At 35.2% G+C, this 68,372-nt stretch overlaps 1 protein-coding gene and 1 long non-coding RNA gene across 5 annotated transcripts; one reads left to right on the top strand and one right to left on the bottom strand.

Moving 5' to 3' along the window:
• The first annotated feature begins 15,954 nt into the window (after nucleotides 1-15,954).
• LOC131052389 (nucleobase-ascorbate transporter 12) lies at nucleotides 15,955-42,927 on the top strand. Of its 4 annotated transcripts, none has more exons than XM_057987033.2 (11): nucleotides 16,001-16,464; nucleotides 16,635-17,294; nucleotides 22,826-22,923; nucleotides 23,045-23,215; nucleotides 23,984-24,084; nucleotides 25,729-25,864; nucleotides 26,067-26,117; nucleotides 26,306-26,593; nucleotides 27,610-27,844; nucleotides 28,183-28,469; nucleotides 42,156-42,927. In XM_057987033.2, the coding sequence occupies exons 2-11, from the start codon at nucleotides 16,670-16,672 to the stop codon at nucleotides 42,375-42,377; spliced, it is 2,214 nt and encodes a 737-aa protein (XP_057843016.1). In that variant the 5' UTR covers nucleotides 16,001-16,464; nucleotides 16,635-16,669; the 3' UTR covers nucleotides 42,378-42,927. The 4 variants fall into 4 exon arrangements, with proteins under 4 accessions (XP_057843018.2, XP_057843016.1, XP_057843015.1 ...); XM_057987032.2 differs by having other exon boundaries at nucleotides 16,001-16,399; XM_057987034.2 differs by having other exon boundaries at nucleotides 16,001-16,279.
• An 8,115-nt stretch (nucleotides 42,928-51,042) lies between these two features.
• On the bottom strand, nucleotides 51,043-52,730 carry LOC131052358 (uncharacterized). The gene is made up of 2 exons (XR_009107317.2): nucleotides 52,101-52,730; nucleotides 51,043-51,777 (listed from the first exon to the last, which is right to left on the bottom strand). It is a non-coding gene; the product is annotated as an uncharacterized LOC131052358 (long non-coding RNA).
• Between the last annotated feature and the right edge of the window lie 15,642 nt (nucleotides 52,731-68,372).

Genomic DNA, 68,372 nt, shown 5'->3' on the forward strand with positions numbered 1-68,372 from the left:
GAGCACATTATCACAAGGATTTAGCCCCCAAGTATGAGATAAGCCCAAGGATAATAGACACAAAACACAAAGCACAAGGTGACTTTGCTTTCCTCGGGGTCGGTATGCTATATGATAATTCCTGTATATCATATGTATGTATGCATAATTGTTCTTCATTCCCCAATCAAGGAAGGTCACCTAGAAGAAGGGAACACATGTGTCTTTTGAGTCAACATGAGAGAGATCGAGAGATCTCAATGCTTTGCATCGTCCTCAAGTAGACAACACTAAGGACAACAAATAGAAGAATGAGAATAACACATAGAAGAAGTAACAAAAGAGAGGGGGAGAGAATCTGCTATGCTAATGAAACTAGTCTAGCACGTCATCTACCCCCCGATCTTGCTGATCAATGTTTCGAGAAGGTAGGGAACACGCTAGAGGAGGAACATCCAACATAGCAGATGGAGCTATCACAAGATCCAAACAAGGGCTATGTTCATATCCCAAGCCACGGTGTTCTTGTCTAGGAGCTAGGATAAGTGCTTTAGAAAATTCATTAGATAAATGGTTATCAATATCAACAAGTTCATATTCACTATCAGAATGAACAGGAGTAACATTTGTATCATGAATAACATTTTCATCTATATCATCATCAAGATTTATAAAAATAGGATCTTTAACTCGCACAGGATCAAGGCCATCATGCATCTTATGTTTAGGAGATTTCGGCTCAATCGTCGGCTGAGGAGAAAATGGAATAATATTAGTTGAAGGTGTTTTTGGGGATTGCAAAGTTTGAGAAGCAGCTACCTGATCTCTAAGACGATGCTTTCGTCGGCGTTCACGTGCCGAATGATTTCGTCTAGTCTTAGTAGGAAGTTGAGAAGATTGAGGAGGAGGAATGTTCTCATCCTTATCACTTGGGTGTTTAGGTTGTGGTCTCTTAGGCTGAATAATAGGGGAAGAGGAGGGTCTCTTCTCTCCATAAGAGGAAGGAGGAGGAACTGCTCCATATAAGGGAGGAATATTTGGTTTAGGAAGGAGACCAAGTCCATCATGACGAGGAGGGATAGGTCTACTTTTAGGAAGTTTATTAATCATAGGCATAGTCACATCCATAGGGATGGGTTGGGAATCTTCTTGAGGAAAGACATTAGTTTTATCTTTCAAAGGAAGAACTTCCTTCTCAAGAATGATAGGAATGTCAAGTTTGGGTGTTCTAGGTTCACTTAGAAATAGGATCATATCTTTTTTCCACTTTTGATAAGATTTGAAAAGACGATCACTTCATGGAGGAAGAGATTGGAATTGTTTAGGCCAAAAATAATCAATAGGAACGCTAGAAGTTCTTTCAGCTGGTTTAAAGAGACTATGATTGACAGTAACAACTTCACCATTATGGGGAAATTTCAAGCACTTGTGAATAGGAGAAGCAATAGCTTTCATGGAAGATAGCCAAGGATAGCCAAGCTTCACACGAAATTGTTCAGATGATGGAATGATAACAAAGTTCACATTAAGGGATTTGTTATGGACCTCAATAGGTAATGTAATAGAACCAATTGCAGGAGAAGAAAATGCATCAAATAATTTCACAATCACATCTGTTTCATCATAGATCACTTGATTCAATTGCAAAGTAAAAAGAAATTCTTCAGTAATAATAGTAACCATGCACGAAGGATCAATAAGCACTCCACGGCAAGGTGTATTTTTGACTTTTGCAACTATGTATAAAGGACCATCAGGTGCTCTAATGGTTTCACTAGAATCAAAGGTGATGGAAGGTTCTTTAGGGATTTTCTGCTGCTCCACAAAGTTAATCACATTAGGAGTCTTAGACACGAGATCATCAGGTGAGACAGAGGAATCAGTAGTATCAATCGCATTAGAGGTATGAGAAGGCAATGGATCAGTAAAAATCTGAAGATTTTGGTTAGGAAGAGCTACAGATTTGTTGCCTTTATCATTCACTCCAGAAACAGAGATAGTATTATTATCAATCAAATCTTGAATTTTCCCCTTTAAAGCAAAACATTTTTCAGTATCATGCCCAGGTTGACGATGAAATTGACAAAAAGATTTGTTATCAAAATAAGGTGAAGTAATCTTTGCAGGATCAATTTGCCTTATAGGAGGAAGTGTAAGCACATTTTGTTCCAATAACTTATTCATAATACTATGCAATGATTCATTCAAGGGAGTAAACTTTCTTTCTTTCTTGAAAAACTTAGAAATAGGAGACACGCCTGATGCTGCATTCACATTGTTGTTGATGATGTTTTCATTGAATTTAATGGACTCTCTGTTCGGTTTAAACTTTCCAAATGGTTGTTGACTACTATCACCCTTATCACTCAGAGCCATAGGATGTGATTGTTCCATTTGACTCACAGTCAATTGATAATTGTGAAGAGTTGCGCACAACTGTTGGAAAGAAGTAAACTCAGAAAACAGGAGTTTTTCTCTAATGTCTTTTTGTAAATTAGAAATAAAGATTCTTTGAATATCATTGTCAGGCACTGGAAAAGAAATTTGAGCATACAAATGCTTATATCTACCAATGAAATCAGTCACTTTTTCTTTAACACCTTGTTTACAATGCATTAAATCAATCAAAGTAACTTTAGGACTTATATTGTTTTGAAATTGTTGAATGAAAGCATTTGCAAGTTGTTCAAAAGAAGTAATAGAATAAGAAGGTAATGAGCAATACCATTGTAGAGCTTTGTCTCTTAATGTTCTAGTAAACAATTTTGCAAGCAACCTTTGGTCATAAGCAAAATCAGTACATATTGTTTGAAATGTCTTAACATGTGTTAAAGGATCACCCTTACCATTATAAAGCTCCAAATGTGGAATTTCAAAATGTTTAGGGGGAATAGCTCGAACAATATCAAGAGAAAGTGGGCTCGCAACGTCAAATGTGGGCACACTAAACTTAGATTGATTCATAGAGGCAATTTGTTGCTGTAAAGAAGAGACAGTTTGTGCAAGATTGTTAATGGTCGCTTCAGTCGAAGAGTTCATATTAGGCGTGTTAGATTGAGATGGAGGTGTTATGTTATTGAAAGAAGGTAGAGAATAAGGTGGTGGGACTCTATGATAGTTAGTCATAGGAGATGATTGGACAGGAGGAACACTACAAGGAGGAATGGAATGGTTAAATGAATTGCCCCCTTGCGTCATGTTCATTGGTGGTGATATAATAGGAACACTCATTGAAGGAATGAATGAAGAAGTTGGATTGAATGAAGGAAGAGGGTTGATTGAAGAAGAGGGATTGCCCCCATGACTGGTTCTGATTGACGAAATGTCTTGTGTTGAAGTAGTCATTATGTTTGATGTAAAAGTAGGTATACTAGCAATAGGAGTTGTCAAAGGAATAGAATGATTGACTTGAGTAGGAGGTTGTGTATAACCTAAGGTTTCGGCACAACTCTTCATAGGCATCACATTTGAATCCACAATATGTGCAATACCATGCAAAATATCAATTCCATTCTTATCACTTTGAAGCATACGTTTTAGACCCTCAATTAAAGGAAGAGCTTGACTATCAGGGTATTCTTGAGACATCCACTGTCGAAAATCGTCAAATTGGTTATCCAATTTTGAAAGTTGTTCTACAGAAACCTCATGGAGAGCTTCTTCATCATTAAGAGGATTAGAGGAATTACCCATGTCCTCGTTAAAAAGGCCATTCAAATTAGGTTCCATCTCCTCAATAATTAAACCTTGGAAAGACTTAATTCTAAGGCTTCGCCTAACGGGAATAGTGTAAGTAGGGCTTATTGTTGTAAAACTCATGCACTAAAGAGAGAGAGAAGATTTTGAATTTTAGAGGTAGCAAATTTCAGTAAAGCCAGCCAATCTTCCAGATTTAAGCTGTTAAATACAAGCAGGACAATCTCCCGAAATTTCGGAAAAAATGTCCGGGACCGTGGCGCTCGGAGTGCACACGGTCCTCGCAACTTTTTTCGAAATTTTCAGGGATGAAAGTTATGATGATTTTACAGCTAACCTGAAAAAATTGAGTGATTTTACGATCTGTAGATAGGCCAAATTAAAGTTGCAATTTCAAAACTGAACCCTACCAAGATTGTCGAAAAATGCAAAATTTGAATTTTGAAAAAGAGAGGGAAACTGAAATTTTGAATTTTATGATTTTAGAGGGAATACCAAAAGCAATGCAAGCTTTGAAATTTGAAAGTTGACTCAATTTCACGCAAAATTCAATTTTGAAAGCGGAAATCAAAGTTGTTGTAATTAAGCACTTAATTTCAAAAGTCACAAATTGCAAAAATTTGAATGAATCACTGAAATTTCGAATGAATGATAACACACTTTTCAGATTTAGGACTGTAAGAAACACAATTTTGACACAAATTTCAATTTCAACAATTTTTGAATGATTAGAAGCCTTAATCCAAGCAATCGCTAGACCAACTTTGACTGTAATTTTGAAAGTGTTAGATTTGATAAAATCAGCCAAAATTCTTGATTTTAGCAGAAAAATACAGTAAGATCTAGCTCCCGAAATTTTGGAAAAAATGTCGGGGACGATGGCGCTCGGAGTGCACACGGTCCTCGCAACTTTTTTCCAAATTTTCAGAGATGAAAGATATTATGATTTTATTGCAGAATCCAGAGTTACAGCTGATTTGGAAATGTTTTGATCCGTGAAATTGTCGGACAAAGGTTGAATCAAGAGGGTTTCAAAAATTAGGGTTTTGACACTTAACCACTTAATTTTCAAAATTAAAGCACAAATCTGAATTGATAATTTGTAATAGAAGGGCAGATCTGAAACAAGCATTAACAATTAAACATTTCACAAGTTTAATTACTTAAAAAGAAAATTTAGGGTTTTTATGCAATTAACCTCTAAAATTTTGCAAAAGATCAAACATGGAAATGCAATCAAGGAATCCAATTTTCAGATCTAACTATGAATAATCAGAAAGGATGTTCACGTCGGGTTCACCAAAATGTAAAGCGGAAAAATCGCGATCGAACCCTAGTTGCTCTCCCCTCTTCCAACTCCAAGGAGAGAGAAGGGAGAGTCGCCCTAGGGTTGATGGTTTTCACTTAGGGGAGAGACTTTACATTCAAAAGAGGGGTTGAAACCCACAAGATCCAATCCCACACAATGCAAGATTGGATGCTAAATGAGTTTCAAGGGTTAAGAAAGCAAGGCTACCCTCTTTTGTAAAGAATGTTGATAGAAGAATTAAGCTAGGCATGCATAGAAAGTGACAAAGATTCACTTATAAACTGAGATAGGGATATAGGATGAAGCTGCGGACCTGGAATTAGCAGTAAAATGTCGATACGGCGCTGTCCTGCAAATTTGAGCAAAAGTTGTCGGGACGATGGCGCCCGGCGTGCACACGGTCCTCCGAAAAATCCATGAAATGAAGGGGGATCTATTCGTCTCTGCACAAGGATTCCAGATCTTCAATTTCAGCCGCGTACCTACAACCTACACACAGAAAAGCGAAGACAATTGGGGGGTTAGGGATTAGGGGTTTGCCTTTAGGTCAAACCCCGGTTTTGGAATTAACCAAGAAATGAGAAATGCTGTAAATGTAATGTAAAACAAGTACTAATACCTTGTTGTAAGGATGTTTGTATCCTTATGTGTGAAGGTATAGATGTTGTTGTTTGTTGTGTGTTGTATGTTGTATGTAGCATGTAGTATGTGATCTCCTCTTCAATGGTTGAATCCATCTTGAATGCAACACTTAGCCTTGAATGGAGACTTGAAATGATCAATTACTTGAAGGAATGCTTGAATGCTTGAATGCTTGAGTATAGTTTCCATGCCTTTTCCATCATATCGAATGAAAGAGGAAAATGTAGTTTATATACTTGTCAATTAGGGCTGATAGACTGATTTTCCCGACCTTAGGCCGACCAGGAAATGATAATTTCCAATTTGCAAACAAAAAGACCCGAGACCCCATAGGAGACCGGGCCCAAAATAGGCCCAGGGACCAGGGCGTTGGGCGCCCTGGTCCTGCAGGACCAGGGCGCTGGGCGCTCTGGTCCCACCTCCCGGGACAGCAGGGTGCAAAGGAGGTTCAGGCCAGGGTGCAAGAAAATGCAGTTTTTGGTGTCATAATCAGGTTTCGGGGTCTCCATTCAGGTTCCGTGTTGCGTCGCCATCGTGAAGACCGAAATGCAGTCGAAATTGCAAGTGTCGCAATTTTAGGACGCTACAGTATGATACAAATTCTAAACCACCAAAATTGCCAAAATATGTTATCGTTGAATTCAAACACTACAGTGGGCCACAATGGGACATTATGCAGCCAAAATGTGTTCCTATTGCTCCTATAACTCGAGGGAGTTGTACACAACTTCCTCTTATGAAATGGCTTGGGCTATCACTATTCACAAATCTCAAGGTCTGACTTTGGACAAGGCGACAATAGATATTGGACAAACTGAAAAACAGGTCACATTTACTGCAATCTCAAGAGTCAAATCATTACAAGGTTTGAGAATTTATTGAGGTGCACTAGATACTTGGTTCTCCCTTGTTTACTCTATCTTTTCCATTTCTTCTATAATATTTATTGTCATTGACATGGTAGGAGGAGATCTACTCCTAGAAGGGGAAATGACATGTGTATTTATTTCCACATGCTTATTCTTACCTTTATCTTTTGTGGGTTTCTGTAGAGTATATGTTCCTATTATTTGTTGGTATGACATTTGCGAAAAGCTAGCAGAAAAAGAATGTGGTTGATCTATTACCATTGGTGCATTGGAACATGCTATATCTACACCCTTGGGTATCAAAGGAATCCCTTAAATATTGTCCTCCTATTCTTATGTTTTCACCAGGGCTATGTTCATCTTCCTCTTATTTATAAGGAACTCATCAAAATTGGGGTCATTTTTTCTCTTTCTCTTTACATTTATTGTCTTTAGGGTAGGTAGAGATAACACATTGTGCTTCAAGTTTGCCACTATAATAGTCCAACCATGTCATAGTTCCTTCTATGAATATTTGCATGTTATTCCTTCCAATGTAGACACTTCTAGCTTTATCCATTTTGGATCTTGAATAGGTTCATTGTATACTTTATTTATTTCATAGCTTGTATACAAAGTTATTCCATCTTTCTTTAATTCTAAGGGGACCTCGTTTGTTTTTGTTGTTCTCACTTGTTGCATAGTTAATCTCTTGTAACTTCTTTTCCTAACTTCGCAATCATCGACACAAATTGCCTACAAGTATTCAATGGGAGGCTCATACCTTAATTGAATAAAAAATGTGGTCTCTTTCTTCCCTTAAGGGCCACAATTATTCCTTGCCACAACAAAAAAGATTTAGGTTGTGTTTCTACGACTCATTTTCATATGCCTTGGCACAAGTTACACTATTGCATCTCTATCATCTAATATGGATGGGGAATTGAACACTAGTTTTGTGCTTTGGTTCTAGCAAGCAATGTGATTCAATAATTTGCCTTGCATATTTTATTAATACCATCTTATTAGTGGGATATCTAGGCAATTTGAATGGTTGCTTCAAGAATCCTTTTATTTTGATATAAGAGAAATTAGGGAACTATATGAACCAACTTTCGTTCTCATTTGCTACTACATGGGCCTTTGAAGATATTATATTGGCTTTATCTCCCTCCATAGTCTCAACCAACCACTTGGAAAAAACATCACCGAGCCTTCTTTAAATCACTATAAATTGTTTAGCTTCTAGTTGAGAGTAGAAATCATATGCCAACTAATATCTTAGTCCCTTTCCAAGGGTTCCTACTCTTTCCAACCCATTGAATGTTTCTCTAGTAGCTAGTGCATATACCAAGTAAGAGGTCATATAGAAATTCCTTTGTGTTTTAATTTTTGTGATCTAATTGTATCAATTTTCATAGATGAACTTAAGCTAATGCAACATCTCTTGACTTGTTTGAATAGTTTCAATGCACAAGTACTTCTAATCCTCCATTATGGCAGCCTAGGGTAATAAAAAAACTCTGCCCAATAATGTTGCCAAATCTTTAATTTCCTTTATAAAATCACTCTTGTAGAGTGTCTTGGGCAAATTGGTTAAGAATTTATATGGATTTTTCATTTATTGCATGTTAATCATTCTACTAATGTCTTCATCAAATGCTTCTTCAATAACTACCATTTATATGATGCCTACTTTGGTATAGAACGAGATGTCAAAGACATGCATAATTGCATCTTTACTCAGGCTAGCATATACCTTGCCTCAACCTTGACTTATCGATTTTCCATGTCAAGATTTCTCATATGTTCCATCACCAACTCTAGGCAATGCACATGCGTAGGAAATGTTAATACCTTTTCCAATCTATTGAAAATAATTTTATTTGCACATAGAGTTTGGTTAGGATCTCTTAATCTTTGGAGAAAATATTTCATGTTTGCAATCCCTAAATTTGTATCTATGATCTCCCTATAATCCAGTTTGATTTGTGATAGGAGGAACATGCCATTGAACTCTTCTTTCATTTTCCAAATTTTACTCGTATGGAAGCGGTTTATGATGAATTTTTTAGGTTAATTTACCTTTATCACTTTCAATTCTATGAAAATCAAGCTTCAATGTTTAAGCATTTAATGTAGTGGCAAACTACATACGAATTTAAGTTGCTATTGACATGCAAGAAGTCACTACTGAACCTAATACATAACATTGCTTTAATGTCAAGGGCAAATGAGAGTTAATTTCTTGTAAATGTGAAAATCTAATTACCACTGGCTAAGCAAGAAACTCCATATGATATGGCTATGTTAACACTAGGGTTATAGTTTAGATAGAAAGGTTAACACTAAGGTTCTAACTTAAATAGAAAGTTTTGGCAATGACCTCATTGAAATGAAAATGATGTCGACATAATTTACGATGATGCAATACTAAGGTTTGGGAAAGATGACGTTAGTAATGGATTGTTGCTCAAGTTTTTTTTTAAACATATGATACCGACATAATGAGATGTTGATGTCATCATCATACAGTTGCAAACTTTTCAAAGTGAACTAAATGTTTGCTTGTGAGTTAGGTTTAGTTCAACAATGCATGGATAGCCCACAAAAGGTAAGATGATCTTGTGTTGATGTCATTATGGTGTGATATGTGGACGATACTTTAGTGAATTGATATTTTAACTACACTTGGAAGGGGAAGTTCAAATTCGATATCGTGATTTTATAAGCATCATGTTGGGATTAAAGTCAAATTTCTTGCAAACAAAGGTAACTAAATCAACCTTCTTAAAAGTGCAATTCAATAACAGGTGAAACTTTCATAAAAGGTTCAACACAATCAATAAGTTTTAGGCATGAATTATGTTAAGTCCACCAACATAACTAGTGTTACTCAAGGAAGTTTGATGTCACATAGGATTTCTGTACAAGTGCAAGTTTTCATAGTATTATTAGTGAACAAATTATGTAAGAATAGGATATGGAATTAGATTTGGACCATATGGTTGAAAAAAACCTACAAGTGAATAACTTGCACGTTTTGAGAAATTTTACAAAACTGCAAAAGAAGTAACTCAGGCTATTTTGCAATCCTCTTTTGACTTTTGACAAATTTTGACCATAAGGAAATGCCAAATTTAGGTTTTTTGAGGATTTGGACAAACTACTTCAAATTGCTAGAATAAGCTAAAGTAAAGCAAAAGAGGTAGGGGTCCTCATTTTGATGAAAGTGAACTAGGGTGTGTTGTAAGAACACACAATAATATGCTTGTCTTAGTAAAGGATTGAGACTGGTCCATGTTGTTTTCATAATGCACTATTAGTCCATATTGTTTTATAAATAAATGAACACAACTTATGTTGTAAAAACACCTAAAGTCTATGTTTAAAAACTATTAAAATACATGTTCAAATTGAATGTTCTAATTAGAAAGTTTGAGTTTGACACACATTCCTCCAACATTCTTGAACTATAGTTCACCACCTATAATACTCACCTCACAATATCCATGGATAAGCCAAAGTTGTTGGAAGACTCAATTAATATGCACATGATGATTGTGAATCTATCAAATGATAATGAAAGACCTCTCCAAAGATAATTAAAGACAACAAATATAGGGGAGAGGGGCCAGTAGTGGAGTGGGGATACCTGTGGAGGGTTATGGCCCCATAGTCAAGCAATCAAGTTGTTAACACATGTCATAAAAAAAGATTAGAAGTAGTGATTAGATGGACTAGACATTGCACACATAAAAAGTGTTTTATAAAATGTATATATTTGTCAAAATTAAGTGGAAATTAGTTCAATTTTTCAAGTCAGAGCATATTCAATTGACAATTGTCAAAACCCATACTACATCGCGATGGTATGCAAATAGCTACACCTTTGAAATAAACACTCCCACACAAGTCAAAAAAGAGTACAACTGTGCAAAGACATGAGACTTAGCTACTCAACTTTTTAACTTGAACAAAAAGCTAAGTGAATTCATGTCATTGCTTTACAAGACATTCCATCCCATTAGTACTAATCAAATCTAGCGCTAGGCAGTCAGATCCACATTCACATCACTTATCAAATCAAACCCAACACATTGTGTCCCATCGAACATACTGAAGCGTACACATAATAAGCACTCCCACCCACTTCCCCCTGCATCGAATAACAAGAAGATGTAAGGCCACCATTGAACCTATTAAATTGATAACACACAATTTTAAACATCAACACATACTACAAGCAATCGACCAAACCAGTCAAGTCATCCATTTATGGCTAATTTAAAATCACATAAAAGAAATAAAAAAAAACACAATCCAAACAATCAAAAACATATTTATTTCTCCAAATTGAACAACTAATCCGCAAATCATTAATGCAAACAATTCAAATAGACATGACATCCACTCAAATTCATTTCATTACATTGCTTCATAGTAAGTCGTGGAGGAGGAGCAGATGATTAGGAGAAGCAAAAGACATTTTCATATGGGTATTCCACCTCTTTCTATTGTTTGCTTGCAACTTTTTATATCCATTCACAACTGCCCCCTCCTTGGGTACGTGGTGTTTGGTAACTGGCTGTAATGTTATGCCCAAATTTATTTATACTGTAATATATGTGTTGTGCCAAGTTTAATATATGGAGTCTAAGTTATAATGTCGATGGATTTTATGTGTTTTTTAACATTTTTTATACTATCATAAGGGTTTTAAGTTACCGTGGGGCTTTAAGTTGTACTTTCTTTGGGGTTTTAATTTATACCATCATTGGGCTTTTAAGTTCAAAGGAAATAAAAAAAGTGTTGAATGTACTTGGTTGTTTACCTTTGACTGTAGTGCCCTCCATTCTCATGGTGGTTAAGTGCACAAATTGGTTCCGTTAAAAATTCAATTCAGAGGCAAGTAGATGCAAATAGCCAAATAGCCTAATGTTTATATTAGTGTTTTAGTATTGTACAATACATTCTCAGTGTAACAAATGTATTTTAACAGTTATGTAAACATTATAGATTTACACATCATAGACATAAATAGATGTGTTTGAGTGTTTTGTGAACATTGTAGCTTTAAACATCACATACATGGACGCATACAATCTAATAAAAGAGAAAAATATTAAACAACATAAATAGTATAACCCAAAACATCATAGCAGTGCATTGAGACATAAACAATATAACTAAGAAATAACAATGCATGGAGACATAAACAATGTAGCTAAGAACCATAAACACTATAACCTAGATCTATATTAAAATGCATCGAGAAGCATGAACTGTAAAAGTTGCTAACAACAAATAACACATAGAGAACTTCAATGATAGTTATAGAAAACATGAAAGAACATTACAAGACACTTATAAAGGCAATTACAATTTAGATAGGAAAATGAGAATGACACTTCAAGTGCAATTACAACAAATTGGGCAGGACATTAAATGACACTCAAATCACTTAAAGGAGTATTACAACAAATGAACATGAAAAGGTAGTTTAAGGATATAAACAAAACCTCCGGTATATAAAACATTAATAATACTTAAATGGACACATGCAACACTTAAAGGATAGTCACAACAATGGGGCACCTATGTTTGGGCCACCATGTCAACTGCCACATATGTACATGGCATCCAACTACTTTGCCCCGTAGTCAAAGTAGTTGCAAACCTGGAATAATCCTTTTTATCTACCTTAGACAAGTATGGTGTAGCTCTACATAGAACCCCATTAAACAATAGAGATGGTTGCAAGTGTAGGCATACGATGAAAAGGATTTTTTAAGGTATGCAACTAGTTTGTTAAGTGTACAATGTGTGGTCTATTTAAATCACTACTTCTAATCTTATTTATGACATGTGTTGACAACTTGACTGCTCGACTATTGATCCCATTACCCTCCATAGGTATCCCCACTTCACGTCCCTACTCCACTTCTGACCCCCTTCCCCTAGTTTGCCTACGTGGAAGAGTAAGTGTATGTTGATGTGGAAATACTCTAGGCATAGATAAAGGATGAAAAGGTTTTTTTTCAAATATGCACCTAGTTTGCATGTCACAGAGTAGCTCGATGTTGATATGGCCACATGATTGTTAGAGCACTTGAATGATATTTACATTATTAAATGGGCACTCATGGACAATATAAATTACAACACCATATAAATATCAACTAGAGATAGATGACCACAATGATAGTAACATAAAACCCCAATGACAATATAATTTAATATTCTTGTGACTATAAACTTTAGTGCAAGTCTTATAACTTTATAAGTCATTCTGTGCATATGACAATTCCAAATGGAACCAGACCTTGACCTGCGAAAAGAAGGGCAATTGAAAGGTTTCTTACTCATAAGAGGGGAGTTAGATTCCCACTAGATGAGGAAGATCCACATATTGTTGAGAGCACTCGATGACCTATTTAAGTTGTGGAGGTTTTTGCATCTCCAACTTGGAGACGAGCAACTCACATGAAATGTGGATGGTCACCATCATACATGAAAAAGGGCGATTCATGATGTTGAAGATAATGGTATGTGGACAAAGGGCGACTACAATGAAATTGAAGATTCCACCAACCACTCTCACCAAGTGGTTTGCAATACAAAACATCCTTAGACTTTCTAGTGATGTTGTTTCAATAGATGAAGTGGCAGAGACACTCTTGTCCACTCTTCCACATGGTAATTTGCAAGCTACAACATAATTAGATGTCTAGGGTTCTATATGAAGTACAACTCAAAGTGATCTAGATGTATCACTCTACCAAGTGGTGGAAAAGGGGGATCATATTGATAGGGTACAAAGTCAACAAGAGGATTTGGAGGATAGTCATAGTCTTCCCTGTGTGAAGTCAACCATCATAGTTGGTGGGCGGAGATATGAATCCTGGTATTGATCTAAATGGCCAACAACATTTCCCACAATTGGTGGAAGAGGGGGATCGTCTTGATATGGTACATAGTTAGGAAGAGAATCTGGAGGGCAATCTTAGTCTTCCCTTGTAGTGAAGCCAACCATCATGGTTGGTGGAGGGAGCTATGAATCTTGGTATTGATCTAGATGGTCAATGAGAATAGGGATTTTTTTTGTTTTCATCTCCACAATCATTACCCATAATTATTGTGCCTCAGATTGTACATTACTATGTTGATAGCAACAAAGGTGGAGGAGGTTTCAAGATAGAAGTTGTTGATGAAGTAGACAACATGGATGACTCATAATTGAACAAGACCACAAAATTTGAAATAGTGCCAACCATTTCAAAATTCCCAAAGCTCAAAGAAAAGGAGAAAGTGAAGAAAGATTTAGAGGAGCTCAAATCCTAAAAGAAACAACAGATTGAGGAGAAAAAGGTAGCATGTCTTGTGGCATGAGAATTGAAGGTGCAACAAAAAATACACAAGGAGATAGCACACAAACAAAAAGATGTGAAGATGGCACAAAGAGCTATACAATGATAAAAATGCTTATGCTCTCGAATGAACCCCTTACTCGAAAATCATGCCTTATTTCAAGAACTGCTCAATATAAATACTCCAGGTTTTTCTGCTATATTTGATTCTTCACTAATCCCCAAATCACAAGTGCCTCACACTCAATTTTCAAATGCAACTCCATGTGCAATCTCAACTCCTCTGAAAAGGAGAACGTATGTCCCATTGTTGCCCCGTATCTATGGGCTCACCAACTCAATCTTTTCCAGTTTGGTTTAAACGATTGAATTGGTTATCACCATTGCATACATTTTGTTGATGGTTACAAGTCCTATACATTTAGTTGATAGTTACAAGACGTAGACTCATTTTGTGTTTGGATGGTTCCATGAGATTTGAAGAAAATGGAAGGTATGTAATGAGGTTTCTAAACTAATATATGTTTGAGTGTGATTTCTTTTCTTTTAAAAATGACCATGTGCCAATTTTTATTTATTATAACTGCCACTCTATTCAATTGGTGACCATGTGCCAAGTTTTCAAAGTTAGATAGTAATCATGTGATGAAAAAAATCCTTTCCATCACCCTTTGACTGGTTCTGCCTTAGTGAGGAGTAGCTCCTCACCTAGGTCAAATGACGCCAATACCTCTAAGCAACCCCTCTTAGTGGCCACGAAAAATTGCAAGCAACCCCTCCCGTTGGCCGCAAAAACTTGCAAGCAATCGTTAAACAAAAGTAACATGTGTCAAACATGAAATGGAAAAATGGAGAGATGCCAAAGAAAACAACCTAGCATCGATCACCTTAAGTGGCAACCAGAAGATGAGGACGTCGAGAATGGTGGCATGCCGAGCGAGCATCACAAAATACGTCGAGGTCTCCATGTGCGTGAGCATCTCGTTACACAATAAATAGTGGTTTTTGGTCCTTAGGCAACCCAATCTTGGTTGCTAAAGCGACGACTAGTCCAGAACAAGTGTGAAAGAAAAGAGGAAAAGTGGGTATGTTTAGCAATCAAATAAACAATTAAGTGGTTCTTGCATTGGTTATTGGCTGGTAAACAAGTCGGTAAAATGCGAGGGGACATGTAGTAAATGCCCCTTGTTGGATGGCATTTAGAGGACGACACAACATTAATGCAACTTGTCTTCTATAGAGGGTGGAACCATGCAGACAATACAACCTGGACGCATGCTTGACATGCCACTTCTCTCGGTTGACGTGCAACATGACCCGTTGACCCAAAAATGGGCCCCTTTTTTGACACATTGGACCAATCAAGCTATTACGTGTCCAAAATGACTAAAAATGATTTTTCTAGGTTTATAACTTGTTTGACTACGTGATAGAATAGTTAGATGCGAACATGCACATACGTAGCAATCTACATGATGACCCGAACATAAAATTCCTCACTTTTAACCCTCTCCCCTATTCCATTGTAATGCATGACTAACAGAAATCAAATTCAAAAACATCATTGTCAATCATTTATCTCAAACAAACAACTAATGTACTACTATACCGTCATTAACAATCATACTTTCAACTATATTCTACTAGAAAAGACCAAGTCACCATGGTTCTTTAAATTCCCTACCCATAGTAAACCATGTGTCCTACACCAATGCAATTCAATGTTTTGATGCCCACAATTTAAATTTGTTTGGATCACATGAGCAAGGCATGACGTGGTAAAAAAAAAAATTCTATATTCTGCCCAGTCAAATCCCACTCTAAATCCACAAAACTAAAACATCGTAATCTAACTTGAATTTCACTTCAGCAAGCAAATAATGAGAGGAAGTGTCTCTATCATTTTATTTTAGCCTAGAATTCAATGAACTCCAGTGGGACCCAGATCCTCCCTTTTTTCAGTGTTAATGAATCGCCCGTGGGACCCACTATGTAATATATTCTCTCAAATCCCCACCTTAAATACACAAACACTACGACTATTGGCATATTCTCAAAATCCCCCATTAATTTTTTTACAGTTCCAAATTTGTACTCTACGCAAGCAACTAGGTTTTAACTTTTTGCAGTCGCCATTTATTTTTTAAATAATTATTTTTACTGCGTTTAAGGAAAATAAACATCCAGAATCATTTTGTTCAAGAAAAATAATTACTTACAGCCCAGTGGCAGGGCGAAAAAAAAATAATGCTAAAGAAAAAGGTTCTCGTCTTCACAAGCAGCACAGCACAGCAGGCTTTATCTCTGCTGTATGTGTCAAAAAATTTGAAACCCTACAAACCCTATGGTATATCATGCCATGAGAATGAGGAAGAACAAATAAGTTTGTCTGGAAGATTTATGAGACACGAAGATCTGAATGCGAAACAAATTCAGTGAGAAGCCTCTTTCTTAGAATTTATTTTTGTTATATATACAATGAATATACTCTAGCGGCCCCACAGGTTAAATGCGCAGCAGACGTGCTAGATCGGGGTGAAAGAGTTATTTTATTGGTAGGTACAGCGGAAAAATGTGTACATATATCTGGATCCAAAACTCGGCCTGTGCCAACTGTTTGGTAAAACGTCGCGTAGATAAGGACTTGTCACCTCATTTTCGTTGGCTTAAATATTCGCAGTTTTAGTTGCTGGTTTTTGTGGATTAAATACTCATATATTTTTTTTCCCGTTGAGATACTGGTAATGGCTGGATCAGTGATTCTGAGTGTTAGGGTTTGTATTTAAGCAGGGGCGAGGATTTGTTTTCAGGGTTTATAGTAGGTAATGGCGAGCTCGATGCGCACGAGAGGGGGAGATAATGAGGATTTAAATTTACAGGGAAAGAAGAGCAGCAGGCCGGGGCCGTGGCCGCCAAGAATGGAACCCTTGCCGCACGATACAACTCACAATCCTAAGGTGTTAAAAACCTGGGCCAAGAGAACGGGCTTTAAAAGCAATTTCTCCGGCGAGACTACGGCGAGTAATGTCAGTGACGGTGATGGCACTAGTACAGACTTTAGCGGTGCTGCTAGGCCCCCGCCCCCGCCACCTCCTCCCCCAGGGCGTAGTGGCGGCCGGAAGGTGGATCTGGAGGCTGGGATGGGCAGTACTAATGGCGGTGTTAAGGAAATTGAGAAGGTTAATGCTAATGGTGGCGCTGCTCATGTCAATGCCAATGCCAACGGCAACGCCAATGCTAATGCCAACAACAATGCTATACCGGTTATTGCACCTCCGCCTGCCAGAGCCAAGAAGGGGCCCGATCTGGAGGCACCAAAGGCAACCCGGTCAGTGCAGAGGGAAACACCGGAAATTGATGCCATGTCGTCTCATTCACAGGATACAGAGGATGCCATGGGGTCCAGGCAGTCACACATGAAGTATGAGCTTCGAGAAAACCCCGGATTAGGTCAGTTGGATGCTTTATTTATTTGCATTGCCTTGTTTTCTCAGCTTGAGTTTGGTTGGATGCATTTTGGAATTCAAAATTAAATCAAGAGGTAGTCTGTTATGAAGAATGAGCTCAGATAAATGTCAGAATACTTTTTTTTTTTTAATTTCAAATAATTGCTTGTATGCAGTTTTGCTTTAAATTGGGTCGGCTGCGCTTAGAAAACACAGCGTTAAACGTCCATGAGGTTTTTCTTGAATTATAAGCTCAGATAAATATCAGATTAGGTCTATTATTTTTACTTCATTCAATGCGTCCAGGAAGTCTCTCCTAAAGTATGAATTCACACGAATCTCAGATTTTGTCTATTATTTTTACTTCATAGTTCATACTATTGCGTTGCTTTAGAATTTGTTTTTGTGCATCTACAAACACAAATAGGCTTCCACACTGCACATCACAGTCATCCTTCAGCTTTTATGCTAGGTTCGAGAAAAAAACTGTAATTATATGAAAGTCAAAATTTGCTTATTGTGGGAAAGATTTACAGTTTTCTAAACTCTTTCTAATTACATAGCATTTATTGTTATACTGAACTTTGAGTATCTGTACTGAGTAGTGCAGCTGCCCTTTGCCAAATATGCCAGGGTTGAGTGTTATTTTGTGTTATAGGAAAGTGAAAAATGCTTTTTTTCAGAAACATGTAGATTCTTTGTCACGCAGTACAAAATCTTATTCATTATTCTTTATAGCCTTGGAGAACACTGATTGTAACTCTGGTATTCGGATGATGCAACACTCTTGATGACATTCGAGTCCTTTCCTCACATGACAAAATTTCAGATGTTAGTGCCTTTGATAACTTTCATTTCAACTATGTTCCTTTTCAGATTTAACTCTTTTGATCTTTGTTGTAGTATACTTTGCGTTTTGTAGAATTAAAATTACCGGGGCTTGCACCTGGCTGCATTCAATTGATTCCAACATACTTTGGATGGGGTAGATTCTGGCTGGAATCAAGCCCTGGCTGACAGTATAGAACATTATCAATTGCACTGGGAAATCACACCCTCTTTTTATGCATTATTGGCTTTTGTTGGCATTGGTATCATACTACAGGGTTTGCCTTGTAAGCCTGTTTCTCAACCAGTGCACCTCATTTGATGTTTCGCATAAATGGGTGTATCTCTTAAAAAATAAACAGGATTTGCCCAGTAAACTTGCTAGTCTTCCTGCATACCTTGTTTGATGTCTGGTGTAATCTGATGCACATTCGTCCAAAAATAAAGAAGTTGCCAGCATTTTCACATAGCCATTTCTGACTCACATTTTCTTTGGGTAGGGTAGACTGCGGATAGTGGAATTTGAAACTTTACAAGATTAACTGGTGAATCACACTGCTATGTCAACTCTTATATGTTATTATTTGTTGTTCTTGACAGCGATACTCTGTTCAGGATCCATATGATATTTCTCCCAATATATTGTTGTGTAGAACTATAGTTCAAGGTCTTGGCGGATTGTCATGCCTCAAACTCTATTAAATAACAATAGCATAGCAGAACCTAACAAATTGCAGCCTTAATTAAACCTCGACATTTTTTTTAATGCAAGCCGACCCAGCATAAATAATGATGAATAATTGGCAATAATTATTAAGGAGGGCTGACCTGAAATCTATCATTTTCAGTACTTATCTAATTATTGTCTAGCAAGAGGCATTGGTTTTTATCAAGGGGCATTGGATGCCAATGAAAAGGCAGCAGGTAACGGGTGCATAAGAAGAGGAGCATCTCTTCATTATCAAGGGATGTGACCCTCCCATTGTGAAGATATAAAACGAAGAGGAATTCATCCAAGAAGGCATAGAATGGGAAGAAACATTTGATCTGAAATCAGAAAATAAGCCAATAAAGAGCAGAATCTAATTTATTATTAGAAGCCTGAAATTAGTAAGTTTATATGTGGAAATGGATGTGAGAATATGAATGCATTATTTATATTTTGCTGAAATATATAGGGATAATTGATGTAATTGCATTATTCTCTAATTTAAGTATTGTTTTCCAATTTAAGTAATATTACTGATATTTCTAATTGAACATATTATTATATAAATTCCTATAGTAAATCTATTTGGAACTAGGTAGGATTTGTTGCAAATCAGGAAGGCTGATCAACCTTTCGAGTTCATAAGAGGTGAAGACCTAACCTACCTTTCATCAAGTACGTCAACCCAAGATGGTATGTCTCTTCCCACACATGTCTATTTGCAAAGGGGATGCCCGTTAAAATGATAATTGATTATTCGATAATTACAAAAGGAGATGAAAGCTCCTTAAATAGAGATTACAAGAGGATATTTCCATAACGGAAACGATCGAGAATAGAAACATGAAAGACAGAAATGAAACTTCCTAAAACTAACTAAGGATGAAAGACATGAAAGTAAGTTTTTAAATACTAACTAAATAACTAAGATGACCACTATATCAATATTACAATATTATTTTAATAGACTTCATGTTCCTAATCTTTAACTAACCTTTAGTGGATCGGATTACTTGGGAGATTAATCCATAACTTAACTAACTTTACCCGATCCTTATTATTTTCAGTCCACTCGATGTCTCGTTGGAATTGCTGCCTTAAGGAAATATCTGTCTCTTAGTCTAATGTGCCCCTTGGAAACTATTTGTTTAGTGATCTGTTAAGGTATACAAGTTCGTCGATTAGGGAAAGGAATTCTTTATGTGGAGGTCGACCTAGATAGTAGAAAATTATGAAGTCTTATGGATAAGGTAATTTTCTGCCGATAGACATATAGCTAATTTTTATTATATTATTTTCATAAGGATGGTCTGAGAAGTTCTTATGACGGGGTTATGATAATTTAGTATTTACCACCTCAATACATTGGAGAATAATCAATAGGCCCAACTTCAGACCTTTTGAAAGATCTGGGCACTATGATTGATTATTTTTTTGATTGATTGATTTGATTTGATAAAGAAATGTGAGAACTAGGGCTAATGATGCAAAATTGAGAATAATCAGCATAAACAGTAAGCTATAGATCAAATATGCAGACTCCGAGTACAAATGTGGAAATGAGAATCAAAAAGGAACTTTTGTGCAATTTGAGCTCAATGTGCTGGACGATGGGGCTAGGCATCCTAGTTCTAAAGGTGTCAGATGCGGATATCGGAAACAGATTTGGGATTAGGCTGTTGCTCTGAATGTCTCCCTAAACTTTTGTCGGAATTTGTTGGACACTGTTTGGTGATTGCCACTGTCCAGGGCTTTTGCTCCTTCAAAATTTGGTTCTCTTTGTCTTAGTTTGTACTTTCTGAATCTAGATTCCTTCTTTGCTGAACCTATAACCTGCACACACAAGAGAGGAAAAATGGTGTTGTGTTGATGGGGGTTTGCCTCAGTCAAACCTTGGGTTTGGAATTAACCCTTTAATGAAAATGGATGAAAGGAAATCTCCTAAGTAAAATGTTGGATCCACAATATTATACCTCAAGCTTGATGTTGTTGTTGATGATGCAATGCTCTTTGAATAAAACCCACAAATGTTGCTGCAATAACATGACTGATAAGGCATAAAAGACTCAATCATAAAAGCCACTTGCATGAAGATTGTTCTAAATTGTTGCTCCATAATGCTTAGATTTGAAGAAATTCACTCATAATAATTGCTGTAGAAAGTGATCTCAATAATGCTCAATATCATAGGGATGAAAATGAATTAGGAAATATGTTCTTATATAGGGCTCCCAAGGTATTTCATAAATTAGGTCGACCTCCAATGGTCATATTAAAGTATTGGGATCGAGGATCAACTAGTGGAAATTGGTACACCGACATATTAACAAATGAGCCCAAATTGGGGGCGACCATGACACCTAGTGCTGTAGTCCACTAGGACAAGGATGCCTAGTGCCCTAGTCCACCCAGGAAGGGGTGAGACAAAGGTAGGCTCAGTGTACACAAATTCATAACAGAGACCTAGATCATGATATCAACATATGGCATCAGTTTTGTAGTGCAAAGCCAAAAATTAAAAATATGCTTGGAAAAGAGCTAGGAGGAAACACACTAAGGCAATGGTCCAAAAAGGAGTGTGAAATTGTAAGGGGGTTACAATTTACAACACTACACCAGTTTTCATAACATAACTAGATGTTGACATCTTAATTCATATTGGTTCTAAAAGCTCAGTTGTTTCATCAGAAAATGTTGATGCTAGCGTGAACTTGTACTTGCAATACTTCCACTCCGTGTTTCTGACATACAAAATCCATGTTGGCCTTGCTTACCGATATTGTAAGGCTGATGTCATGTTGCTTCTACTTAAATAGTTTATCCTACCAACAGATTTTTCTTGAAGACTGGTTTGTCCAAATGAAGACTCTAGTGCAGGAGTTCAAAATAAAAACCTTGTTTTAATGTTGAAATTATCCTTACCCTGTCTTCTTAAATCAAAAACATTCATCAAGCATAATGTTTCAATTTTGTTACTCGAGTGTCCACAGATCTGCTAAAGTGTTAATTTCTCATTCCTTCTAGATTCTGATGAAAGAAGACATTAAACTGCCATGTTGGTTATTGTGTAGATGGTGTCTGCATTTCACATCAAATCACCAGAGGTTGTCTTAAATAACCAGGTTGATGATAAAATATTCAGGACCAGTGATCTATGGGGATGCATCCTCTACTGTCAGTCATCTTTCCAGACATTTCAGGGATGGGTGGGGAAGCAGTGGGGACATGTCCCTTTTTTCTGTCTTTTCATTCTTATGGCTGCAAGATGTCTTGCAAAATTTTCTGTTTTACCATGATGATGTGTCCTGCTTTGAGAGGTGCTTGGGGACATTGAGGGACGTCAAAGTGATGCCCCTTATGCCAACAGTTGTTTAAAACAAAACAGAAAATAGTAGATCTGTAAAATTAAAAAACAAAAGGAGGACATTATTAATGATATTATAACAATCATGTATTTGTTTTTGCAGTTTTGCATCTGTATTCCATGTTTCAATCAATTTTCAATGGTTAGTTTTCAGGTTCAAAAATGCAAACAGTAATTTGAATGACACCTCTTTAGAATGTTTAATGATGTTTAATGGTTTACTTATACAAGTGAAACCTGCACCCATCGTGGAAACTCAGAGAAACATGGTTCTAGAACCAAACTTTCACATAGATACTGCATGCTATAAAGTATCAATATAGGGCCCATTGAAAGGCTACAAAGTAGTCTAGCATTTTGAGGGAATAGTCCTAGAAAATGCATGAAGTTGTCTTATTTTCAGATAGATATTCTTGAATGCCTTTTTAATCCTGTTTTTGTTGTTTTAGGTTTCAATTTGCAATTTTGTTCACACCTTTTTCTCTCTTCCAAATTGAATGGCATTGGCTGTCTTTAACAGAATAGAATTTTGATTTTAAAATGTTCAAACAATTTTTTAATATTTGCTTCCTGTATAAAGTGTAATATTTGTATCCTTTGTCCCTTATTATTTGGTTGACACTGTGATTTGCAGTCCCAATTTTCCTGTATGGAGTCCAGCATTACTTGTCGATAGCAGGTTCTCTTGTTCTTATACCACTAGTCCTTATACCAGCAATGGGTGGGAGTGATGTAAGTATCTTCCACTACACTGTTTCTTTATATCGAATGTTGTGTTGTTTTTCCCTTGGTTAGTTATTAGTCTGTATATAATAGAATAATGCTGATAATAGATAGCCTATCATGACAACAGGATGATACCGCAAGAGTGATCTCAACTGTGCTTTTGGTATCTGGAGTGACAACTCTGCTACATTCATATTTTGGTTCAAGACTTCCACTAATCCAGGGAGGTTCTTTTGTTTACTTGGCTCCAGCTCTAGCTATTGTCAATTCTTCAGAATTTCAAGCTCTTAATAGACATGTAAGTTGGTTAGCTATCCGGATTCTACTTTTTGCATTAAATTTCTGTGTCACAGTCACAAGGTAATCTAATTTAAAATGTGGACTGTTTTCTGTAGTTTGATTAGTACAATGCCACAAACTAAAAGCTTCTTAATTGTCAGATAGTGCATGATTTTATGAGTCAGTGTTTGTAAAGTTTCCAAATGGGTTGAGGTTTACATGATTTTTATTGTGTGCGTGCATGCTTGATCCCTGCATGCATGAAATAGACTTGAATATATACGTAATCTTATTAGACATATATTTAACATGGCATATTTCATCAGAACCAACTGGAATCATCTTGCATCCCTTCTAAAGATTTCTCAGTTTTCTTTTGCCCAGAATAATACAATTATTTGTAATAGCTCCTGTTAAGAAAACAGAGATGTTTTAAAGGACAGAGAAATGCTTGTATGCTAAGTGCTAGGCAGGAATATTAAAAATTACAAGTAACTATAAAATCTCCCGACCAGTATCATAAAATGCATAATATATGTTATATATATCTTTTAAACTTCATAAGTTTCTTTTGTTGGCAAAAAATGAGTCTTTGATTTTCAAATGAACAAACGATACATAGCTTATAGGTGGTTAAATGACCAGCACAGAACCATAATAACACGGGCAATTCTCCTTTGTTAAACATATTAAGTTAATTAATGTTTTACATATATCTTAATGATAGTTAGAGGGAAATCACAGGGCTTCAATTTACTCTAGTGAAGACATGCTTTGTTTCTTGCAGAGATTCAAGCACACAATGAAGGAGTTACAGGGAGCTATAATTATGGCTTCCACTTTTCAGATGATCTTGGGCTATAGTGGATTGATGTCACTTTTTCTCAGGTTCCTTTCACATAATCCTTTTCAATGCTATTACTTCTTTATTCTAAGTATTTATTTATAATGTGTTCATGGGTGATATCAATTAATGCTCTATTCCCCATGTTGAAAATACTAAATATTTGTTAGATACTGTTCTAGGCTATAACTTTGTGTCGGTCTCTAATTATATAGCTTTGTGTAGATCAGATTGGGAGCAAAATAATACTCAACAGTTAATGTTACTAGCTTATATATGTGAAACAAATAAAACTGTAGCCAATGGCAAGGGACATATTCTCATAAACACATTCAGAAACTGAATAAAATAATACTCAACAGTTCACATTGGTAGCTTATTTATTTGAAGTAAATAAAATTGTAGCCAATGGCTAGGGAAAATGATCTTGCAAACACATTAGAAGAAACAGGCCATCTTTGTGGGCAATCTCTTATAAGTTGAAGAACTTTCCTTTCATTGGGAAAAATCAAAATTCTTTAAAATAAAGGAGCATTGCCATATTAATCCTTGGTTCTCAGGTACAACTTACAAGTATTATCAAAGACTTAAACAAAACAAATGCCTGGTTCAATTTGGGAGATTGGGACAATTGTACCATGTAGTATAATAGAAAAGAAAGGCCACCACAAATTATTCATCAATATTCAATACTACTCCAAGTAATGTCTTCTTCACCTCTGATCTTCCCCTTTGGAAAACATTTGTTCATGACACAATGTTGCTTCATCTGCTTTAACTATTGTGGTATGTTGATGACCACAATTGTCATTCTACTGTTGTCTCAAGTGCAAAGAATGATAAAAGGATGTACATTTTCTTTTCTCAGATTTAGTTCTGTATGGATCACAACAAGAATTGCGTTAGTTACAGAAAGATAATGTCAGGTTTGTTACGTTGATTTTTAATTGCAAGTGACCTCTGGGTTCATGTTGTATCACATCATTAATTCATGCTTTGTATGGTAACCATATGAGTTGATGCATCAATGATACTATCATAATTGGCTTCTCATGTTATACATCAATTTGTGTTGACACTTATATATATAATTTTATTTTTCTTTGTAATAACTTTGGCACATGTTTTCTAGAAAATATGACAACACAGACTTCTCTATTGGTTATAATACACGCATATTGCTATTTTCACTTATTTGGCCATTAATGGGCAGCGAAAACTGAACATTTTAGTTGACTACGAGTTGGCTGTGCTTATTTCTATCCTTACTATCTGGTTCTATAATATTTAAACATCAGCATCAGCTTATTTAGGAGGAGTGGCTGTGGTTTCCATTTGCTGAATGCTATATGGGACATACTCATTTACATTATTTGTAAGGTTATATTGTGTAGGCGACTACCAAATATGAAATCATACAATATGCAAGGCTGTGGTGTTCAAAAGGAGTTGAAGTTGTGTTTTTCTTACCATTGGGAATTTATTCAGAATATTGTAATTGTAATCACCCATGAGATCTACCAAAAACAAGTTTAGAGATCGTCTTAGAAAAACTATGTAGTAACAGGATGTTGCTAACTCTGATATTCGAAGTCATTTTGCAAAACTGGTTTAAAACTTTAGACTGACTGCCATAGGGTAATGATTCATCTATAACTTTTGACACTTGATACATATGCTGGTTGCAGGCTAATAAACCCGGTAGTTGTTGCACCAACCGTGGCAGCAGTAGGCTTAGCATTCTTTAGCTATGGTTTTCCTCAAGCGGGTACCTGTATGGAAATTAGCATTCCCCAGATATTATTGGTTGTCCTTTTTGCTTTGGTAAGCAGTATCATCTTTATATATGAAAGGAATTGAGGTTTATTGTTTATATTTCTATTGCTGTTAATTCTGGTCTAGCCATTATTTTATAATATTTATATTTTAGCTTATTTTAATGATTGTGTTGCTTGTACCAGTTCGAAGATTTAAAAAATCTGTAGAATTACCTTAATCATGTTTGAACTTTAAATTCGCTTTGCAGTATCTACGCAAGATTTCTATTTTTGGACACCGAATATTTCAAGTTTATGCGGTAATTTCCATAAATATTGTCTTTTATTTATTTTTTTCTTGATATTGAGATGGAGACAGAGCTTACTGTTTATTTTATCACCTTGATAATTGTCTCTGCTTGTTTCTTGTCTCAACCAATGTAGAAGTAAATGGTATAATACAATCTTGGCTATCATTTATCCTCCATTATATAATCTTTCAATTCAGGTTCCACTGGGGCTTGGGATTACATGGGCATATGCTTTTCTTTTGACGGAGGCTGGAGCTTACAATTACAAGGGGTGTGATCCAAATGTACCTATTTCAAATATTGTTTCAGAAGCTTGTAGAAAGCATGTTTTCACAATGAATCATTGTCGTACGGATGCTTCAAAAGCATGGGAATCAGCTCCATGGGTTCGGATTCCATATCCGTTTCAGTGGGGAACTCCAACCTTTCATTGGAGAACAGGAGTTGTAATGTGTGCGGTATCCATAATTGCATCAGTGGATTCGGTGAGTGATTATGATTTTAATGAAAAGGTAGCCTGATATTCTATGCCTATGGCGAAATTCAATTAATTACATTTTTAATTGTTATTTTTCATCAATAGGAAAATAATGAAAAGGATGTCATGCAATATAGTTTTTAGACATAAGTCCTTTCTTATATCAACCTTGGCCTTTTCCTGCCTAGATACAAACAAAAAGTCAAATACACTAATTTTAATTTATCACCAAAAAGTCAAGATGGATGAAGGTGGTCTTTGTCTTTTCCAGGAGATGTGAAAATTAACTGACCATGCCAAAAGCCTATGAGCATACATTTTTCTTCAGTCTTATTGGGGATCTACCAACAATTTGTTAATACAAATCCCAGTTAGTCAATAGAATCATTTGCAGGTTGACTATAATATAAGCATTCTTTAAAACTAGGACTTGACACATGATTAACAAATCAAATACTAAATGTCATTCATAATCCACATTATTTTGTGTCGTCCATTCCTAAGATTTGAGAGTAACTGGTTTTACTGCAGTAGACTTTTTAGATTGCTGCAAAGTACTGTGATTTGTCTTTCAGCGTCATTTTCCTCTGCAGGCATTGAGAAACTCTTGAAAATACCACAGATTTCAGCTTATCAGTCAACTGTACTTTAACTGAAAAAATTACTGAGAAAATCCTGATTTAACTCGTTTATTGGTCTGATAAATCGCCAGACTCCAGTTAATGGAAACTTGTGATAAATCAGAATTTTTGCAGATAAATCATGTTTTTTTTCCAGATAAATCAGAATTTTTGCAGCAGTTTTTTCTGGTTTTTCACCTAACCCTAAATGTAGCCTGAATACGATATTATCCCTTTTCTTGATTTTATCCCCCTATATAGCTTCCTGTTGACATTTAAATAATTTGTTATGTGTTATTATAATACCATATTTTAATTTGATAGATTATATTTTGAAATCTTTGGATTATGTGTCTATCTTAATATTTTAGCAAGGTCTTACTCTTTGTTTGTTTGGACATAGGTTGGATCGTATCATGCAACCTCACTTTTAGTTGCATCAAGGGCTCCACCACCTGGTGTTGTGAGCAGAGGAATTGGTTTAGAAGGTGTAACTAGCATCTTGGCTGGACTTTGGGGCACTGGCACAGGTGCACATACTCTTACTGAAAATGTTCACACCATTGCAGTGACAAAGATGGGAAGCAGGAGAGCTGTGGAACTAGGTGCTGGATTGTTAATTCTCATATCACTTGTTGGTATGAAGAAATTCTCTCTAATTTCCCAGGTTTTTGATCTTATGACAAGAGTTACTGTTTGCATTTGTATTCATGATTATTTTGGTCTACCAAGAGAAAGATGTAAGGTGTCTTTAAATTATCACCTCAATGAATTGCAAACATTTACATGTCTGCAAATAATTGCTATAATGAATCACAAATATCTATAAATGGCTTTGAATGGTTTCTACTTGTTCCTGATTTTATTTCTAAAGTGTTTCTGAATAAACATTTTCCTCATTTTTATTGCAGCCTTGTTAAATTTATTTCTTGCAATATTTGGAATATCAAATCTCAAGTATTTATTTGTTTGGCAGGCAAAGTGGGAGCTATTTTAGCTTCAATTCCACAAGCCATTGTTGCTGCACTTTTATGTTTTATGTGGGCCATGCTTGCAGCACTTGGTCTGTCAAATCTACGATACAGTGAAACAGGGAGCTCTAGAAATGTTCTTATTGTGGGTCTTTCTTTATTCTTTTCTCTATCTGTACCTGCATACTTTCAGGGCTATGGAGTTTCACCAGCTGCAAATTCTCCTGTACCAAGCTATTTTCTTCCTTATATAGTGGCCTCGCATGGACCCTTTCGAACTGGTAACAGTGGAGTGAGTATTCCATTTATTTTTCCATTGTTTTGAAATGCTGTTTACAAGTAAGGCATTGGTGATCTCATTTATAAAGGATGGACTTGTGCATGTGGCTTGTCACATGTTGAAAGTGGAAGCAAATATGAGAGCATTTAAAGGAATATGACAGCAAAAAAGTGTTCCACCTAGATATTGGCTCCATTCTTTTTGCAGAAGCCTTTGAAGATTTTCATTGTATGATAGAAAGTTAGAAACATTTCACTTTCTTCAACTGATTCTAGGACTGTAGAAACAAGCATTTCTGATTTCCCCACTAGATGTCCCTTCATCTCATCTTATATAACTCTGATAATTAGTGGTCTGTCCATTAAGTACAAAAGTATTATAGAAACATTTCACTTTCTTCAACCGATGCTAGGACCCTAGAAACAAAGTGTTTACCCACCGGATGTCCCTTCATCTCGTTTTATGTAACTGTCCGATTATTAGCCTTTATGGTCTGTCTATTAAGTACGTTAGTATAATAGAAACATTTCACTTTCTTCAACTGACACTAGGACCATAGAAACAAATGTTTATCCACTGGATGTCCCTCAATTTCATCTTATGTAACTGTCTGATTATTAGCCTTTCTGGTCTGTGCATTAAGTACAAAAGTATAATAGAAACATTCACTTTCTTCAACAGATCTTAGGACCATAGACACAAGTGTTTCCTCACTGGATGTCCCATCATCTCATTTTATATAGTTCTCTGATTATTAGCCTTTATGGTCTGTATATTAGCCCTAGTTCTCTATGCATTTCACTGGGAAATTGGGAATAATGTTGAGCATTTCTTTATCTCATCTTATACAACTCTTCATATATATATATATATCATCTATCTTTCTGGGATCTAGACCCTGGCAAGATTGATACCCACTCAACTATGACAATATGATAAACTGCAGATTATGGCTATGCAAACTCCTTAGGTTTTGTATTATTCCATTCTCCTGGGTCATATACTTGTATCTTATATTTGTATTTTTAAGGAAGACGTTGCACAACGGACATTTGTTTTTTTCCTAGGAGTTACATTGCTATTTATTATTTAACCATAGGATGCACATGGACTAAGTATAAAGTCAGATTGTGAAAGTAAAGATGGCATATGTTTATCTTGAGTAAATCATTAATAAAAGTTCTTTTATATATTTATAGGGCATCTTTATAGTGAAGCTAAATAATGATTAAATTATGCATAGAGATGGATTGTGTGGATTAAAATCTGTAAAAAATGTAACAGAGGCAGGAATATAATCCATTAGTAAATTTGGAAGAATATTTTGCAGTTAAGGTCATATGTTATAATTCTTTGTCAGAAACATTAGAGGTAAAACATGATTACAATAAGAAGAATGGCATAGTGATTCAAGTATGGAACATATTTTCAACTGAGTTTGTATAGAAAATATTAATGAGAAGAATGTTTATAGGTCATGTTTGTAGCAGCTGCGCAACTGAGATAGCCTAATAAACATAGTTCCACGAAGCTTCCTGACAAGGGGACAGGGGGATGGGTTTTGGGGACCGGGGACCAAGGGCCTAAATTTGGGGATGGTGGCGGAGTGGTGCTGGGTGGGTGGTGCCGAGATAAAAATAGAGGTGAATTGAAATCTTCAAGGCAAAATCTGCAATATAACATCTCTGTGAGTGCCCCATGAAAGGCCAACTAGTTTTCACAAAGTTAAAGGTAGCAATAAATATGTAATGGCATGTGCCATATAGCAAGCAACCCGGCAGCGTCCACTGACAGAGTGGCAGAGGTGGCGAAAGTGGTGGTGCTGTTAGGGGATGTTTCCCCCAAGTTCCCAAGTCTTGGAAACGTCCACCTGCAGGGGATGGGTTTTTTTTGGGGAGGGGGGGATGTGTCCCCGTGGAACACTGCTAATAAATAATATTGAAGACAATGTTAATGAATTACATCTTGAGGAGCTATGCAATGTGAAGTTAGTACAGGAAATATTTATGAGATGGATGTTAATGACTAACTGCTGGAGCTGCAGCAACATAACAATCAGGAAGACAGAGTGGCAATCCAGCCCCGTAACATTGTCACTAATTGTGTTTGTATGGAAAACAGGTATGCAGTAGCAAAGCAGTCTTTCACAAGTACACGAAAAACACCAAAACTTTCAATTAGCGATAGACAAAGGAAATGCATTGATATTTACCACAAAGATTACTAATAATGGACATGGGTGATAAGACTGGAAAAATGAAAGACCAGTTGTACAATAGAGTTAGTTACAAAAAGGTGCATGGGAATTCCCCTCAAGAGAGGTTACTAAGCTATTGAAAAACTCTTTTCATAAGCAGTAAGATCAAAAGAAGTTTAATTCCAAGAGACATATTGATGCATGCATTTATGACACAGCTAAGATTCTCAAATGAGATATTCCCTCTAGACCAATAGTAGATGCCAAAGATTCAGCCACCTATAATCCAGTCAAGTACATATCTAATAAATTACAACAATTAGTTGGAAACACCATTTTTTCATCAAGGGCTACATTGCCTTAGTGAACCTTGAACCTGATGTGTAAGACACACTTGTTATCTTTGATGCTATTTTCCACCAAGTTTTCGAGATGTGGGCGATAGGAAATGGGGGGACATGTTCCGTTTTTTTTGGGATAATAGGTTATAACAAAAATAGGGAAAATTAAAAAATTTAGAAAAATTGAAATATTCATATGATAAGGCATTCACCACATTCATTATATAACTATAATATAAAACGTTAGAGTTGAATTGAGAATTCACATGAGTTGACATACAAATTAACAAAATCTCAATGTCTAATCTTTTGAGCTTTCTTTATCAATGTGCATAAACAACAAAATGAAAAGGTCGGAATGCTACGGCTACTAAATGTCGACAACTAGATCTGTTGTTGCTATGCTTCCGCCTCATCTTCACCTAAATCAAAATCGAACTCTAAATTTGAGTCCTTGTCAATATGAGAATTGGCTCATCTAATGGAACCCCAAAATCTCTCTTTTGCTTCCTCATCAAATTGTGGTATCTTTGGAATCAACATCCCACTATAAAGATAAATTTGTTGATCTTAGGAGCATGTTGATCCTAAAGTTACACAACACTATGCATGACCATCAACTTTCCTCTCATTGAGAGGTAAGTCTATTCCTCTTGATTGATTGATTTAAGTTGTATATGGACGGATTCCTCTCTATACTAGAGGAATTAACTTGTCAAAGGAGGCAAGTGATAATCTCAATCAACTCTACAACACCTTGCCATGCCACGTCCACCATTGGATAGGGTTGAATTGAGGTAATGCAACTCTATCTATCCTTCCCTATGGTTTGCTAAATGTTGGATGCCAAAGATTGACAAAGGCAATCCACTACATTTGGAGTAAAGTTGTCTTCTCAATTCTATCTATTTTTTGAAGGGTCTTAATTAACCTTTCCTTCACCTCTTCATCATCACAAGGAGTTACTGTCCAATTCTTGGTGTGAATCATATGTGATTTAGAACATGGGATGCTGTATGAAGTGGGGTGTTATAGTGTTCCATCAGCACTTCATAATGGCTATGCAATTCACCTCCCTTAATTCCAAACTAGGATCTTTGCTATGAATTTCTTGCTTCCTTCACCCAAGCATGTTATCAAATGTCTTATAGAACTCTCCAAGAATAGGAGAGGCTATATGAACATATCTAACGACTCAAACAATAATAGGTGAGATGGAGCTAATGTGTCTGAAGACACAAATTTCAAAAAAGAATGAGACTCAAATGAGACAGAGTTAATTTATTGATAAAATTAATAATCTTTTACCTCACACTGGACCATCAATCATCATCAAGGATCTTTTGTTTTGCACCTTTTCTTTAGTTGTGTTTGTCTTTGTCCATATACCCACTTTGGTTATTCATTATTAATTGTAGAGGCTCGTACATCATCCTCTCTTTGAAAATGAAATAGCTATCATATGTTTTTTCAATGGGTTTGGGGAATCCCTTCCTTGAAAAAGTGGTAAAAAGAGCAAGTGCGGTGTGGTGTTTGCAAATGAACATTTGTATATTTTTTTTTTACCACCACTCTCTTCTGCCAATTTATATTCCTTATATTTTTCAATGTGTTGTTCAATGCATGAACACCTTGGGGTCCAAAACATGTGCTTGTAATCACCCTCCACTATTATGTCAACTAGCTTACACGTGCTGAATTGGTGATCACTTGTACAACTTTTGAGGTCCCAACCTCCTTTATGGCATCCTTAAAGAAATGAAATTTGAAGTTTGCATTTTTGTGCCTCTTTGAACAATCAATGGCTCTAAGAAAACAAGAGCCGACTATGATATTGATGAATGATTGATGTCTAATATGGGTCCACCCATCTATGATATTAGAGCAACACTTTCTTAATCAAGTTTGTTCCATGTCCTCCATAAAAAATGACTTTAAAATACTTTTGATCAAGGAGATTGCTGTGTATTTTTTGTTCTCGAGGGGGACATATGATAGACCAATAACTTTTGTATCTTTCAACATTCATTTGAAATAGGGAGACTGCCATATGAAATGGGATGCAATGGGCCAAGAAAAATCTGGCAATTGAAGAATTTTCTACTTTATGTGATTGCATATTCATCATCCTTGCAATTGTACTCTACTTTTCACTTGTCTTTATCTTTCCTCATGTAGAAACCTTGCAACTAGCAACCATGGATGGCATAGGTGATTTTGTAGACTTTACTAACATACTCTTTGATCATGGTTTTCCCTCCATAAACAATCTATTCACCCTCTACATTCTTAGCCATGGTTAACTTTGGACAAGCCTTAACCCCCTGTTCTATAATGTCTGAAAGGTGACTATATACCTTGGTGTAGCTCACTCTAAAATTTTTTGTTGCATAAATGACAGCCAAATTGTATTACCCCTCCAATTTTACTTTTTATCTTTGTCTAAAATTTTAACAAATTGTAGAAGAGGTTTAGGTAGTTTGAATGGATCCTTTACATATGATCTTAAGAGGGCAGAAGGGCATTCAAACATGTTATCTGGCTGCCACACATTATCCACCCACTCCCACATCCAAATGAATCCCCACTTGAAGCTCCTTTTTGTTCCATGCCAATAGTTTTATGTATTACCCTCATTACTTCTCATGTTGTTTTGAGAAAAAAAAGAGTCCAAAGATGCAACCCGAAAAAGAAAACAATGACGATTTGAGGAATGCACAGGGGACATGTGCCAAAGGAGCATTGTACGCCATAGTATGGTATTGTATGAAATCATACAGATTCGTACAAGGAAAAGTTTAAAGTTTTTGTTGAAGGAGAAATAAATGCAGAATTTTTTTAGTGATTTGTTTTTCTATCCAAAATCGTGACTTTTTTTTTTGCAAATTGTAGGTTTGTTTCGCTCGAAATTGTGCGGCTTTTTTTTTTTCTAAAAATCACGCTAAGGATTTTTCTAGATCACATGCCATTTTTTTTGCAAATCATGTGTATTTTTTGGTTCTTTGCAAAACGTGTGATGCGCAATAGAATTGATTTTCAGATTTTTTTTTCAGTGTTCCACGGGGACGCGTCCCCCCCCCCCCTTTTTGACAACGTCTCCCCGTAAGAAACGTCTCAAGGACGCGGACACGACGTCCCCCGCCGTCCCGCCACCGCCACCCAAGCGCCGTCGAGACGTCTCCGCGTCTCCCAGGGAGACGTCTCCCTGTCCTTCGAGAGACGTGCAGACGATTCTCAAGGGACGGGGAGACGCCCAGACGTCTCCTATCGCCCCCACGTATATGCAATGTTTAAAATTAAATTTAAAAAAAAAGTCACTTTTTAAGTTTTTTGGGGGTTAAGGGGTAATTCTAATTGGACGTGGGCCAATAGAAAAATAACACCCGATGCCTTTAGAAAATAATAAAAGTATTTTTGGCCTCGTGGGGCGCTGCCCCTCGACCCCGCCCTGTATTGCGACAGGGAACGCGCAAGGGGCACTGCCCTTAAACCCCCGTTGAAAAATATAGGGGGGAAACCGCGCTAATAGAAGTAGGGAAAATCTAACCTCCGAGTCTGATTAGGCTCCATGTAACAACACAACTTGGAAATCTTGGTAATTGGTATTTAGATTTAGTATTTCAAATTTCCTTTAGTCTCATTTGAAAATGTAATTCTTATACTATAATACTGTCATACATCTTTTCAAAACTAGTTTTTCAAGTACTATATGTATATGTATAACTATATCAGCACCACCCTGCCATCCCCCCGCCGCCGTCCCCAAACTTAGGCCCTTGGTCCCCCCGTCCTGTCTCCGCGTCCCCTCGTCCCCAACGCTCGTGGAACACTGTTTTTTTAAGATTTTGTAAATATTGCGGCTGCTAGGGTTTGTGATGCCTAGGGCAAGGAATTTTTATTTGCTAGCTAAGGATTTGACTATGAAAAATTCAAATATTTTTCCATATATTAGCATTTTTTTTGTGTTGCAACAAAAAGTTTGTTTTTTCGTGATTACAAATTTCAAGAGGGATGCTGCCATCACTCAACATAACATTTGGAGGCAACTAATACTTCGATGGCAAGAATTACAACACTTAATAACAATGCATGCTCACAATCTTCGAGTACATATGCCTTGACAAAGATTATCATTGGTATCAACACTTGGCCAACGGTTGCAAGAAAAGACTAGTACAAGTTTGATGAGCGTGATCAAGAAGCCATCATGCTAATCAAGTTGTTAGTAATAGATGAAGTGCTTTCAGATGTTCAAATAGGCAAAACCTTTGCAAAGATCTGCAAGATACACCAGATAAAGGCATGGCCTTTCTAAAATATATGCTTTTCTCAATCATGATGGATGAGAAGATGTCTTTGAACAAACATTTGATGAAGATCAAAGACATTCACAATCAATTGCAAGACATATGCTGCAAGATGGAAGAAGATATGGTGGTTATTGCGTTGAAAAGCTTACCATGGGCATTTAAACATTTCATTGAGACACTCAACATCACATCTACTGGTGCTGACTTGAAGTTCAAAGAAATCTGCAACAAGCTCTTGTAGTAGAACAAATGGAAGATGCAATTTGGTAGCAATAGTGGTACATTGAGAATGGAACGAGCCTTTGTGGCCAAGGATAATGGTAAAGGCAAGTGGCCTCAAAAGAAAAGTCAAGTGAATAATGAAGATACTTCCAAGAATCTGAAAAATATCACGTCACTATTGTGGTAAACTTGGTCATATGAAGAAGCATTGTAGGAAGAGGTTGGCTGAAAATAAATCCAACCTTGGAGGGCCACCACCAAAGGCTTCTGTTGTAGAGCATTTTGATCAAAAGGAGTCGACCTTTTATGCACTTTCAAGGCCAAACGACCAGTTGATCAGTTAAATTCTTCTGCGTAGTACATTGATTTTGGAGCATCTCAACATTTCACCCACAAGAAAGATTTGTTCACATAGTACATGGCCTGCTCAGATTCAGTGATCTTTAGTGGTGGTGAGTACACTATTGTTGTTAGAGGAAATGTGTAGATATATTTTTAAGGAAAACATTTCATTTTTCACAGTGTGTACTATGTCCCAAGAATGGAGCTCAATTTTCTCTTAGTGAGTCAGATTATGTGCTGATAAAAAAATAGAGGTGAATTGAAATCTTCAAGGCAAAATCTGCAATATAACATGTCTATGTGTGTCCCATGAAAGGCCAATTAGTTTTCACAAAGTTAAAGGTTGCAATCAAAATGTAATGGCATGTGCCATATAGCAAGCGACCCAACAACATCCCCGATAAAGGTGGCATAAGTGGTGATGCTGTGGGGGGACGTTTCCCCCAAGTCCCCAAGTCTCGAAAATTTCTCCCTACAAGGGACATAGGTTTTTTTGGGGGGGACGCATCCTTGTGGAACACTGATATTTAGAAATTACAAATGCTTTATTGTTGACGAGGAATCCATGAAAACCATTATTGTTGGTATTGAAAATCATGGTTTGTATTGGCTTGTTGATACTAGAGAGATTCAAGAATGTGCATTGGCAACCAAGAGTGCATCTATTAGTATACCATGACATCAGTGGTATGGGCAGCTTAACCTAACCTACCTCTCTCAAGTGGCTCAAGATAATTTGGTAGAGGGTTTACTTGATATAAAGTAGTAGATATAGGGTGTTTGTGCAACTTGACAATCATGGAAGTAGAACAAATTTTTTTTAGATGGATAGGCTTGGAGAGCCTTGAGAGTCTTACAATTGGTTAATGTATACATTTGTGGACCAATGAATATGGCATCGATCATTGGTGCTAAATATTTTCTTTTGTTTTTCGATGATTTATTAGGAAAATGTGGGTATTTATGTTGAAGTCAAAAGTAGATGTATATAAGGATTTTCAAAAGTTTATATCATTAGTAGAGAAAGAGTCAGGATGTGACATCATACTCTTAGATCTTATAATGGAGGTGAATTTGTTCAAATGAAATTCCATATCTTTTGTGCTAAACATGAATTAAGAGGCAATACACAACACCCTATGCTCCACAACAAAATGTAGTAATTGAGAGGACTCGTACTATTGTTGAGATGGCTTGGTGAATGTTGGAGAATAGGAGTGTTCCCAATAAGTTTTGGGCTGAGGTAATTTACATTGCAATATATCTTCTCAATAGGTCTTTGACCCTAGAGGAAGCTTGGTCTAGGAGGAAGCCGAAAGTTAGTCGTCTTAAGGTCTTCGATTCTATTGCATATGTCTGGATTCCAGATGCAAAGAGAACCAAGTTGGACTCAAAGAGTAAGAAGCTGATCTTCCAGGGTACAATGAAAATCATAAAGCCTACAAGTTGATTGATGTTGACATTCAACAAGGATGTTGTGATCGATGAAGAATTCGAGACCTTTCAACTCTCTTCAGGGATGAAGATTACTGAAGGTTAGTCTTTGAAGGCCAAGGATTCAAGTTCAGCTTTAGTTGGCTTCACCTAAAGAGCAAGACGATATTGAGCATGAGGAGTCTCCCAAACAGGTAACAGTACTAGAAGAATTTCTTGATGAGAACTTCGATAAACATCTAGATGACATAGAAACAGGTAGCCTAATTCATGAGGGCAACATTGATTTGGATGGAGAGGTTTCTAAAGAGAGATCAAAGTGGTGGGAAAGTCTCATTGTGATGTTTAGGATAACGAAATGATCGAGGGTAGATCAGCTAGAGGCAAGAGCAAGCATAACACAATTAACTTTGCTCTTATGGTTAACATTCATGAAATTTATGAGCCACAGGTTTTTGAAGAAGCAAAGGGTAAACTTGAATTGGAAAAGGCCACAAAACTAAACATCAAAGTCTCATTAAAAATAGGACATGTTTTTTAGATCCTCCACCAGGGAGGAAACCTATTGGCTGCGAATGGGTGTACAAAGTTAAGAACAAAGCTGATGGTACACTTGACAAGTACAAAGAACGGTTGGTGGCAACAAGGTTCTTGCAAAGAGAAGGTATTAACTATGAGGAGACCTTTGCTCCTACAACAAAGATGAGCACCATTTGTGTAGTTTTGGCCATGGCTGAACAATTTGGTTGAAAAGTCCATCAAATGGACATAAAGAGTGCTTTCCTCAACGGTGATTTGGAGGAAGAAGTGCACATGATTCAGCCTCAGGTTTTTAGATTGTAGGAAAGGAGCATCAGGTATGCAGACTGACGAAATCTCTATATGGCTTGAAGTAGGCACCCAGGGCATGGTACATTAAGATTGACATGCATTTGGTTCAATAGGGATTCTAGAGAAGTGATTCAGATCGAAAGTTGTACATCAAAAGCTTAGGTGATGAGATCATTTTATTGTTCATTTATGTAGATGATATCATCATTACAAGTAGTGAGGTACATTTGATTTAACAAACCAAATGTAATTTGAGTAAGGCTTTTGACATGATTGACTTAGGCCTCCTACACTATTGCTTAGGTGTAGAAGTTGGGCAAATAGGTGCTGGTATTTTATTTCTCAATCTAAATATGCCAAGAGTATAATCAACAAGTTTAGAATGACAAATTGTGGAATATCGTTTATACCTATGGAGAAAGGTTGAAGCTTTCAGCCAAAACACTCCCAAAGGTAATAAATGAGTTAGCATTCAGGCAACTAGTGGTCAGCCTTATCTATCTTACAACCATTAGACCTGGTTTAGGCTATGCTGTGAGTTACATTTCTACATTCACGACTCCACCAAAGGCAGAACATTGGGTTGTAGCGAAGTGGGTGTTGAGATATGTGAAAGGGACACTTGACTTTGGTATTTTGAATAGTAGAAGAAAAGCTCCTAGGTTGGTTGGGTTCATAGATTTAGATTCGGCTAGTTCTATAGATGATATAAAATCCACTTCTAGATATGTTTTTTGTCATGGCACGGGTGTAGTGACATGGACCAACAAGGAACAATATGCAGTAGCTCTCTCCTCGACAAAAGCATATATCAATGAACAATAAAAGCAACATGTGAGGTAGTATGGTGTCGAAGGATACATTTAGACATGAAAATGTCTCAAGCAAGGACTTTGCCCTTGTTTTGTGACAATCAAGGGATGCTAAAGCTTGCCAAGAATCCATTCTTCCATTAGCATACCAAAAATGTGAAGCTTCATTGACATTTCATCAAGCAACTTGTAAAAGATGGATCAATGATGTTGGAGTATTGTCGAACTAAGGATCAAACTGCAAACATTCTTACTTAGTCATCGAGTCTTAGCAAATTTGTTAAATTTTGAGATAAACTTGGTGTAGTTAGTAGATTATCCATTAAGGGAGGGTATTAAAGTAATATTGTAATATTTAGTTTATAATGGTCAATTAAGTCTTTAGTATAGACTTTATGGATATTCATTTATTCTTTTAGTTAAGTTCGTACCTTTTTATTTAATTAGTTGTTGATCTTATCTTTTACAATTAGATCTTTTCTGTTATGCCCCTAACACTATAGTGTGTATTGTGTTATGAGTAGTCAGCTTGTGGCTACCTTAACTCTTAAGTAAGTTGCATAATTATTATTATAATCATATGTAGGTATGTATTTATGTCATCGTAAGAGTCATATTTAAGTATCTAAGTCGGCCTAGGTGGTATCCAAAACATAATATGGTATATATAGGAGGCATAGGTTAGTTATTATGAGCATGTTGAGTATTATGTTCTTATTGAAGACTATTGGAGGTTGCCCCCTCAAAATAGCATAGTATTATCAAGTATTTGCAGCATATTTCCTATTATATCCATCTTGTGCAAGTTATTTTATTATCTTGGCATGGTGAAGGCAAGGCTTTTTCATCAATTTTGGAGGTCATTTTGGAAATCGCATCTCTTTCAAATTGGAGTGAATTTTTTTCTGATTTTTAAAGGGGTTTGGAAGACCATATTGGAGCATGTTCAGTCCAAGCAGAATTAGGGTTTCTGCCCTAAAAATTTATAAAACATATATCTCACATATCTGAGCGAATTTCTACTCAATTTTTAAACAATAAAAATTTCTGAGAAATTGGAGCAGAAATAAGTAACTTATTGACAAATTAGTGTTTCCAATAATTTCACTCTCAAGGCTGAAAATTAGCTGATTTCTTGGAGAATTTTGTTATGAAAGTGATAACTAGGATTTGTGGCAAAAGAAGTAAAAGGAAAAAAAAGTACAAGTAGAAGAACAAGAGTAAGAGCAAGAGAAGGAGAAGAAAACTGTCTTATAGGAAGAAAACTCACATAGATGCTTGTGTGAGAGTTGACTCCTTACCATTATCTGTTACCAAAAGTGGAAATATTAACTACACTTTTTACAAGGCCCGAAGTATCTTAGATCTAGAACATTTGAAGAAAGAAGAGAGATATCTTAACAAAACTTCAATGGGATTGATAGGTTAGAAAGGCTTCCATAAAAGGCAAAGAGGAAGGAGACCTCCAAAATATAACTTGGACAAAGATTCAGATAGGACCTACTTGTCTTATGTTCAAGGAAGCATGGAGAAATGAGCCAGTTTTAGAAGAAATTGAATTATGACATACTTCTATCCAGTCAACACAATTAGAGTCTTTTAACAAAGTGTCAAAGACCAGTTGAATCCAAAACTTAGAAAATATGTTTATAAAGGTCCATGCTTATGGGGTATTCCTTTATATAGGTGATACTGGAAAATCTCCTCATACGAGAATCAAAGAGCATACAGTAGACTTGCAATTTGGTAAAATCAAGCAATCAGCTTTGGCAGAGCACAGGTACAAGATCAAACATCCCATTGACATTGGCAATGCTATGATTTTGGCTTTTGAAGGACAATGGAAAGATAGGAGAATTAGAAAAGTGATTGAAATTGAAAAGAGATGTAGGAATCTGAATTAGAATGATGGTTTTTAGCTAAGCCATGCATAAAATGTCTCATTGAGAAAATTATTCATTATTTTGAAATTTATTGCAGTTGTGGTTTGTTTGTAAGTTAGGGTTTCCACAGTCAGTTTAGCATTTAAATGTGCTTTTGAGTGTGTGATAGATTAAATTTAAAAAAACGTGGTTTTGAATCTTGTTGAGTACCTGCCTAACAAGTACTGATGAGCCAGATCTGCTTAGCAAGCTAACCTGCCTGCTAATTTGTGGTGAGTACTTTCCAAATTTTACTGAGCAAGCTTGAAGTTCTAATTTTTTTTTATTTATCAAATTATTTTAATTTTGGTGGTGTGCATTTGAACATTTTTTCAATAATTTCTTAGCTCCGCATCCTGAAATCCATTTTTATACTATTTAGTAATATTTTGCACACCTGTGAGCATCACCTAGATGCATTGAGTGCTAAGTGGACCATTCATGCTTTTGAGAGATGGGTTTGTGTGAAGCACTAATGAAATATGGGTCAATGAAATCGACCAAGAAACTATGCAGTTGAATCTTGATAAATTATCATAATTTGATGCATTGTGAAAAATACCTACTACTTTTCATTGGAAGAGCTAAAAGGACTAAAAGGAGCTATAATGCTCAACGTTTGTTGAAGATTTTGCAAATGGAGCAGTAAGCTATAAGTTGGTTTGATCTTTTGGAGAAACTTCATTGTTAAGTGTGCTTGAGTCATTAGTACTGGGATGGGTCACGTCTTGGGAAAAGTTGCAGTGCTTCGCTCTTGTGAGCAACCTAGATGCAATGAGTGTTAAGTGGGACCATTCATGCTCATGAAAGATGGATTCGTGTGAACTGCTACTCATGAATTATGGGTTAATGAGTTTGATACAAAAATATATGCAGTTGAATCTTGATAGAATTATGTATATACTATATATTCAAGGCATTTTTAATGCATGTTATTTTAATTTATTTTATGCATTTATATATGCTTCTATTTACCAAGTTTTGCTGAGTCCCATGTCCCAGTTAAAACATCTGGCTGCCCTGTTTTTTCGAAGTCTGAGTTTTGTAACTATGGTTTAAACTTTAAAGTATTAATAATGATATTTTTCGTGTTAAGGACAACCTTAGTTTTCAAAGTTGGATTTACTGCTTTTGAATGCTGAATTGAATTAAATAATTTAAATGTATTTGTATACCATTGGTTACTTGGTTCAATCACATGTTCTGATGAGTATTTTGGCTTGTGCTTAATAGGTCTTGTAAAATTGGAATAAATATTGTAGATTAATGCTTTGTACATTTTTGCAGCTGAATTATGTGTTGAACACTCTTCTATCGCTTCACATGGTGATTGCATTTATTGTAGCCTTTATCCTAGACAACACTGTTCCAGGCAGCCGGCAAGAACGCGGAGTCTATGTTTGGTGGCGATCAAAAAATGGGAGGAATGAACCTTCTTTAGTGTGGGATTATGGATTACCTTTCAGGATTGGAAGATTTTTCTCATGGGTGAAGTGGGTGGGCATATGAGTTAATCTTGAAGAGTATTCTTTTTTGAAAGGTAATGGTAATTGGCACAAGAAAGTCCTTGTTGTAATGTGTAACAGCAGTGTAAGTGATACTAGATTTTCTAATGGCCATGGAGCCTGATTGGAAGAATAGCAGTTTGTTGGTCAGCCTTTGTACTATGTAATTTTAGTCTCCTGAGAGACTTCTTAGGAAGAGAATTTTTGCAGTCAGCATTGCATCTCAGTTCAACTTTATGGACTTTGTAAATTACGGTGTTTTCTCCTGATGTATTGGTCTGTGCACATGGTAAAAAGTTGCAACGTCTTGCTTGATTTGCATTTTTTCATACTATGTCCTGGATTTGATTTTTGGATTCTATTGCCAGGCATAAATGTATGTGAGCTAAATTGCCGGTCACTACTTCAGTTACAAGCTAGTTTATGGCTTTTGTTCATGCATATACCCTCTACATAAGAATGAGGCAATGCAATGTAATACTTGTAATGTGAGTACCTAAATGAATAGTATGGTATATACTATATAGTCCTTTGGGACCATTGCTTTTTCAGAATATGCCTTCATGGAAGATTTGCCTTTTTTCCTGCCTTTATTTCATTGTATCCTGCCATAATTTATTAATTTGTTCATTTTTTTTATGTTTTAATAAGTTTTGCAAAAATGTTGCTGTTCACTGTGTGTTATCTTGAATTGATCTTTGCAATAGCCTTTGGCAGGTGAAAAAGATGAATTCACTCCTAAAGTTCTCGAGTGATATGAAATTCATTGAGATTGTTTTTAAGAATCATTTTATTTATCTTAAGTAATTTAGTTTCATTTGTGGTTTCAGAATTACTATTTAGTTATGCATTTTATTAAATTTTTTTTTTTAATCATCTTCCATTAGATGCTATATGCTTTCACTATCAACATGATCATAAATGTCCTGAGCTTGAAGAATTCGCTTTTGACCTCTCCAGATGGATTCATATTCAGAACAAACCTTCCAAATTCTCTAACAGTTGATTTTCAATGGACAGAGGTGGTCAGGTCTATAACCTTCACATGGAAGTGGAACATAAACAGTGCATCAGTTTCAAATCATAAGCACTGCACCGAGTCCAGATTCTCTGGGCAAATACTAAGCATAATGAATTTATGAGACTGAATCTTTGAAGAGCTCGAAATTCCTTTGATTAATTTTTTGATTGATTCTTGTTATCGAGGGCCATGTCGGGTAAGACTAGTGATCCTTGACAGCAGTTACCTAGGATTAGCAAATGAAGGGAAAAACATTTGTTGAATGTATCGTTAGTTTGTTTGACATGAGTGGTACAGTTCAGAGTTTAAACAAAGCTGTTCTACCGTGTACCATAGTTTGTTAGACATCTATATTTGCATGTAATCGGTTGAACAATTCTTTCCAAGTTTTTGTTGTGTAAGTTGCATTGAGTCAACATTCTTTACTTGGTTTTTGTTATAGTATCCTTTTTGCAGCCATAGAGGCACTGGAACTTTTGGAGTGATCTCAATCTAATCTATAATTATAGAAGTATTGTCCAGGGGGAACTTGTAATGGTTTGACAGTTTTAGTCTGTATTCTTCAATGTCGTGGGTTTTTTGTTGTTTGCAGACCCTGCTTCATACCATAAATCTCCTTCCGAATATGAAGATGTAGATTTGTGATGAATTTTGAAGATAAGGTGCCGTTAATCTCCGGCTTGCCTTATTTTTTGATTTGGTAAATTTTCCCCTTTTTGGCTACCTTGGTTTAGTTCTCCCAGACAAAGGTATACCTTGTCAAATTTACTCAGGATTTGCATCCTTGCAAGCAGCCCTATCTGTTGTTGTTTTAATGCTCCAGTTTATTTCTCACTAAAAATTTGCTGTAGTCTTAAGGGTATACCTTGTAAATCCTGCACCCAAGTGATTTGGAGTCTTAATCCTCCAGTTTTATTTCTCAATAAAAATCTGCTTTATTTCCCCTCCCTCTTTTAGTTTTGGGTTTATTAATATTAATGATATTGTTCGTTAATGCAATGCTCCGTAAGTTTGGAATGCCAGGATTTTCTAATCAAATGTCGAGTTGGTTATCTTTTGTTTGTTATTGCCATGATGGCTATGATGTGTACAAGGCAAAACATGTACGTTAAATAATATTGCAACGAAATTCTTGTAGTTTATATGATGGACTGGCTGGTAGTCTTCTATACTCCTGCTTTAAACTGTGAGTCCAACTTGCAATTTGCAAATAAACATTGTCTATGATCCAGTCAAATTTGAGTTTGTACCATATGATTGAATATGCATTTTATTAGTTAAAACTCGTCAGATTTCTACAAACTATGATGTTTATTGTATACATTTTTGATAGCTTAATTTTGAAGGGAAGTTGTAAAGTTACCATACACATCAAGTAGATAAAAATAGAGTAGCACATGCCTGAATAACTTGTAGCTATGACGAGTTATAATATAATCTCATTTCATGGGAAGAGTCACGCTTGAGATTCCTATTTGTCTACCATGTAATTTCTTTTTGGTAAATAATTTCATATGTTTCTCTCCTTAAAATACTTGGTAATATTTTTCGTTTAGTCCTATCCTTACCACCAACAACTACTGTCCCAAAAATGAAACAAATGTTGACAAGAAATTATAGTGTTGATTTGAGATATTTCTTAACCATGGTTATGGTTTACTCTAGTGATTGATAAGAAAGAGGATTAGAATATGTGGCAAATAATTGAACAATGTAATTGATTACAAAATGAATTTTCTCTCTTAAAACTTTCATTACACTTGTATAGATCACTTTCTAGGTCAATATTCTGATATACACATCTATTATCTCATGTATCTCATGCTGTATCTTAAGTTCCTTTTCTTGTATATATTTGTTGTACATATATGTTAATGATTACATATAGGGACATGTCTGTTTTATGTTTCTTCATAGTTGTGTTTCTTTGGTGTTGCTACAAGTCACGTATATACATATATGTTCATGATTACATATAGGGACATGTCTGTTTTATGTTTCTTCATAGTCGTGTCTCTTTGGTTATGGCGTTTCTTCATTTATAAATGCTAGACTATTGTTCTATTAGCTTGTGACAACTTTGATTTGTTCTATATTTCATACAAGGTGTTTTTTTGTTGTCAACCTTTGATGTTCTTGTAGGTTTTCAACATTGTCCTAATTAGACTACCCTTTTGAATTAATGAATATGGCTTAATTTTATCCGGCATTAATAACAAATAATAACATTTATTTTTATAAGTGTCCAAATATATCATAAATCACCACAAATGATAATAAACCATTCCACTCTGTTTGTGGTCTAAACAAAATTAGGTGCGTTGTACAACAATAAGCTATTTGAGACCATTCCCTTTTAGCACTAAGATTGTAAAATCTAGTACATGGTTTTTTTTTTCAGATATAAAGGGCCTGTTGACTTATGATAGATGTTTTAAATTCAACCTTATTCAAAAGGCAATAATTGATTTAAAATCCTTTTAAGGATTAATGAGAGAGAAATGATAAAGACAAATAGAATGGGTTAGAAATGAAAATCTGAATGAACTTGAAGAAGCAATTTTGTATTTGATGACAGAAATTTTTTGTAGTTTATAGAGGCAACAAGGCATGGAGCATATGCTTTGGAATCATACCATATTGTTTGGAATAGCAACACTTGAAATTATGCTATATTTAGGTGGCAACGCTTTTGAGATCATATCAAATTATTTGAAATGGATGTATTCATATTGTCATAGCAACAAAGCTTCAATAAATAAATAGAATTGTGCGGAAAGCACGAAGGAGATTAGCTGTTAAGATGTATTCATGTTGCCCACATTATACATCACTTGTACTTGTAGTTGCTTACACGGCGAAGTTCATATGTGTGTTTCTCATGTTCTTATTGATCACAGCCTCTGGTAATATTTATTCTTCTTCTTTTCAATATTAGTAGATTTTATTTGCTCATTTGCTCATACTAATTGTTTGCAGTGGAAAATTTTAATTACAGTACTGACCCAGCTATTCATTTGTAATATGATCAGTGTCCATGGGTGCTGACCACCCGGGGTATTGTAAGAGCCAGAGCGGTGCATTTCACGGGCCATGCTTCACATTTAGATTTGATGAATGCGACAATACGTGTAAAACTCAAGATAATCAAGAACTTGGAGATTGCTCCAATTGGATTTGTTATTGTTATCATCGCTGTTAGAATTGAAATGTTATGAGGTACCCAGCCATCCTCGTGAATTATGAATATTTATTCCACTCAGTTACTTCTGTGATGGGAAATACAGATCTGATGAAACATAATATAAATTTTATCTCTTTCTCTCCATGTTTTAAATTGGATTGTCTAATTATTACTTTTATATGGCTTTAGATAGGAAGGTGCAAAAATATACAGAAGTTTGAGTTTTTTATACGATTTATGTGAAAAAAAAAGGTTATTAAAAAAAAAAAAAGAGGAAATAGAATTAAATAGATTGAGAGAATGTGTATGACCATTTTATTAGTCTATGTTGATAGATCAAATTATAATTCATTTTTTTTAGAAAGTTTTTAACATATAGATATGTTTGCTATTTTTAATACTTTTGTGATTTCTTAGAATCTTGTCTAATTAATCTACAAAATTATTTGCATAGATGATGATAATGTCATTTTTGAATATTATTATTGAAGTTCAAGGGGATTGGAATAATTTAATGATAATTAGTTTTAGAAGAAATCTTTGTGGTAAACAAGTAGTAAGACTATCTCCAAATATCGAGGGAACAATTAGGGGTCAATTTCAAGTAGAAAAAACAACACCTGCATTAAAAAGGAATTCTTTCATAATCAACCAATTGAGACGATGACTTGTCATTAATATATAGAACCACTTCAACTAGAAAAGCTTTTGATAGATCAACTCCAACAAAGATGCTAACAAAGAAGTGTGAGTAAAATTCTAAGATGCCAAGTCCACCTTTAGGAATCTACCAAGGGAATTACCAATAAGGCAATCTCATGTAAACAAGCAGATTGTCAATAGACTCTTTTAAAGGGTTGAAAGAGGAATACCAAGGCTGAACCAAGAGAGGATATGAATCCTACATCTAACACAACCTAACTATAATAATAAAAATGAAACAAACAACAAAAAAACCTCTACAAGAACGGTAAAATTCATCTTACCCTCAAATAAAGGATACCATAACTCTAAGATCTAATAATATAGATTAGGGAGAGAGGGCCATAGACAAAAAAAATACAAATCAAACCTTTACTCATGAAAAAGTTCTACAATTGTTCACATCTTACCCCATAGACACCATAGGAGTAGTAGACATGTAGAGAAGAGGCAATTATTTTCTCCGATCATGTAAGCTATTTACAAGAAAAAATCCCTTTCCCACATTAGAACTCTTCACCTTCTCAGAAGTAGTAGAAATAACAGGGATGGAGGCATTGGTTTTCACAACTTTTGTATAAGAATCACGGTTAGGGGGCAACCCTTTGCACAATAGATCCAACCTCACCAACCAGTTCAGAAAACCATTGATGAAAGTAGGTGGATTCACCCATAGGCACCAAGGACTCCACATGCATAGAAACTTCAATAGATTGAAGGGATGTAATATATACTAAGAGAAGTAGAAACTAGACAATCAAACCCATCATTAACCACATATGATATAACTTCTTTAGGGGAAGTAAAAAAGGAAGATAAACAATTAAATTGAGCCAAGAGCCCTTGAGAAGGGGTGGGAATTCCTATAAATGAAACACAGGTGGGGGATTCACAACCAAGGGCAAGATAAACTAGTTAGAAAGCTAAAAAATGCGCAAGTGCGACCATAAAGGAGATTCTTGTCTATGCAATCATCAAACTGCACATTTGATCGTATTTATTAATTAATTGAAAATAAAAAAGCTGTTGTTTTCATGAAGGAGCAGGTAGGAGCAAATATTGTATTTTGTATTCATGTTAATCTTTTCTTTGATTTTTAAAAATGATTAGTTATGTATGGATAAGGAAATTTAATTTCATTTAGATCGTGTAATTTTCATTTAACTTTAATTCAAATAAACTGTGATAACATGCTGATACTAATGGGGATGACCCCGCGACACAACGATAAGCTGTGAGCCTCCTTTGTGGGAGGTCGTGGGTTCGAGCTTTCTTGAGCCCCTTGCTCTGTTGGAACCCCGCTCAGCTATGATGCACAATGCCTGCAAAGGTGATGTGGATTGACACTTATACAAAGTTGATGGTGGTTTGACCTCCACCCATTGCATCCCTGTGCGGTTAGAGATGTGGGGGGTATTAATGCCCCTAGCTGCTACAACTATAGAGGCAGTGGTAAGAATCATTCTAGTGGAGTGATAAGGTGTGCATGACATTGAAGCGATAAGGTTAGTAAAATGGAGTAATAAGGAGCCCCGAAGAGATAAGGAGTCACAACTGGCAGTTCCACACGCAAACAATGGAGGGATAAGGTGATGCCTGGGCATGGAAAATAGGAGAATGACACAAGGAGATATAAGGGTGTTAATGCCAAACAAATATGAGGATGAGGCCCCTCAAAAATGCAGTCTCATTGGTTCATAGCTCCAGTCAAAAGCGATTTAGATTCGACCCATTACCGATTAAAAAAAACATGTTGATACTAACTTTAATCAATGTGTCTTACCTATGCAAGGAATTCAATTTTAGCTAGATTTGTTCAATCAGATAAAATTTTAAATGTTAAGAAAATGTTGGAATAAATATTGGAGTGGGTTCTATATCCAATTTACTAATTTTTTAAAGTTTTATTATTTATAAATAATATTTTACAAAAATTGCTAAAGTTAGATTTGATAATTTTATAACATTTAATGATAAATTTGAAATCATAATAATAAGTGAGAGTGGCGTATCTCCATATCAATGATGGCTAAATTTTGAGTTAGATTGTATTTGAATGTATATTAAATTAATTATATTCTTAATGAGTAAATGCTGTAATTTAATCTTCTTTTCTTCATCTATATAAACACACCATAAATATTTTGTTTTTCAGTAATAAGTATGTAGGTGTAAACAATTACCATTCAGAAAGTAGAAGAATAATCAATATCCTAATTTTTATCTCACTTCACATTATTAATAGGTATGGTTTTGATTATGTATCCCAATAAGACAAACATCATAAGCGTAGTGTGAACCAGACCAAGTGTAAGCCATGTTATTTTAAGTATCTATACTTCAATTTTAGAACTATAATTCTATGTGATAGTGTATAGGTATATTTCCATCTTTTAATTTGGGTGTGATAGTGAAAAACTAGACGAATATCTTTGATCATTTGTAAATGGGTGTAAAAAGTTAAATTTTGTATTGTAATGTTATTTTTAGAAACCAAACCTAAGTGCCCATGAATATAGTACTTGAGGAATGGTGTAGGATGCATTTTGGGATTTGTGGTGTAATTTGAGAAGTCTTAAAAAGAGTAATATTTATGAATGTATGAGTACTTGACTTAGGATACACCAAGTCAACAAATGAAATTTTAAATATGTTGAATGGGAAATGAACCTTATATTTTAAAGGAGATTCCATGTAAAATTACAACAACAGTCATGCTCATTTATCGTGATTCAAGGAAGATTGGTGTATGAGATCATTTGTTTCCATCCTATTAGATGAAGAGGAGTGACATGACAGTCCCATGTAAGGTTCTCTTTTTGCTTTTGTAAGTATTTAAATCATTTTTCCATTAATTTTGGAGGGAGGTAGTATTAAAAGGGGTTTGGAAATTAATATTTCAATTTTTTTGGGAAGAAATATTGGATCCATTTAGAATATTGTTATGCCTAATGTTTGGAGGGTGGAACAAAAGTATTTTAATTACTCCCTGCCTATCTTAGAAGGTAATCTAGACCTATTAAATTTTAATAGTTACTTATCCCTAAGTTGCATCTTCTATTTGTGAAGGAATCAAATGAACAATAATTATGGGTAATGGAGTTATGTTGAATGTTGTAATTTCAGTGTAAGTTATATTTTATTTCTTTTTTTGTTAAAAAAGGGGATTTTCTTTATGTGTAATTGAGTTGGAAATCTTATTAATGTTTATTCTCATTGCCTAAAGTATGTGTTTAACCATGTGATTTGTTTTGGGTGTGATATATTGTAATTGTTTTTTACAATGTGTTTGTAAGTGCTTTCTCATGTTCATAGATGATTATCCTTAATCAAGGATTAGAAGAGCCTCGTATGGTTTTATGAGTTCATAATAGATGGGTGGAAAGAACTATCAAGTTCCATTCACATTGTTTCTTCTTAAGTTTTCTAGTTCAAATAATTCTCATGTAAGAAGAGACTTCCAAGTATATATTAAAAAACAATTGTAATAGTTATGTTACATTTGTGAGAGTTGGTACTTTTTATTTTTAAAATGTGAATGTGTATGAGGGAGACCATAACTATATGTTTATTTGATAAGATTAAAAAAATTCACATCTATTATAAAAAATAAGAGTGTACTTCTTCTACAAACTTCTTCCTTGTAATTCATGATATTATGTTAACATAAGTTTATATAAGAACAAAAATTATGGAACTAGTTCATAATTATAAAAATAACAACATATATAATTAAATATAATAAATATAATTAAATATATATTAAATCCAAGAGCTTTGTTTTGTTTTGATTGAAGGGGGAAAACAGGTTTTGAGGGGACCAAAAACCTCGTACAACAAGTTTTGAAGGGACCTGAAACCCTCGGATTTTTCACGGATTCGGAACCAACAAAGGAACGCTGCAAAAAGATACATCAAAGAGATAAAGCAGTCCAGCCACAACCAAACAAGACAGGTCAAACATTACAGAACTGGTGGTGAAAAGAAGGCAAAAGGCACCCCAAAAGATTTTACATAAACATGAACATAGGGGACAAGGCTTCCTCAGCAAAATCATGGGTTTTATCCAAGCTCCCACAATCATATCCTTGAGATTTATCTCTGTTGGAAACAACATGCATATAACAAAAATCACTTCACCAACTTCCTGGAAACTAAACAACATGGCTTCAACAACCCCTCAACAATGAATCCAGACATGTCTATCCTTAAGCGTGGGTTTTACATGGATCCCACAACCAATAGCAATGGGTTTTTGATAGGTTCCCATAACCTTAGTCTTGAGATAAAATAGAGCAGAACATATAATTCCCTCCAAGATCACCACCTCAATAGTTGATAAAGGAGAGAAGCAAAATAAAAGACCACCCTCTGTTCCCCAAAAGACCAGAAACAGGGTACCAACAGTCACCCACCGACATAACCCAACCTCCACCGCAGAGCCAAACTCCACCTCAATAGGAGAAAGGTTATCTCCAACATAATCCATATTCACCTCTGTAAAAGACAGAGCCACCTCAATAAGCCAAGCCAGAAAAAACCACAGCTAGCTACAGGGAGAGGGCCAACCAAAAAATAAAACTTACAAAACCACAACTGGAATTGAGAAGGAAACCCTACATTGAATCAATAAAAAAGTCCATAAGACATATAAATCTTTGTCTGAGACCACAAAAGGCCAATGAAAAAATAGACCCTCCCTTACCTACAACATAGCCTCCATGAGAAGAAAAAACCCCTTCACAACACCTCAAGAAATAAGCAATAAAGAAACTAAAGGAGAAAAGATTAAAAGCCTTTGCATGAGACGAAGTAGAGACCTTTAGAACAAGCAAAAGGATGGAGAAAGGATGGAGAAGAAGTCATAGGAAGCACCCAATCCACACCCACCAACAGATCCAAATGCTAGGACCCCAACGAAACCACCATCGCTCTAAAAGAGAGAAGATCCACCGCAACATCAACACCATCACCCGCGAAAACCTTAGACCAAGAGCCAAGATTAGCCACCTCACTCTCCCACCAAACCCACATGATAACCTCGCCACAACACCAACCTCCCAAGCCACACACCGAACCAACAACCACAGAGAAAGACCGAAGGCTGAATGCATCACCAGCGAGGAACAAGTGCAGGGTAGAGCCACGAGGCTCATAACAAACTCCACCGCCATCCCCAATCGCATAACCATCACTATCGCCTCTCTCCCCAGAAGCAGAACGAACTTCACATTAAACCAAACAGGCAGCCGTGAACATGAATGGAAAGGAGAAAAGGGGCCACGCACGCCAGAGCACAACAAACCCCGACAGTCCCCACACAAAGAAGATTGCCATCCGCCTCCCATCGTCATCGTCTTCACCTTTACCCCCGTCCTCTGCATCCTCCCCTGCAATGCCACGACCTCTCGGAACCCTAGCACCGCTCCCACACTTTCACCTGCTCATGTTGTTAATAATGATGTAAGAGCTTTATTTTGTTACAAATAACTCCTTTTTAAAATTCTAGTTAGCTAAAATGATAGTAGTACAATATTGACAAAAAACCGATGGGTGATAGAAAGAAATACCCTCAAAGTCTGAGATGACATCCAAAATGAAGATGAAATTTTGTGGCCAAGCTCAAACATAAAACAAACTATCTATGACAAAGTTATCATCAATCAAATCCTAGTTTAGTGGGATAACCTTGTTCCCTAGGAGTGTTATTTGAAGGTTGCTTAGTACAAACTAGATACATGACTAACTTGAGGTGAGGAAAATTACTAAAATTTTGTAAACCAAGAGCACCATACTATTGAGAAGAGATATAAGCCGACCTTGGAGGATGAGATCAATCAGGAGCAGTATTATCTATACTTCCCAAAGATCAAGAGCCATAGGATTGGGATCCTTGATAAATTTGGTATGCTAGCTATGGCCTCATCAACACAACTAAGGACGAAAGGATGGGGAAGAAGTGATTCTAGAAATAGTCGATGGAGAATTACCCTCAAAATAAAAATCTCTTGTAAATGTGTCACTAAAATTGTAATTATTGATGATTAGATCTACACTTGCCTTTAAACTTACACCAACAATGGGAAATATTTAACACATGGGACATGGCCTATAAGGCTACCCCTGGAATTTTATAAGATTTGATATTCGTAGCATCCTTTGTAAAACTATGCTAAGATGACACGTTGAATGATATTTTGCATTAATGATGAAGTAGCACAATAGGCATTGTTTGAGAGTAAATTTCACTTATATCATCGCAGAGAATATGTACACATGATTTCAAATTATCCATGGAATTTACTCATTAAGGAAAATAAGTAAAGGCACAATTTGTAGCAAAGAAGTACTATTTCAGACACATGCAATCACAAAATGTCACATTCTCTTCAATTTTTGAATTGAGAACAAAATATCAAAGGCACAATTTTTATAGTAATACAATATTTGATCGATTACTAGAAGCATCGACTAAGTCATAAAATGTCTATTTTTTTCCCTTTGGCTTAGAAAAGGATTCCCTTGAATCATTTTGTACATCTCTTTTAATGCACTTTGATGATAACCTATTTGATAGTATAGATGTTACAAAAAATTATGAAATACTATTTGTTTAGAGAACTTTAGTTAAATGTAGATTAAAAATAGGAAAGAAGCATGTGAGATTCTAATTCTACATGTTCAAAATTATTAAATTTATGATAGCCACACATGCTAAAAAATAATGAAACAATTAACGTATCTCCAAGGAATGCAAGGATGACACTTTTTTTCATACGTGAAGCCTAAAGAGCTTGCTAGCTCAACAATATTCAATCAATGGTACAAAAATTATTTTCTAACCAAATTTATCTTCTAAGATGTTCATTTGATGGGTGGACAACTCAGGTGTGTGCTCATGATAGAGCATGTGAATGCTATTTGATCATAAGGATTAACTCTAGATGCTTAGACCAATACGAATGATATATAGTGAGACCACAAAAAATCAAAGCAAAATAAATGTGTATATCACAAGTATCATAGATGTCAAAGATTATATCATTGCCTCCCAAAAATTACCTACATTGTTTGCTGATTACCTAGAGGTCCAATATTGCCAATGTAGAAAAGAGTTATTGAAGTGAAATACATGAAAATAAGAGATAATCTCTTTGTCTAGCCCAGTGGCTATGATGACCATATCTTTAACATCGTTATTACATATAGATCATTGGGAAATCATGGAGGATGATATATCATCCATGTTTCACAATATTTTATTTTTTCTACATCTATAGTTTAGGTCATTCCTACTCTACCTAATGTTACTTTAGAACTAAGATTTATTTATTTAGAATATTCTAATGATTGTTGATGATATAATTATATATTTAATAGATTTAATTCATTAGGAAACCCTCCAACACACGTCACTAATTTTTAAATTGTAGAGTACCAAGTTTTAGATTTGGGTGACCCTATTGAGGAAATCATTTTCCTATTATAGGACATCTTTGTATAGCTTGATGCTTCATTAGAGTTTAGGGTCACTTATTTGAGGGCTTATAATAATTCTATATAACATATTATTTCACGTCTACAAGATCCACTTCATTGAGAGCTCCACTTATTATACATTTCACATTTATTTATGGTCTCTTGCATTTTAGATCTTGATCATAGTATTGAGTATCCTTTTATTCTCTTTTATAACAACTTTAATTAATTTATATATACTAAAAGGTGGATATCACACTTAACATAAAACATATATATTTTACCTTTTTCATGGGATTGTTCTTTTTCTTGTCCTTTTGGATTTAAAACTTTTACGGTAGTTCATTTCTTTTCATTTTTCTACCTATTCCCTCATCCTCATTGGATTTGGAAACTATGAGGCTATATATTGCATCTCTTCCTTCCCTTCATTAATGAGATAGTGATATTTCTTAGTACTAATTTGATTTTTAATAATTTTTCGTTTCTTTCTTAAGAAACTAACATGATTGTGCTATTGTGACTCCATTATTAGTTCATGTATATGCATTTTCTACCCACTACATCAGTTTCTAAGTTAAGATACATTTAACTGCTATATTTATCCCATAAATCTATTTCATACTCATTTTTTCCATTGCAATAGGTCTCCCAACCTATTGAAAAATTTGACACTTCTCAACAATTTTTTTTGCATCTTTGAAAAGAGTTAGCCACTATAGGAAAGGCAAGTAAAATTTTATTTTAGTTTTATTCTTTGAGTTGATGTCCACTAAAGATTATTTCATGGGCGTCTCTGAAGATATTTCCTCTCTCATACTTCAATATCACTATTATTATTTTTTCATATTTTATCATAATCTGGAGTTAACCTTCAATCCAAGTGCATACAATAAATATCATTGTGTTAGTACATTTCTATTTTCTTTTATGCTCCCCTTTAGGAATTCTCATGTTAATAATAGCTTTGCTATTCCCTTCAAGTGTACAAATAGCATAATTTTTCTATATAAATACACACTTGGAGATTATTTTCCTAAAATATTTGATCTCCCCTTATTTCAATCCTTGATAAGTAATCAAGTTCTTAGTCAACCCTTACTATCTCTACCATCATTTCAAAGTTAGACTCCTAGAATAATATTATTTATCTTGATATTATTTCTTAAATTACTATTTTATTAATTTAATTATTTAGTGACTCATCATTTTCAATAAAATTAAAATGATAGATAATAAGTAGTGTTTGATTTTATGTAATGCAAACACCATTTTATGCGATTCTCTTGTTGGGGTAGTAAATTTTCTTTGATTGCGGCAATATTCTACTTGTAAATGCAATTATTGTTTAACATGTACATTTTAATTGATGTCAAAGGTATGCCAAAGGAGTTCAATTAGTGTCAAAGGAGCTCATTGTGGATTTGAATCAACATATATAGCCATAACTATCATATTTTCTATCATCTCAATGCCTGAGCATTTGAGTTTTGAAAGTACATCGACAAGTTGTGAGATTACTTGTATAATTGTAATATCATCTTGTGTCTATTCTAGGTGTTGAATGTGATATGAAATTATCTACAATACGTTATTGTGATCCAAACCTAACAAAATTTATTTACACTGGCAACTTGTTTTGTTCTGCATTCTATCGTACTTGAGAATTATGATGTGATTTGGAAGTAGAGTATATATACACATGTTATGTTAAATTCTAGAGTTTCAAGAGTTGAGCTTTAGTGGACAAAAAGTTAGAAGTGATAAAGTCACCATTGTGCTAGTTGGATGACTCAGTTGATGTTCTAGTTTGATGTACCAAAGGTATGTAACATGTGCTCATCGAAGATAGCGTGCAGATGACTATTGGGACTAGATAAGTCTACATTGGGTAATGCATAGCATGTTATTTCTACTCAAGTAATGTGTGGGATTTTAGACCTGACCTATTACATGTTTAGTTTATGTTTATGCTTGCAACCAACTTGCAAATGCAATAATATTTTCTTAGATTGACATGTGAATGTAATTATCATTGTAACACACATATATAGTTGATATATATTCATTGCTAGTGTGTTTGTTGATGTAATCATTTTATAGTTGAATGATTGATGCGTATTGTGTGGGTGATTCTATGTGAGTTGCATCCTAATCATTGTGTAGCTTCATTAGAAGATCATGTGCACTTTGTGAGCAAGGTCTAAGGTTGATCAAATCAAAAGTAAGATATGAATTTAGTCTTGAAGGATTTCAATTCATATATCTTGTAATTTTTATGAGATTGCTATCTCACATGCTAACTTGGTGCTCAGATCTTAGTATAGTAGAGTAGTGTTTGTAGTAGGTTGGTGCCTATAATTACAATTGGAGATTGGCATCTCAAGTAGGTTGGTGCCTATAATTGCAATTTGGGATTGGCATCTCTGGCAGGTTGGTGCCTACTTTATATTATAAATTCCTTAATTATATTCGTGCTTTTGAGGCTAGATTTGGGTGCTAGATCAAAGCATCTATTCTTATTGGGTTTTTTACCAGTTTAGATTTCCACATAAATCTAGTATTCATTGTGTGCTTGTGTGTTGACTAATTGATTTATCACTATAGAAAGATAATAATTTTTATTTTGAAATTTCAAGTTTCATGCTTGGAGAATTTATTAATTATAATTAATGTTTTAGTCAAGTTTAATTTGCATATATTGATTCATTCTCATCTAAGTATATTGTGTTTCCTTCAATTGATATTAGAGACATGTTCCTTGGAAGAAGCTAAAAAGCTTGAGGTAGATCTAGAATGACACATTCACTTTCTCAAGGAGGTTTGTCTTGAAATAAAACACTTTTTGATGGATCCAATCATGATGCTTTTTAGTGTGTCAGGATAGAAGTATATTTGATGACCCTATCATTTTATGTTTGACAATTAGTTGTGGATGGTTATGAAATAAGAGATCATGCTAGAAATAAGAATTGTGAGAATAATTCCAAGACAAGGAATGCTATTTTATATGTTTTTATCTAACTTTGATTTTATTAATATTATGCATTGTAGTCCACAATTATAGAAGTGGGAGTGAAGTTGCACAACATCTATGAGGGATATGCCATGGTCAAACAAACAAATTTTAAGACCTACTACAGTCAATTTGAGAGTGTAAAAGTTAAGGAAAAGAATAATATCGCTACATTCCTACTTAGGGTTGATGAAGTCGTCAACTCTATCAAAGGAATTAGTGAAGAAATGGAAGAGACCATGACCACGAAAAAGGGTATTCAGATCCATTCCATTAATATTTGATGCAAAGGTACTTGTTGTTGAAGAAGCTAAAGATTTGGATAAACTGGTGATGGATGTGCTGTATGGAATTTTTGTTGGGATCCAAGAACTCTAAGAGGGGGGGTGAATCAATGTTCTACTGGAATGGAGAATTTTAATCTTATTAATACAACAACTCAGCAACCGGTAAACATAAAATCATATAAAAATAAGCAACAATGCAAACACAAAGATGAACACCATAACACCACATATTTATACATGGGAAACCTCAAAGAGGAAAAAACACGGTGGGATTGGAGACCCACAATATCTATCCACTGATCAGATGAATAAATATTACAATAAGGGGCCTGCACATGTAGGAAGACCAACAACCTAGAGCACACTTCTCATCACAAAAGGAGTGTCACTGACTATAGAAACATCAGACAACAATCCAGAATGAAGATTGAACTACAAGTAGAGTGTCTCCCATGCCTGAGTACAGTTTTGGTTAAGCTCAATACCGGAGGCCTAAAACCGCTTCCACAAGCCCAATTCGATCACCTATGATCGACCAAATCCTCTACATGAATTATTACAACATTGTTCGCATAGAGATAATCCCATAACCCATACCATACATGACCTCATCAATCTACAAAGAGATCTTACATCATATTTATACCAACTCAAGACCTAAACAATTAGGTCGTCCACCCAGACAATAAACCTATTACATAATTATAAAACATGTCAGCTTGAGGCCAAACAAATATCATCCAACCCATAAGTCATCCCGAAACACATCAAGAAGTTCCAACAACATGTTACATTAAGTCGGTCCATAACCTAGATAGTACTGGATCCAATTTAGGTCCACACATGCTAAAGAAATGATCCAAATTAGTCAAGGCTTGAAAATGATCACCATCAGCATCCTGAATCCCTTCTAGAAGCCGCACCAACACCACTTACTAGATTCATCAAAATATCTTCAACAAAGCTCCGTTGGTGAAACCCTTACCGGTAACTAAAAGGCATACTAGAATAAGTGATAGATTCCGGAGCATCAAATCAATACACACTGACTGAACATATATCTAAATCGCATGAATATCAGATCTAAGCCACAATTCCATAAGCCAAAGCATACTGGAGTATACCGGATCAACATGATCTTACCAACCAAAAACCAATCATCCTACGCGGACCAACCAGATACCGGTAAATAGCCAAAGCAACTAGTGTTGACATCAATGAAAAACATAATTGCAACACATAATCAATTCCTCCAAATTTACAACAATCTCCCTCTTTGGCATTGATGGCAACACTAGATGTGAAAAACATCCAAGTGCCAAGAAATGCCAAACAGGTCTCCCCCAATGGAAGACAACCAAAAATCTCCCCAAGATGATATGACAATGAGGTCCTGAATCAAATATCTCTATACCAATTAATCATCCATAGACCTGAACCAAACTCCCCCAATTGGATACAACCAATTTGAAATTTTGTTCCTCCTCCTTGTGCCAATAATCTCCCTCTTAGACCGATATTTCTAGAAAGCTCTGTTTTCTGCATAAATATCTCTACCCCTAATGTATATAACTCCTTAAGTTTTTCACATGAATATCTCTCCCCCTTTGACATCAATGCCAGAAATTAGACATAAACATCAAAGAAAAATCATAAATCCTCTGAACCATACTGTTGACTACTCCCTCTGAGTAGTAGCACCAACACATCAATCTAGAATGAGTCATAGCTCTTATAATGCATACTAGACTGATGCCAATCAACATCAATCAGGTCTATACTAGAGGGGTATAAAACCTCAACTCGTCTCTCAAATTCTCAAATGATTCCTCAAACTAATCTGACTTCATTAGCTTCCACCTACTCCTTCAGAAATTTATACTTGATAGAAATAATGGATTCTTTGATATGTCATACCAGCAGAGTTATTACAATGAACAACTACCGGTACATTACAATCCAGCTTTATATCCTTCAACATATGCTTTATCCATAGAGCCTATATATAGTTAGTAGCAACAACAAAATACTCAGCTTCAATAGTAGATAAAAAAGGTACATGACTACTTCTTGCTGATCCATGAAATAATTTTCTTTCCAAGAAAGAAAGCTTCACTAGATGAGCCTATTCGGTTACCTTATATCTTTAGCCTAATCCACATCTGAACATGCTCAAAGTGTAAAACCATCATAAAATAAAAAACCATACCAAAAAATACTTGAAAATATCTGACAATCCTAGCTACCGGAGTAAGGATTCAACATAATCAATTTTTTCCTAATGAGAAATGCATTGCAAACCAATAAGCCTAGTTCCAATAACAGCCAGGTCCATGTGTTGTTCTTTTCTAACCGATCCAATTCCTCTTCCATCCAACATTCATCCTTACAAGCTTTAATAACTGATGCCGGTACAATTAAAGAAATTAAGCATACCTCATTAGCTACCAACCTTCTTATTGTCCAATTATCTAATCTTCTGAATGATTCAACCTTACATACCTAGGAATCTTCTAACTTTATGTTCCTCTTCCCTGATCTCCAGTTACTGTTGAATTTTTTGATACTGCCGAAGAAACTAGTTCTGCATTCTGCTCCGGTAAAGGTGTTACTGATTCAGTTAAGACCATTTCAACTGCTGGTTCTTGCTCATAAATTCTGATTTGACTTCTACTCTGCTCATCCACCTTGACATTAATGCTCTCCGCAATTCTCTGCAATATCTTGTTATAACATCTATATGCTTTGCTTTCATTAGAATAACCAATAAATATTCCTTCATCACATCAAGGATAAAACTTCTAATTCACTACCAGAGATTATGAAATACTTAACTATAGATGTATGACCAAACCATAACTCATAAAGTGACTTACTGGTAAACCAAACTAGATCCAAGATCCAACAAATTCTTTGCCGGTTAACCTTCAAACTGACTTCCAAAGACTTGAAACATGATTTCAGACCACTACCAGGGGCAATGCAAGATCTGTAATCAATTTGCCTCGCCCTAAGGTGAATGCCTTAGTTACCGGATGAATTTTTTGCCGATGCAGAAACATACTGCTCTGTTGGTTTAGTAATCAGGGTATATCGTTAATCCAAATGAAGATCTGAGGCAATTGATTATGTCAGTTGAGCCTCAGACTTCATAACCCACTTCTTCTCATGCTCCTTCTGAGTGTCATCAACCTTTTTCTTTCCCTTCTCATTAGATTTATCACTTCCTGCCGGTAGGTTCTTGCTTCTGCAAAATTTAGCATTATGTCCTACTTTGTTGCATGCATAACAGGTGGCATTGTTCTTCTGAATTGATTTACTATAGCTTTGACTATTCCTTGACCTACATTGATTAGCCATATGTCCAAACTTTTTACATGCATGACATTTCACATTCATTCTACAATATTCTATCCTATGACCATACTTCTTACAATTTGAACACTGACCAGGAACTGCATTATTATTCAGATTTTCTCTATTTCTACAATGTCTTTCCATATGACCAAATTTATTGCAAACAAAGAATCTACCATTAAATTTATGTGCATTGGGTTGCCTTACCGGTGATCTCTGATTCCAGTTGACCTTCTGATCGGATGTGTTATCTTGATTTGCAGTACCGAAGCTTTCTCCATGCTCAAATCCAAGACCTCTAGTGTCTCCAGTGTCCCTTTGACCCTTCAATAATTCATGAAGCTTAGCAGAACTAACCTTGAACTTATCTTTGTATTCATTCACAACATCCAGATCTCCTCTCAGGACTATTACCATTCTTTCCAATTCTTGCTTATTGTTTAGTGATTGCACCAATTCAGTTCTCAACACACCATTTTCATGAACCAATCGGATGCATTCCTCAGATTTGTCTTTCAGAGATATAGCAATATTTTCTTCATTCTTCTCCTGGTCTTTAATCTCCTTGGACATCCTCATAGTTAGGGCTTGCATTTCATTCTTCATGACAATATTCTCCCAACTCAGCTTCTTATATTTTTCTTTAAGGGAATCCTTTTCTTCATCATCCTGATTTTGTAAAAGTTCCTTCCTTTTAGCTTGGGTAGATGACAACCTATCCTGCAGAGTAAAAATGAATTCCTTCGTAGATCTCAACTCATCTTGCATCTTCATGTTCATCAATCTTTCAACATCATAGTCTTCAAGTGCTACTTGAAGTTCCTTCCTTAAACTTATCCCCTTAGATTCTGGATACATGATCTTCCTCAAGCTGTTAGACTTACTCCATGGCACCAAGCTCTGATACCAATTGTTGGGATCCAAGAACACTAAGAGGGGGGGTGAATCAGTGTTCTACCAGAATGGAGAATTTTAACCTTATTAATACAACAACTCAACAACTGGTAAACATAAAAGCATATAACAATAAGCAACAATGCAGCCACAAAGATAAACACCATAACACCACATATTTATACATGGAAAACCTCAAAGAGGAAAAAAATGGTGGGATTGGAGACCCACAATATCTATCCACCAATCAAATGAATAAATATTACAATAAGGGGCCTGCACATGCGAGAAGGCCAACAATCTAGAGCACATTGCTCATCACAAAAGGAGTTTCACTGGCTACATAAAACATCAGACAACAATCCAAAATGAAGATTGAATTGCAAGTAAAGCATCTCCCATGCCTGAGTACAGTTTCGGTTAAGCTCAATACCAAAGACCTAAAACCTCTTCCACAAACCCAATTCGATCACCTATGATCAACCAAATCCTCTACATGAATTATTACAACATTGTTCGCATAGAGATAATCTCATAACCCATACCATACATGATCTAATCGATCTAAAAAGAGATCTTACATCATATTTATACCTACCCAAGACTAAACAATTAGGTCATCCACCTAGACAATAAACCTATTACATAATTATAAAACATGTCATCCTGAGGCCAAACAAATATCATCCAACCCATGAGTCATCCCATAAACACATCAAGAAGTTCCAACAACACGTTACATTAAGTCGATCCATAACCTAGATAGTACCAGACCCAATTTAGGTCCACACATGCTAAAGCAATGATCCCAATCAGTCAAGGTTCAAACACAATCACCATCAACATCCTGAATCCCTTCTAGAAGCCGTACCAACACCACTTATTAGATTCATCAAACAATCTTCAACAAAGCTATGCTGGTGAAACCCTTACCGGTAACCAAAAGGCTTACTAGAACAAGTGATAGCTTCTGGATCATGAAATCAATACCAACTAACTTAACATATATCTGAATAGCATGAATAGAATATCTAAGCCAATTCCACAAGCCAAAGAATACCTGAGTATATCAGATCAACATGATCTTACCAACCAGAAACCAATCATCCTAGCGGGACCAACTGGATACCGATAAACAACCAAAGAAACTAGTGTTGACATGAATGACAAACATCATTGCAACACATAATCAATTCCTACTAATTTGCAACAATTTTAATTGCTTATGAGATGAGGATTGATGCTGAAAAATTCTCAAGGAAAGAAGCTTCAATTTAATTGTCCAAGAAGCAAAAATATCCCAATTGAGATAATGAGTCAGATTCGAAGGAAGAAAAATTCATAAGAAAATTGTAGAGATGTTATGTAAAGTATAAGGGAAATATGACTTTAAAAATCTTTAATTGTAGTGAATGAGGACATTTTATGACGGTGTCTGTACAAAGATTCTAAGAATGATGATCAACAGAATGAGAAAAAAATCATTTCCAAAAGAGAATAAGATTGAGAAGAATCAAAATAGCTTCTTCACTAGTGAGGAAATCTATTTATCTAATGATGATGACCAAGGAACTTCCAAGAATGAAGGAGAAAAGACTCTATTCACCAATTTTGTTTCTCTAACCTTATCCATGGGTAGTTCAATATTATTAAAATCATCTCATCTTATTTCCTCACATTAAATAAAAAAATATCTTCTCCTTACTTTTTCCCTTGTTTGAAATGGTCTGGTAAATATATCCTTTTGAGAAACTCAACTTTTTTTAGATGGCTTAGAGGATAAATCTTGTTTTGGGATTTCATCTCCTAATAAGTCCTTTAATTTTATTAGATGTATAATTGGTAGTTCATAATTAGTTAATAAAAACAAAATAAATAGCATTGGGTTATAACATCCTCCATAAAAATATTGAATTACATTTATTGCGAGTTCCATATTATTGAACATTTCCTTTACTCTTAGTTTCGTTTCTTGATATTCTAAGTTTTTAAATATTTTCTCCTTTTGTAAATGCACATTTTTTTTATCTCTACATCTTCTAAATAATCTAAACTATAATATAAGGGCTATCATTTATAATTTAAGCTTCTTAACCTCTGAAACAATTCATTAATAGTGACCTTAAGATTTGATAGGCTTGGAGTAGAAGTTATTTGATGAATTAAAAGATAATTGGCCAAGAACCCTTGTTTCTATATCTTGGTTGTGAATTATTATAATTCTAAACCATTTCCTATCCAATTCAACCAATTATTTATACTCATTTAGTTATTTTTTCATTCACATACTATTTTCTATGACTTTTTAAGTCAGGGTGATTGACTACTCTAAAGTGTTGTTATCATTGAGTGGTGATCCATCTATTGGTTCCTTTAGCTCTGGATTCCTAACTCTCCCAACAAACTATTATGAGGCTTCCCTAGCCTTCTCAACCATTATGTGTTATTTTTTCTATCTCATGAATCTACTTTCAACCCCCTTTCCTCATCAATGTTCATCTCAAATGTCACTTAATCTGTCCAACGATATATCTCAATTTCTTGCTATCTCTTTGAACCATCGATGTTTTTTAAAATTTGGTTTAAGATTTTTCCTTTTATTCAACATCAATATTTATAGCTAATGTTATCTCAACAATAACATATTTTGAAGATCTCACGCATTCTATTAGTCACCCTTTAGGTGCTTGACCTCTTGAGGAATATAACCTAGCATCTGCAACCACAAAAAATTATAATTGCTTCTATAATTATATATAATCACTTCATTAATTTTTTTTTTTTTATGTTTAGTCCTATCCTTACCACTAGTGACTAGGGTCCTAGTAGTGAAACCAAATGTTAACAAGAAATTATAGATTGGAAATCTAAGATATTTCTTAGTCATGGTTATTGTTTCTTTGGAATGATAGATAAGAAAGAAGATTATAATGCATGTGACAAATAATAGAAAAATACACGACATATTACAAAATGTTGCAAACTAAACTAAACATGTACATGATTTATCTCTCTTCAATATTTATTACACTTCTATACCTCACTTTCTATGTCAAGATTTAACATCTATATCTCATCTATCTCATGCTTTATATTATGCTGCTTCTCTCCTATTTATGTGTTGTACACATATATTAATAATTATATATAGGGTGCAACAAGGCACAGAACATATCCTTTGGAATCACAACATAGAGGCAACAAGGCACTTGAAATTATATCGTATTTAGGTGGCAACGCTTGAAAATATAATATAAAATTATTTAGAATGGTTGTATTCATTTTGTCATTTCAACAAGGCTTTAATATCAAATTAAATAGAGTTATATGGAATGCACGAAGCAGATTAGGTGTTAAGTAGGAATCGTTTGCTCACAAAATAGATCATCTCCAGTTGTTATTGTTGTGTTTACTTTGAATAGTTGGTCATATGACGAATGACATATTATATGTGTTTATCATGTTTTTGGTCAATACTTTATATTTAATGTTTGTTTTATATAGTATACAATTAGTTAGTTTTAATATATTTAAAAAAAAATTATATAACAATAAATTTGTTAATCTTGTTATGTAAGTGTAAATATTATAAAGTTTTATAATATAAAACAAATCAATAAAATTACTCGTTTAATAGTATCAATACATATGATGTAAGGTGTTACATTTCATATAGTAGTTACAATTTTTTATGTATCATTGGTGGAGTTTATTACTGATAGTTAGTAAAGTTAAAATGAAGAACTATGCAATATTGATATAATATGCACCATGTGGTATATGTTATTTTGATATGTTTATAATGTATTATTATTTGAACAATATTGCAAGTTGTTGTAATGAAATTTTCGTACCGTAACCTTATATCTTGTGACCTTATCATGTATATTGACTATAAGATTTGTAGGTTTATTTAATAGACACGTAATCACATTTCATGGATGTGGATGCATATAATGTTAGCATAGTACATAAGATAGCTCCATTAGTAAATGTTTTTTATTAAAGAAAAAAAAGTTTTGAAGGGTCCCCAAAACCCTTAGTATAATGAGTTGCAAACAAAAAAACACATACCTAGAACCAAAAACTCAACAACATCATAAAAACACCAAAAACAAAATCCCTAAAGTAGCAGGCCAACAAATGAAAACTAAAAACATAGTAGAGATTCTCTAGGGATTCAACAACCTTAGCTTCGATTTGATCAAATTTTTGAGTCAAGTTTGTCAGATCATGCAATTCAATGTTCACTTGCTCCCTAGTCTTCTTGATATGCCCATGGGTCCACGATGATGGACCGCCACTGTCACCCCTTGTTAGCTTACCCTTCTCTACCAAAATCTAGATCAATAACAATATTACCCCTAGACTTCATTGCCTACATATTTTACCAATGATTCATAAGGGCTTTGATCCCCTTTGTGCTGGTGTAAATTATGCAATAACTTATGTTAACTAGATTAGACAAGTTATAATCAATTCACTTGATCTTGGCTTCAAGAACCTTCAACCTATCCTTTATAGTTAGTTTTAAGAAGAGCAACATCTTTAGCCACATTTTCCTGGATAAAAAGAATTTTGGTTTTTTCCTCATCAGAAATCACATTGTCCATGCAAGCCTCAAATGCTTCTTGATCATATCCTTTCTCGAAAGATGTCATATTACTTTTAATGAACTAGATATTGAAATTAATTTTATTTATTTCTATATCAAACAACCATTTAGAAATCATAAACTGGTCAACGACAACATCTCTAGCAACACCCAGAAGATCAGGGGGTTTTTAAGATCATTCCTAAGGGAGGGGGAATCCTTAAGAAAATCTTTGGGAAAGGGAGGGCGATCGACTCTATCCTCATTAGAAGTTTTAGATAATGGAGGGGAAGGGGTCACTTCTAAGGAGCCTTACTCTCTACCCATAAGATTAGCCCATTCATCCATAAAATTCACCCGTTCATTATAATTATCACCAACCTCCATAGTATTCGATTCCACATTTGCCCAACTAGGAGAGTCATGTCTCACCTTATTTCTCTTCACAAATCTCCCTTTCACATCCCTCAAAGGGTGTTTCTCCTTTTTTTTCTCCTTCGAGATAATGTTTTTCTTTGATGAAGCCCCATCCTCTATTTACCAATCAACATGCTCTTAATCATTCCTCCCTCTCCATAATCCATCTCCGTATTTTCCTTAAACCCTATATTTTCTGATTGCAAAGGGAGGGAACTATGTCCTTTCCCCTTAAGGGGAGATGAAAGGAGAATCAAGACCTCATGAAGAATAGAGTTACTCTATTTCTTATTGTGCTCCTTAATAATAGTTTCCATGGACGAAAGAAGATAGAAAGGGAATGAAACCAAGAGCTTATGCCTAAAGTCATTAGGTAATAAAAAATGATAGCCATAAATAGTGGTAAACAACCTATCCAGGGTAAAATACTACATAAGAACCTTAACCAAACTAGCCCAAATGGGTTTAAGAGAGTCTAACTAGTAGAAAATGTTCTAATCCTTGACAAGCTTCAATTATTTCTTGCATTTGATAAAATTATTCACCATTGACTCATATGATTCTCTATCCCTGAAAATATTTTTTTCATCCATTGGCTGCCTAGTGACCTCTAGAATCAGTTCCTCTGTAACCTCCAAACATTTTTTTCCAATAAATTTTTTCCTATCCTTCCATCCTTTATAAAAGAGATTAGTCACCTTGGGGTTGAAGCCATGAAGATGTTCTAGATAGGGAATAACCTCACCTTTAGTCAAAATCCTCCAAATTTCCTTATTTCTATGAATGTCATTGCGGGAAATGGGTTCCTTTCGATGCCTCTTGCCACCCATAATTGAGCCCACAATTTAAATATTAGAGAAATTCTTTTTGATATGGAGTTTTTAAAAATCAAAGATCTATATGGAAGATCTTTGAAGGTACAAATTGATAGAGTTGTAGTATGTTTTGTATTCTCATTATTGTCAGTCTTGGAGTTTGTCTTGTAGATTGTGAGGGTGTGGAAACGTTAATGAGGTTGTGTGGGTAAATATTTAGGTTGAGAGAGAGA

This window comes from Cryptomeria japonica, chromosome 9 (genome assembly GCF_030272615.1).
Source record: "Cryptomeria japonica chromosome 9, Sugi_1.0, whole genome shotgun sequence".
Lineage (NCBI taxonomy): Eukaryota > Viridiplantae > Streptophyta > Pinopsida > Cupressales > Cupressaceae > Cryptomeria > Cryptomeria japonica.

Excerpts from the sequence above, each read along its gene's own strand:
- LOC131052389 (XM_057987033.2), top strand. The coding sequence starts at position 16,670 with ATGGCGAGCTCGATGCGCACGAGAGGGGGAGATAATGAGGATTTAAAT. Across the intron at positions 27,845-28,182 it reads AATTCTCATATCACTTGTTG|GCAAAGTGGGAGCTATTTTA; the intron begins GTATGAAGAAAT and ends TTTGTTTGGCAG. Across the intron at positions 28,470-42,155 it reads TTCGAACTGGTAACAGTGGA|CTGAATTATGTGTTGAACAC; the intron begins GTGAGTATTCCA and ends ACATTTTTGCAG.